We start from the raw sequence: 59,605 nt of genomic DNA, 5'->3' as shown, positions 1-59,605 counted from the left end.
TCAGAAAATGTGACAAATACTCACCTTTCTGCATTCCCCCATTTTATTACAGTGTGTGTGTGTGTGCGCGCGTGCCTGCGTGCGTGCGAGAGAGAGAGAGAGAGAGAGAGAGAGAGAGAGAGAGAGAGAGAGAGAAGAGAGTCAGTCTTCTTTTACCATTCAGGTTCTGAAGATCAAACTTACTCGGGTCATCTGGTTTGATGGCATCTTTACCCACTGAACTTTATCCCTTCCCCCTTTTGTTAGTCAATCCACACTAAGGGTTAATCCTTTCCCTGTATCCACAGACAGACAGGGCAGTCTGCCTCAGAAACACCCCCATAGACAGACACACCTGGAGTGTCTTGAATATTTAAATCCAATATCAACAGCACTTGGAACGCATAGAGAAGTGGATCTTTGTCACTTAGAGGCTGGTCTTGTCTACATATGTAGTCCCAGGCCAGCCAGGACCATATAGTGAGACCTTGTCTCAAGACAAAACCCAAATAGAATGTCAAACCACCTGGATTTCCCTTACAGCAAGGAAGAGCTGAGTTCAGTGCTTGTTGAAGTCCTGAGGCTAGTTAATGCCTGGCTATTCTGAGTGTTTTTTAAGCCGGTCAAGTTGAAACCCCAAATCAACCAGAATACTGAATATGCAGTTAATCAGCATCATGGATACAGCTTGGCACTGACTTTATGAGGCTTTAGGCAGAAGAAATAATTGCTATGATATCTGACCTACAGAACTGTTCAACCACACATTCATGTTCTTGTAAGATGCTGAATTTGTGATCCTTTGTTTTGTAGTAATAGAAACGGAATATAAGTTGTGTGACCAGGCCTGATGGCTGAGACCTATAATTCCAACTACTTGGAAGGAGTGAGGCAAGAGGATTGAAAATTCATGGTCTTCCTGGGCAATTTCAATGAGATTCTGTCTCAAAATAAAGAATATAATGTTCATGCTGTCAGCAATTTCTAGTAGGCTAACTTCTTGTGGGCCCCTTCCACCTATTGTTAGAAGTTCTTACTGGGGTATAATAATTGAGACTCACAAGGATGATTTGAGCTTGCCTCAGAACACTTGACCATTCACATTTTCATTTTCTTCTAAGATCCCGACTTTGTATAGGATCGATTTCTCGCATTCTTGTCTTGCAAGTGTGTTGCTAGTGTGCCTGGGTTACTTTCTCCATCTTCCTCACTTAGAATCATGCCATCCATACAAAAGATGGCGTCCTGTGTGCTATAGGGCAAAGGTGATCAGGCCTATAAAGATTCATTTAAGATACAAGCCTGGAGGGTTGAGATGACCATAAAACAGCAAGTGTTGGTGTACTGTCGCCTTTCTCAGGTGGAACCAAAGCATTCCTTGTGGTGATTATTACTGAAAGAAACAAGCGTTCATCCCATTGGTGCTCTGTGCTGGACACTCAGGCTTGTGCTGATTACAAAAGCACCAAAACCACAAGCAGAAATGCAGATATAACTGGGACAGTCATCAGATTAGGTTTATGATAATCCCCTTACTCATCTCTAAGATCAGTTGTGTCTGTACAGGATCAAAGTAAGGTAAAATGGATGATACGATAATTACCTTCATCCTTCAAGTCCTTGGTGGTGCCACAAATCAAAACAGATTTGGGTGAACCTGAACCATTCTTTTTTTTTTTTTTAAAAAAAAAGAGGATAAAGGGCATGGCTTACTGTATCACCAATAAGAACTCCTAGGGGCAAAGAAAATTTAATCAAGGGCCAAAAGGGGAAGAAAAAAAGTGGATGAGTCAAAAGGTAAAATAATATGAATTGGTCACCTACATTTTCAAGAGTGGGGAACTTTCTAGAGCTCAGCCAAAGGGAAGTGTCAAAGCAATGAAAACTACAGGGTAGAGCACATAGTCACCTTTATAATGGCACTCTCACTTCGGTACAGTTCCCAAAGTGTGTTCCACGATGCTGCCAACTTTGCAGAATGGTACTTTGTGCTGCTCCTGATTTCCCTGGGGTTAGGGAGACTTGGGTTTTTTAAAACCCCTTCAGAAATCTAAAGCTGCTGTCGAGTGTGTGTGTGTGTGTGTGTGTGTGTGTGTGTGTGTGTGTGTGTGTATAGCCTAACAACTCAATGGTGAAGTTATAAAAACATTTGTGACTCCAGTTTACCACAAATTATGTTTGATAGTACAAATAATGAATGGTGTTCAAAACTTTCCCACCAGGTACTCGTAACATTTATACCCAAATCTACATATACTTGATTTTCCACAGTAAATGCTGCTACATATGAAAATTACAAAGTCACTGAAATACGCACAAGAATGCCATATCTATTCAAAGTTTTGGCTATAAATACCCCCCTTCTATTGTGTTACACCAGCAATTCTCAAACTTATTTTTCCCAGAACCCTCTTTACATTATCAAACTGGAATAAAGCCCTTGGAAGTTTTGTATCTGTGCTGTACTTATTTTTTTCCATATTAGAAATTAACAGAGCTGCAAACATATTTAATTCACTGAAAAAGAATAATGCACTGCAGAATAGCAATTTCATATGACTTATGAAAAGTACATTTATACACTTATATATTTTTTTAATCAATTTTTTATGTGTGTGGGTATTTTTGCCTGAATTTTGTCTGTGCACCATGTGTATGCAGTGCCCTCAGAGGCCAGAAGAGGGCATTGGCTCTCTGGGATTGGAGTGACAGAAGGTTGTGAACCACCATGTGGATGTGGGAACAGAACCTAAGAAGCCTGTAAAAGCAGCCAGTACTCTTAACCACTGAACCATTGCTCCAGTTCCCCAAGTCATTTTTAAAAACAAAATTACTAAAAGGAATTGTAACTACACTGGGCAGGAGAGGGGATAATTCAAAAGAGACCTTTGTAACCCTCCCTTCAACCATCCTACTATTAAAACAATAAACTCCAAAAAAAATTAAAGTTCTCCAGGAGGTTCACTCTAGTGGAAGGAAAAGCCTTGACATCAGCCATGACTTTGCTTCCCAGTGGGAGACTTCATACAGTTCTTACAACTTAACATATATGTATGTTAGCCTCTAGTTTATCTTTTCTATAGAATTATAGCATTACCAAAGAAGAGGCAGAGAAGAACTAGGAGACTTTCTGTCTCTGGTTTAGCTAAACAGTAAATAAATAAAATTTTCTTCACCAATTTGCTTCTGAATTATTTTTTTTTAAGATTTTACAGGTTTAAGAATCTAAGTGCAGGTCTGGAGAGATGACTCAGTGGTTAAGAGCACTGGCTGCTCTTCCAGAGGTCCTGAGTTCAATTCCCAGCAACCACATGGTGGCTCAAAGCCATCTGTAATGAGATCTGGCGCCCTCTTCTGGCATGTGGGCATGTATGGAGGCAGAATGTTGTACACAGAATAAATAAATAAATCTTAAAAAGAAGAATCTAAGTGCCGCTGTAATAACTTTGGTCAAGGCAGAGAGGAAGTAAACCTATGACTGGTTAATTTCAGGTACTGGAGAATTCTGAGCTGCAGGACAATAGTCCTGGTTCTCTGATCCTTGGGTATCAATGCCTATGAATACATGCTGATGATAAATGAAAGGGACTTTGGGGATGCTGATATGGTATTGTTTGGGAAAAACACTCTAGGTGTTCAGCTTTATAATTTGGACAGTTGAATTTCCACAGTACAATGTTTTCTTGGTGCTTTGGGCCCCAATTTGTAAATGTATGTGTAATATGACTGTATTAATTAAAGATGTGTTACTTTTTTTATGTTGTGGAACATTTATTTAATAATGCAAAAATTGTTGCATTCTCTTTTTTATTTGATTTTCTGAGACAGGGTTTCTCTGTGTAGCCTTGGCTGTCCTGGAACTAGCTCTTGTAGACCAGGCTGGTCTCAAACTCTCAGAGATCTGCCTGCCTCTGCCTCCCAAGTGCTGGGATTAAAGGCGTGCACCATCACCGCCCAGCTATGTGTTGCATTCTTCTATGTTGCTTTTGTTTAACTCTGTGAAGCTGTGTTTCTTTGCCTGTCTAAAATTCCTGATTGGTCTAATAAAGAGCTGAACGGCCAATAGCGAGACAGGAGAAAGAACAGGTGGTGCTGCCAGGCAGAGAGAATAAATAGGGGGGAAAGAGAAGATCAAGGGGAAAAGAAGAAGGAGAGGAGTATACCAGGCCCAGCCAGCCAGCCCCACAGCCAGTCACGAAGTAAGAAGGAAAGAGAAGATACATAGAAATAGAGAAAGGTAAAAGCCCTTAGGCAAAAGGTAGACAGGATAATTTAAGTTAGAAAATCTGGCTAGAAATAAGCCAAGACTAGGCATTCATAAGAAAAAATAAATCTCCATGTGTTTATTTGAGAGTTGGGTGATAGAACCTCCCAAAGAGCCAAAAGAGTAAAAAAGAAACAAACAATTACAGATGCCTGTTGTTTTAGAGTCTCCATTGATCCATTCACCGAATGTCTAGCTAACATGGCAAGAAAGTTCAGATTTTGTTTGCTTTTTTCCTTTTACAACTGTATAGAGTTTAAAATTTGTTTAAAAGGTTTATTTATTTTTATTTTATATGTGTGGATATTTTGTCTGCATATATGTGTGCCACATGCATGCAGTCAGTGCCTGAGAAGGCCAGAAGAGGATGTGGGATCCACTAGAACTAGAATTACAGATGGTTGTGAGTCATCATGTGGATGCTAGGAATCCAGCCCCGGTCCTCTGCAAGACTAGTCAGTGCTCTTAGCCACTCAATCATCTCTCCAGCCCCCATTTTTTTTTTTTATTTTTGAGTCACAATTCATTTGGTACAAACTATTTCAGGCACACTTTTTATGAGGATTACATAGATTTTGTTCTACTATATGTCTATGAGATTTAAAATTATTTTTATTTTTTTAAGATCGAAAACAGTTTCGGACCATATGCTACTTGTATACAATGCATGGTGGTTACATTTATACTCCCCTCCCATCCTCTTTCCATTCCTGCCGTCTCCCTTCTTCCCTCCTCCTCTCAAGTCTGTCCTTTCCTGTCATCGTGTCTGTCATTTTCCTCTTTCACTCTTTTATTTTCAATTTGTAGGCCCTCTGCAGGCAGCCACCGCTGCCTTGTGCGGTCATGATCACAGTAGCCGTGCCATTTCCAGAAGACAGTACCCTACTGCATTACTCCCCAGCCTTTGTTTCTCGCTGTCTTTCCACATGCCCCATTCCTCAGTATCCCCTGGGCCATGGCGGGCATGACAGAAACGTCTCATTGGAGCCAAGTACTCAGTAGTCACTTATCAGTACTTTGACCAGTTATGGATTCCTACTTTGCCAGTTATCTGCTGCCGAAAGAGACTTCTCTAACCAAGACTGAGAGCTACATTAGTCTAGTGCTGTGATAGTTCATTTGTATTTTAGTAAATAAAGTTTGCCTGAAGATCAGAGAGTAAAACATCCACACTGGTCAGCTTTACAGACCAGGTAGTGGTGGCACACACCTTTAATCCCAGTAGTCACACTAGTTGCCATAGAAACCAGAAAGTGCACACCTTTATTTATTTATTTATTTAGTGCACACCTTTAATCCCAGCCCTAGAGAGGAATATAAGATGGGAGGAGACAGTCCTCAGACACAGTCTCATTCTGAGATTCCTGGAGACATGATTGTAATTTTGGCCTGAGGTCAAGGTAAGAGTCAGTGGCTGGCTGTTTTGCTTTTCTGACCTTCAGGTTGAACCCCAATATCTGTCTCTGGGTTTTTATTAATTGTGCTACAGTCTATAGATATTGAGCAATTTGATGACATGTCCATTTAACAAAACATCAGTAGTAAATTCCCTCATAGGGCCCGTGACCTCCCTAACCATAGGATTTTGGTCAGTTCAATGGTGCCAGGCATGTATTTTTTCCATGCAGCAGGCCTCAGCTCTTATTGGGAAATAGCTGCTCACTCTCAGAATCTTTATGCTGCTATCCCATCAGTAGGATGACTTTTACCTCCCAAAATCCCTGACAGGTTTTACTTTAATATTTTTTTCCATGTTTGGGAAGTGAAAGCCATTTTTTTAAAAAAAATTATTTGGAGGCTGTTGAGATGGATCAGAGGGAAAGGTGCTTGCCATCAAGCCGGGTAACCTGAGTTCAATCCCTGAGTCCTACCTAGGAGAAAGAGAAAATCAAACATTGTCCTCTGACCTTCATGTGTGTGCCATGGTTCAGGCACTCCCCCCACACAAACACTAAATAAGCATAATAATGTGTCTAAGAAACATTTATTTGGGCGACAGTGCAGGGGAGTGTCGCACAGTGCATATGTGGAAGCCAGGGGACACCTTGTAGGAGTCAGCTTTCCCCTCCCATCACGTGGGTTCTGTTGTAACTGAACCTTTCTTGTTTTGTCTGATCTAGCAGCTGCTTTTAAAATAACCACTCAGAGGCTTAATATTAATTACATACTGTTTGATCTATTAGCTCAGGCTTATAATTAACTAGCTCTTACAACTTAAATTAACCCATTTCTGTTAGTTTATATTTTATCACGAGGTTTATGGCTTGTTACCTCAAGATACATCTTTCTTCTTTGACAGCAGCTGGTGTCTCCCAGACTCCGCCTTCTTTTTCCCTCTCTCCTTCTGCTTGGATTTCCCAGCTATATTCTACGCTGTCATATGCCAAAGCAGCTTGTTTATTAACCAATGATAATAAAACAGATGCACAGCATACAGAAGGGTAACCCACATCATTCTGTAGTTGATCAGTTGATGCAACGCTCAAGTTGCATCAGGCTTGGTGACAATCATACTTCCTCACTGAGCTATCTCTCTGGCCCCGGAGTAACTTCATAGAAGCAGTTGATATGAGATGAATTATGCTATCTGAGGCCCAAACAGTCATTTGGTTGGTGCCTGTGTTGTGGGATAAAAATTAAGATTCTTAAGTAATAGCATAGAGGTGCGTGCTTAAAATCTCAGCACTCGAGAGGTGGATGTAAAGGGGATCAAGAATTCCAGGCCACCACGTGGTGGCAGCACATGCCTTTAATCCTAGCACTTGGGAGACAGAGGCAAGTGGATCTCTGTGAGTTGAGTCGAGGCCAGCTTGGTCTACAGAGAAGTTCCAGGACAGCCAGGGCTACATGCAGAGAGAAACCATGTCTCTAAAAGCAAAATAAAACAAAAAGAACTCAATACTGTCCTTAGCTACAAAGAGAGTTCAAGGTCAACCTGCACTATTGGGAGACTGTCACAAAACAAAAGTGTCTTATGACTATTGCTACTTTTTCTGAAGGTCTCAAATATACCAATGATTAATATGAGTGGAATTTAACGATATTTATACTATACTATTCTACTCAATATGAGTAAAATGCTACTATTGTAGAACTCTGTCTTCTAACCATGTCACCACCTTCATCAGAGAAGTCATTACTACTTGCAAGAGACCTTCAAGATCCAGCCTGTTGATGGTCCTTCATATAAGGAGTTTGGGGGAAGTCATTAGACCCTCGACGGAGATTCCAGCCGCTCTTTCCTATATACCTGCCTCCCAGTGCTATGACATTTTGCCCAAGCTTCATGTGGTCCCAGGAGGTGCTAATGTGGAAGGTAACTGAAGGCATCTAAACAGCTGTGGAGAATCCATCACCAGATGCTTCAGTGATGCAGCTATTTGGGAATCACCCAGGCTCCTGTGAGGAACTCTGCATCCATGCTATACAAGGATGTGCAGTAACCTCACTGTTTTGCCAAGCTAGACTTTGGTGGAATCATTACTTTGGTCTGTGGGTGATGCCCTGCATCAGGTGAGTAAAAATTTGTTTGTGTCTCCTCAAGAGAAGTTTAAGAAACAATAACTTGGATTATATTGTTTTGTTTTGTTCTTTGCTTTTTTTGTTGTTTTGTTTTCTTAAGATAGGGTCTCACCATGTAGTTCTGGCTATCCTGGAATCCACTAAATAGACCAGGCTCGGATTAAAGGCATACACCACTACACCTGGCTTAACGATGAGATTTTCATTACAACTATGTGCTAGTTGATTTTGATGGCAACTTGCCACAAACTAGACTCACCTTAGTAGGAAGCCATTGAATTGCCCTGATTGCTTTAAGAGAACGGAGGAAACCAGCAGCCCAGATAGAGAGGGAGATTATGGCCTTTTGAGGGCAGCCTTCTTGCTGCAAGCTTATTTACCCTGTTGCTACTGTAGCTGATTCCTTCAATGCTGTCAGAACCGGAGCTTGCAGGCTTCTACTGTTGACTAAGGACTGGTGGCTCTCCAGGAACCCGCCACCAGATTGGGAGTGTTGAGCCCTCCAGCCTTGCGGACCTAGCAACTTTTAGGTTGTCAGCCTCTCTAGTGTGAGTCAGCCTGGGGGGGGGGAGGGTGACTCAGATGACAGAGCCACCCAGATTGAGCAACTAGAGCTGCTGTTACTATTTCTAAGTAAGCATTTTAAATAAATTTTATTAATACATTTTATCCATATTCATTCTATTGGTTCTGTTCTTCTAGAGAACCCCGACTAATACAGGCTGTAAACCAACCAAACAAAAAGATAGTACATGTGTGATGGCTAGTTTTATGTCAGCTTGTCACAGGCTAGAATCATTTTGGAAGAGGGAAATTCAGTTGAGAATATGCTGGTACCAGAATGGCCTGTGGACAAATCTGTGATACATTTTCTTAATTAATGTTTGATGTGGGTGGGCCCATCCACAAAGGTTGGTGCCAACCCCGGGGAGGTGGTCCTGAGATGTATAAGAAAACAAGCTGAAAGTCGGGCAGTGGTGGCACACGCCTTTTAATCCTGGCACTTGGAATTGGAGGCAAAGGCAGGCAGATCTCTGTGAGTTTGAGGCCAGCCTGGTCTACAGAGTGAGTTCCAGGACAGGCTCCAAAGCTACACAGAAAAACCCTGCCTCGAAAATCAAACAAACTAAAAAGAAAGAGAGAGCGAGAGAGAGAGAGAGAGAGAGAGAGAGAGAGAGAGAGAGAGAGAGAAGAAAGAACGAACGAAAGGAAGAAAGAAAGAAAGAAAGAAAGAAAGAAAGAAAGAAAGAAAGAAAGGAAGGAAGGAAGGTGAGCAAGCCATGAGGAGGAAGCTAGTAAGTAGGACTCCTCTATCCTGCTTGGGTTCCTTCCCTGAAGGATTGTGATATGGAAGTGAAAGCAAACTAAACTCTTTCTTCCTCTAGTTGATTATCATCATGATGCTTTATTACAACATTAGAAACCCTAAGACAATATGTCTGTCAAATCTTTCTAAGTTTTTTTTCATAATTGGATCAGAAGATATTCAAACACTTACACATAGTAATATTAGGATATGCCTTTATATATAATATATAGTATATAATACATAATACACAACATATAACATATAATACATAATATACAATACATAACATATAATATATGATATACATATAATACACAATATATAACATATAATATATGTTATACAATATATGACATGTGATATATGATATATAATATGTGGCACATAATATGTGGCATGCAATATATGGCATATAATATGTGATATATAATATGGCATATATGATTGTATGATATGTGATGTGTAATATATGATATATGTATATAATGTATAACATATAATATATAGGAGCCTTTATATGATAGACAGAATTGTTATCTTATTGGGTTTTGCCGGGAAGATAATGTCTTGCATTAAATTGATTAAATTTTACAGGCGCAGAAAATTTATAGTCTGTTTTATAGAAGGCAAACTTAAAATGTAAATTTAAACCATAAAAAATTAATTTACTGGCTTGTATGTAGGTACTTGTGAGTAGTGTCTGGGCTTCGTACCCCGTGAAATAGACATACATTTTTCTCAGTGTTGAGATGGGTTGTTTCCACCATTGGTACAATAAAGTTGTTACTCAGTATTAATTCATTGTTAACAGGTAATACGTTGTAGTATTATGGTAGGAATAGGTATCTTAATATTAAATGGTAGGAAATTAGGTATCTTAATATTAAATTCCGTATATATGTACATTATAAAATTACTGTGGTAAAGTTGACCATAACCAAGACATTGTTTGTTTGTTTGGTTGGTTGGTTTTTGTTTTTTCAAGACAACATTTTACTGTGTAACAGTCCTGACTGTCCTGGAACTCGCTCTGTAGACCAGGATGACTGGGAACTCTTCAAGATCCACCTGCCTCTGCCTCCTGAGTGCTGGGATTAAAGGTGTGAGCCACCACTGCCTGGCTAAGACATTGCTTATAAAGTTGTTTGTTTAATGCTTTATATTCAAGGCCATAATCTTTCTTAAAATGATGATCTACCTTCAGTAAAAATTAAAAAGTGCTTAATTTTAAAAGACAGATGCTTAATGCTTTATGTTCCCTGTAAATTTGTCTGGCTTTTAACAGCCTCAGAGAGCTCACTTAAATTCCTCTGTAGGGGCTGGAAAGATGGCTCAGTGGTTAAGAGCACTGCCTGTTCTTCCAAAGGTCCTGAGCCACATGGTGGCTCACAACCATCTGTAATGAGATCTGGTGCCCTCTTCTGGCCTGCAGGCATACATGCGGACAGAATACCGTACACATAATAAATAAATCTTTAAAAAATTTCCTCTTTAGGCTGTTGTATTTTGATGGCCATGTTATAACTTTGATTAAATAGGGCCATCATATGTGGTATACTCATGTATCAATAGATAAGTTCTTTTATGTTCATTGTTGTTATTCTAAAAAATGTTTCTAAAATATGTTTCAAAGTATAAATTTAATTAGAGGATTTTCTATGCTTAAAATTCAATGCATTTATGTCAAACTAGAGCCCATCTCTTTGTGTCTAACAAGGTGCTATTTTTTCAATTTTTATTATTTAGCTCTATTTTTTTTTGAGACATGATTTCTTAGTATAGTCTTGGCTGACCTGGAACTCACTCTGTAGACCAGGCTGACCTCGAACTCATAGAGATCTGCCAGCCTCTGCCTCCTGAGTGGTGGGATCAAAGGCGTGTGTCACCACCTCCCAGCTTATTTAGCTCTGTTTATCATGTGTATAGGTGCACTTCATATACACACCACAGAATGCATACAGAAGTCAGACAGTAGCCTTCAGAAGTTGATTTGCTCATTTCATAGATCAGATGACCAAGCTTGTGCAGCAGGTGCTTTTACCTATGAAACACCTCGCTGGCCCAGCAAGGCTTTTCTTTTTACAGTATTGCTCTTGTGTGTATGCACATACATTTGCTTTGGCACATATAGGGAGGTCAGAGGACAACCTGTGTGCATCGGTTCTCTCTTTCCCCACGTGGGTCTGGAGGTTCATCCTCGGGTCCTTGGGTTTGGTGGCAGACATCTTGCCCCATGGAATTATCTCAATCAGATAAGGTAATTGCTTATGTTTTCCTCTGATTTTGTCAGGTTTTGACTATTTGGGTCTTAACAAAGTCGGGGTTCATTTAACTATCTGTTTTATTTTAAGCCTTGTAATGACCTTCATGTGAACTGTTTTTCTTTCTTTTTTTTTCATTTTGGAAACCAAAACATTTATTTTATGACAGATTGAAATTCTCAAGATGAACTGGATGCTGCAACAGCTGCCCTCTTGGGTTTAGGGGTTGTCCCTTCACGGAATCCATGTGTGAATCTTCGGTAGACAATTTTTAGGTGCCTCATCCGCCTGGTCCCGGTAGTGTTTCGTTTCTTAGCCCTGGCTCTCCAGTTGTACTTTCTCTTGCGCTTGGCAGGGTAGCCGCATTTGCCACAGGTAGACTTCTGAAGGTGGTAGGCCTTAGAGCCACAGCGGCGGCACAACGTGTGCGTCTTGTTGCGATGCTTTTCGAAGGATGACATTCCTTTCGTCATCTTGCTTCTGCCGTCGAGGACAAAGAGCTGAACTGTTTTTCTTTTAATGTGACTCTAGTACTTCCCGCTCCCACCTCCCCTACCCCGTCTCATTCCTAGTACATTCCATACCCTATTTTCTGACAAGAGAATTCACTGTGACAGGGGTGGGATGAGACTGACCCTCAAAGGAGGTGACACTTTTCAAAAGGTCGCCCAGATGTAAGGAAATTCAAGGAACAAGTAGTGGTGACTGCTTGCTTCCCCCTGAAGAAGGAGGGAAATTGTCAGGATGGAAGCAAGTTAAAAGGGACATGGTGGCGCGGGGGGGGGGGGTGCTTGCCCATCGTCCCAGTATTTGGGAGATTAAAGCAAGAAGGTTTGATTCAATTCAGCCTGAAACTTATGTGGCAAGACCTTGTCTCAAAACTAGCAACCCAAATGGAATTTTTACAGCAGCTCTGCTAAAGGGGACTGATGTCCAGAGGTGATGGAGAGGCGGTTTTTCTGCATGGCTGCCTGACACTAACCCATTATCTTCTAATCTTTGATCCTATGTAGATTGTGTATGATATTTGCTTCAGACACAGGCATATTTTAAGCATTTTCACAAAACCACGGGAACTGTAACTATCTTGCATGACTAGGAACTATTCTGAAGAGGGACACTTTCTGCTCCACCCTTCTGCTATGGGACTCCTGAAAACAATGGTTCCCAAAGAGCTAAAAACTTCCCTAAGTATCCCAGGCTGGGGCTGGGAAGGGAAGGCCAGGGAATCCACACAGTTCAGCAAGCTTGAATCAACATCCCCATAATTCTCTGACTTTGTTTCATCTTTTCAATAAAATTGTAACAGCGCTCCTGGAGAAGGTTGGAGAAACCAAACAGTTTTCTTTCTGGACTGGCCCAAACTATCAGAAAATAAGTGTTCCTTTGTCAATTCGCTTCCCAGTTTCCTTTATCACACAGTAGGTGTATGAAGCTAAGTGCCCTGGTCATAAGATGACGTTGTTTTGTTCACAATTTAGTAAATCAGAGACGTGGCTTGGCCGTTAAGAACACTTGCAGTTAAGAACACAGCACGTGGCTTACAATAGCCTGTCTATTACTCCAGCTCATATGTAGGCCTTACAAGTTTGGAACCAATTTTTTCACCACTGTGACCTATTTACCAATTATTATAATAACATGCTGATTTTACTTCTAGCCTAGAAGAGAATGCCACTGTTCTCTTATCAGCTGGCTCAAGGGTCAGTCCTTCTATCCTATTCTATTTCTAGATGGGAAAGGTCTTCTTCTTCTTCTTCTTCTTCTTCTTCTTCTTCTTCTTCTTCTTCTTCTTCTTCTTCTTCTTCTTCCTCTTCCTCTTCCTCCTCCTCCTCCTCCTCCTCCTCTTCTTCTTCTTCTTTTTCTTCTTCTTCTTCTTCTTCTTCTTCTTCTTCTTCTTCTTCTTCTTCTTCTTCTTCATCTTCCTCTTCCTCCTCCTCCTCCTCCTCCTCCTCCTCCTCCTCTTCTTCTTCTTCTTCTTCCTCTCCTCTTTCTTCTCCTCCTCCTCTTCCTCCTCCTCCTTTTCCTCCTCCTCCTCTTCCTCCTCCTTTGTTTTTGTTTTTTTGAGACACGGTTTCTCTAACTCGCTCCATTGACCAGGCTGGCCTCAAATGCACAGAGATCCACCTGCCTCTGCCTCCCAAGTACTGGGATTAAAGGCATGCACCACCACCGACCAGGGATTTCTGCTTCTTAAGGACTCCCCTGAGAGGGTCAGGCCAACCAATATAATCTCCTTGCCTTTGGTACCTTAATTAGCCAGGCAAAAATACACTATAATAGTATTCAACAATTAGAGCACATTAGCTTGAGCTGCCACAACAGAATAGCACAGGTTGGGTGGACTGAGCAAAAATAAACCTAAAATAAATGTATTTCTCTCCATTTTGGATGCTAGGAAGTCAATATAATCAAGTTCAAGTGAGGGCCTACTCCTGACTTGCAGTCAGCCATGTGTATCCTTATATGATGAAGAGAGGGGAAACAGAAAGTTCTTGAAAACCAAGAAAACTGGCATAACAGACAAGAGGACCAATGGAACCGAATAGAAGACCTGGATATCAATCCACACATCTTCGAACACCTGATTTTTGACAAAGAAGCAAAAAATATCAAAAGGAAAAAAGAAAGCATATTTAACAAGTGGTGCTGGCATAACTGGATATCAACACGTAGAAGAATGAAAATAGGCCCATATCTATCACCATGTACAAAATTCAAGTTCGAATGGATCAAAGACCTCAACATGAAGCCAGCCACACTGAACCTTATAGAAGAGAAAGTGAGAAATACACTTGAACCCATTGGCACAGGCTGCCACTTCCTAAATAGAACCCCAGCAGCACAGACACTGAGAGAAACAATAAATGGGACCTCCTGAAACTGAAAAGCTTCTGTAAAGCAAAGGATGCGGTCGACAAGACAAAACGACAGCCTACAGAATGGGGAAAGATCTTCACTAACCCCACATCAGACAGAGGTCTGATCTCTAAAATATACAAAGAACTCGAGAAATTGGACACCAAAAGAACATATCATCCAATAAAAAAATGGAGTACAGACCTAAACAGAGAACTCTCAACAGAGGAATCTAAAATGGCTGAAAGACACTTAAGGAAATGTTCAACATCCTTAGTCATCAGAGAAATCCAAATGAAAACAACTCTGAGATTCCATCTTACACTTGTAAGAATGGCCAAGATACAAAACACTGATGACAACTTATGCCGGGGGAAAAGGGAACACTTCTGCACTGCTGGTGGGAGTGCAAGCTGGTACAGCCCCTTTGGATGTCAGTGTGGCAATTTCTCAGAAAATTAGGAAGCAACCTTCTTCAAGACCCAGCCATACCACTTTTGGGTATATATCCAAAGGATGCTCAATCGTGCCACAAGGACATGGGCTCAACTATGTTCATAGTAGCATTGTTTGTCATAGCCAGAACCTGGAAACATCCTAAATGCCCCTCGACTGAAGAATGGATAAGGAAAATGTAGTACATTTACACAAAAGTACTAAACAGCAGAAAAAAATGACAGCTTGAATTTTCCAGGAAAAGGATGGAACTAGAAAACATTATTTTGAGTGAGGTAACCCAGACACAGAAAGACAGTTATCACATGTACTCACTCATAAGTGATTTTTTAAACATAAAGCCAAGAAAACCAGCCTACAAATCACAATCCCAGAGAACTTAGACAACAATGAGGACACTAAGAAAGACTTACATAGATCTAATCTACATGGGACATAGAAAAAGACAAGATCTCCTGAGTAAACTGGGAGCATGGGACCTTGCGGGAGGGTTGAAGTGGGAAGGGGAGAGGCAGGGAGGGGAGCAAAGAAAAATGTAGAGCTTAATAAAAATCAATTTAAAAAGAAAAAAGGAAACCAAGAAAACAAATCCTCATCTAAACCTAATCACTTCCCCAAGTCTCATCACAGGGGGGATCAGGCCTTCCATCCGCCAACATCCTATCACACAGCTCAAAGTGGAGAGCAAGGCAGGCTTCTTCCGGAATTCTTGTTTCAAAAACGGTTCTTAGTCACTGTCTAGAGCACCGGCACATGGGAGCAAGGCGTGTAAACTGTGAACCTGGCTTGCCAGTCTTAGACTAGGTGTTGACTGCCTGGTTAATGGGAATCTACCACCACTGATGTAAGAAGCCAATCAAACCGATTTAATAAATTCCGGTTTATTTTGAGCAAAGCACTTCTGGGTGGCTCCAGGAGAAATTGGAAAGACCACGAGGGGAACCCACGAGGTGGGGGCTTTTTAATGTCTTCTGGGGGTGGAGTCTCCAATGGTGGGCTTTCTCGGGCCTAGTGTGGACTGAGACAACTCTAGGGGAGGGAGCTTGTGGTGGAGCTTCCATCCGAACATTCTAGACTCTATTATAGATGCCAGGGCTGGAGTGAAGCCTCCACCTGAACCCTAGGGTAGTGCAAAAGAACCCAGACTCTCCGACCAGAAAGGCTCTATTTTTTAGAAGCTGTATGAACCTGTGAAGTCAGTGACTGGAGCTCTCCTTTTTTGTAATTAGAATACAGGGCCAGTGAGATGGTTCGGTGGGTAAAGGCACTTGCTGCAATGTCACATAACCTGAATTCGATCCCCAGGATCCACATGGTAGAAGGAGAGAACTAAGATCCGCAAGTGGTCCTCTGTGTGTGCACGCAGTGATATGTGCACCCCACCCTGCATAAGTGCAAAAACTAATCCAGGGACAGTCAGCTAGTTTTAGCAGAAAAGTTGCTAACGTTGATGACCTGAGTTCAGTGCCCAGGACCTGTATGGTAGAAGGAGATAATTAATTTCTAAAAATGGACCTCTGACCTCCACATGTGTATACACACACACACACACACACACACAGAGAGAGAGAGAGAGAGAGAGAGGTAAATGTAATTTTAAAAACTGTTAAAAATTTTAAAAAGAAAAATCTGTTTGCTTTTGTTTTATAGAATGGTTCAGAGAATTTAATCTGACCATTCAAAGCAATAGTTCCAATAGGTGCTCTAATAAGTAAACGATAGTCATTATTTTGTTTAACAACCACACTCCTAAATCAAAAATTCCCACATTGCATCAACAAAAGCTCTCTGGTGTCATATTCTCTCTGTTAAATAGAGTGGATGGTTGGGTTATGTCATGAGGATTACAGAATGGGAGCAGGCTGTGGTGGTACCCACCTGTAATCTAGCATTTGAGAGGTAAAGGCAGATGGATTGTTGAATTCAAGGTCATCCTTGGCTACATATTGTGTATAAGGCCAAGTCTGAGCTACATTATACTCTGTCTCAAAAACCAAAAGAGCCAAGTTTCAGGGTAGCCAGGGATAAGAAACCCTGTCTTGAAAAAAAAAATCAAAACGGTGCTGGCAGCAGCAGTAACAACAACAGAAAAAAACCAAAACAGAGCCAAAAAAAAAAAAAAAACCCAAAAAAGAGCCAAAATCAAAAGGTGAATGGGACGTCCTACAGAAGTCTCTCCCAGAGTTGTGGAATTAAGAATAATATAAGGAATAATTATTCTGAAACGTATAGAGAGCAGTTAGGCTCCTGCACTCAGGTGGACATAAAGCAACTGCAATTAAGGTTAGTAGGGCAGTTCATGGAATTTGCTCTCATCAGAGACCTGCTTCCCAGTACCTTCTTCCCACCCCAGGGGAGCAATACAGTACATTCAGGAGAAAACCAGTCCCCGTTTGGGAGACAAAACAGTATAATGTAGATATTACAACCTGATTCTTAAGGTGGGCTGACTAAGGGAGTAGTTTCTCCCATGACTGAATGAGAAGAATGACAAGGGTGTCACTGAACAAAATACAGGCGCCAGGATGTGCAGTAACACTAGGTGGCAGCCCAGGACCATAAATTAGCAGAGCATTTATGTGGCTGCCATACTACAGGCAGACACCAGGGGGAAGCCTGTGGTAGAACACTGCAAAAGTATAGTCCATCACAAGCCCAGAAAGGATTAAAAAGAAAAACAGGCTTGAGAAACTCTATCCAGAATGAATAGCTAAAATGTTCCCTGAACAACACCAGACTACAAGATCTTGGAGAGGTAGCTAATATTTTAGATGCTGAAATCCTAACGAAGCTAAGAGGACAGGTAAACAGGGAAATATGGTGCGCTTAAAGCACCACCACTTCTCCCTTATCTGTCTGTCTGTCTGACTGTCTCTGTCTGTCTGTCTGACTGTCTCTGTCTGTCTGTCTATTTCCCTCTTGCTCGCTCTTGCTCTTTCTCTTCTCTCTTTCTACTCTCCTCTTTCTTCTCTTTTTTCCCTCTCCCTGTGAGACAGATGCAAGGCTTGGCACACACTAGGCAAGCACACTATACATACAACCCCCTATCCCTAATCAGTAAGTGAAACTTCTAAAACTAGAACTTACGAGGGGAAAAAAATGGGCAGATATGAGTTGCTTGTCAAACGATAGAAATCACCATCCTAAGGTGCTCAATAAATTAGAGAACAAAGACAACAAAATGAAATCAGGGAAATGATCTATGAACAGAAGCAAAGACTGAGGAAAAACACAAAGGAAGGAATTCATGGCTACCACTCTAAACCTGGTCATAAGCCCATAGTGTTTGGGGGGGGGAGAGTCATGGTGGGGGAACCTACTGTAGTTGTTTTCTTAACTGGTCATATTGTCAAGCTGTGTTCATGCTCTCAACCTGCTAGAGAAGCCTCTGTCTGCAGTTGGCAGAGTCTCTGTCTGTCTGTCAGTCAGTGCAGAGATGCATCACTTGGTGCTAAGGATAAGTGACTGTGAGCGCTCAGCCCTAAATGGGACAGGCCAAGGGAACATTTGCAGAATGGACTGAAAGAGTAGAAGAGTGGGGGCGGGCAGGGAGGAGCTCACTGAGACGCTGTCCTCTGATGTTGCTGTTGTGCTCGCGAATTCACAGTAGCAGTGGTTAGCTGGGTAAGATCAAGCCTGTCAACATCCCAGCATGGGGAGGGGAGGAACTTATGAAGCCTCCCCTTCACTAAGGAGCTATTAGCCACTGATGGGTGCTGAGGGAGGGAAAGTCCCTTTTTTCCCATGGGGGAATGTGGCCACTGGTAAGTTACTCACACTCTAGTGGACGGTCCTACACCCAAGAGCATACCAGCAGCGCTAACTGTACTCTTGGGGTTATCAAAAGCAATTGAAAAAGTAGAGGACATAAATTTGAGAGGAAGTTGTAGGGGGAGGAATCTGGGGGAATTCAGAAGCAGTGGGGACAGATATGATTGAAATATAATGTATACATGTATGGAATTCTCAAAGATTTTACACACACACACACACACACACACACACACACACACTACTTGAACGATGCTAGCAAAAAACAAAAATCTTCCTTAGCTCCTGGTGAGCAAAGACTGGCATTGTGTCTACCTTTTTCAAAACTGTGCAATCAAGAGTACAATGGCATATTTAAAATACCAGGAGAAAAGTATAATCTAGATCTTAGTATGCTGTGGAGTTATTCTTCTTAAGTGGAAAACTAAAGACTTTCATAAGCAAACTAAATTGGAAGACTGCATTGCCAATTCCCTTCCCTCAGAGGGAACACCAAAATCAGTTCTTTAGAGAGAAGGAAAATGATATAGGTTAGAAACTCAGCTGTATAAAAGAAAGATGACTGGTTATGGAACACACAGAAGCAAGATGAAAAAGTCAGTTTTCTTATTTATTATTAATATAAACCAGATCGCGCTTTGGTTCAAGATAACAGTAGCAACTGCATTCTCATGTTTGTATGTTCAGCGGGAGGGAAATGAGTGGTTGCTGTGGGGAGGAGAAGGAAAATGGCCTCCATATGCTCAAACCAAGCTACACAACTGTCAGCACACACACAGAGGATCTAGGTCAGTCCCATACAGGCTCCTTAACTGTTGGCTCAGACTCCATGAACCCCCACAAGCTAAGGTCAGCTGTCTCTGTGGGTTCCTCCTTCATGGCCTTGACTCCCCCGGCTGGTACAATCTCTCCTCTCTTACTTCAGGAGAACTCCTGGAGCTCGGCCCAATGCTTGGCTGTGGGCTTCTGCATCTGCTTCCACCAGTTACTGAATAAAGGCACTTTGATGACAATTAGGGTAGTCACCAATCTGATTATAGTAGACAGCCAGTTCGGGCACCCAGACTAAGGCCCTCTATCATTTCCCCTGGAAGATCCTATAAGAAAAGACAGGTAAGTAGAGACTATTCTGGATCCTGGGGTCACTTAAGAAACAGGTCCCAATAAGTTTGGTCAGGGGAAGTCTAAAGGTGTGTGGTCTGGAGACGTCACATTGAAGGAGAGACAGGGGATAATCACGGCTGGTAAATGGAACATTGTACTCATGGGTCTTGCATTCCCTTTGGGAGATAAAAGCATCAAAATCAAAGAAAACTCAGATACCAGAAGTTTCCAGAAAGGAAGCTGAAACTGGGGGCTGGAGAGATGGCTCACTGTTAAGAGCATTGACTGCTCTTCCAGGGGACCAGAGTTCAAGCTTGTGATGAAGCTCTCTCCGAGCACCTAAGTCAGATTAAGGAAGAGATTCCTGATGACTGGGTGTCTCGGAATCTGCTTAAGGGAGAAAATGATGTGGTCATGTCCAGGCTCCATGTTAAAAAAAAATCCACATAAAGGTAGCCGAACCTTTTTAGGATAGCAGGAGCTGAGTTTCAGAAAGTGAAGTCCCAAGTTTAATCATGCCATCAGGTAAACTGCAGCACTACGTACCTATTAGAATTGCTCTTATTTAAAAATAACAAAAGCAAAAAGAAAAAGAAATACGGGGCTCGGAGACAGCTCAGTCGGTAAAGCGCTTGCCACGAGAGCAGGAGGATGGAAGCTTGGTCCTTAGAACTCATGCCAAGGAGCTAGGTGTGGAGGTGCCTGCTAGAATCCTTCTGCTGGACAGACAGGGACGGGAACTCACTGGCCAACTAAGCCTCACCTAACCAGGTGAGAGACTCTTTGAAAAAACCCAACAAGGAAGATGGCACCTCATGAACAACCCCACCCCCCAACCCGTGGTTGACCTCTGGCTTCCACACATATGTGTATACAGTGTGCCCATCCCCACGACTACATCCACATACACAACTGTTGCCAAAGATGTTCAAAAATGGGAACTTTTTGCAAAGAACACACTGTTGTTAAGAATGTAAATTAGTGTAGCTATTACAGAAAACAAGATGAAGAGCTCTCCAAACAAACCACAACAAACAAAATCACACCAAACCGAACTATCTTACGATCCTGCAATTTCACTGCCGTGTTTGTCTGAGGAAGAATTGAAATTAGCAACACTGTGGGATTATTTACAAAGACCAAGCTACACAATCAGTCCAAGTGCCTGCTACTAGTAGGTGCAAGGATAAAGAAAATGTGGGCACATGCACAATAGACTTTGAGTGTGACTTGTAAAAGAAGGAAATTTGGTGGGGTGCTGTAACCCCGACAGTCAAGTATTGAAAGCAGAAGGGTCATTGTAAGTTCAAGGCCAGCCTGGGATACCGAGTGAGAGCTTGCCTTAAAAAATAGGGAGAGAAAAAAATTCTGTAAGAAAGAAAAAGGAAACAAAATTCTGTCATTTGCCACAATGTGGGCGAAGTTGAGGCTGCTGTGCTAAGTGAATGGCAAATATTGCATGACCTCGCTCCCATGTGGATTCTAACTAAAACATAGCATTGAACTCATAGAAGCAGAGAGAAAAGAATGGCGGTTGCTAAGGACTGGGCCAGAGGTTAGGGGATGAGCGCTCGTCAGGTCTTACAAAGGTGCTTACGTAGGAGGAGGAATGTGTGCAAGAGTTCCAGGATGTAACCTGGCAACCACAGCTAGTGATAAGACATTGTAATAACAGTATTCTATACACTAAAAAATGCTCCAAGTGTGGCTTTTGTTTTTGTACTTTGGAGACAGGGTCTGGCTATACAGCATTATAATGGCATTGGACATTCTCCTGCTTAAGTTTTCTGAGTGCTGGGGTTACAGCAATGACTCCGAGAAGAGGTTTTAAATGTTCTGACCCCCCAAGTATATGGGGGGTAATACAGATCTTCATTTAATCATTTCCAAATCTGCACACATATATAGTTACATTGTGTATCATAAATGAATATAATTGTACTGGTAAATCATAAATAATACATTTAAACCTGGGTATAGTGGCACATGCGTTTAATCCCAGCACTCAGGAAGTAGAGGCAGGTAGGTCTCTGTGAGTTCAAGGCTAGCCTGCTCTACATAGTAAATCCCAGGACAGTCAAAGCGATATTGGTAGACCTTGTTTTAAAAAAAAAAAAAGAATTACAAAAAATAATTCAAAATAAATAAAAATAAAGCTAGTCTATGAAAAAAAGTAAATTTAAAATCCTTCAAATATTGGAATGGAACACACATGTTCAAACTCTGCTGAAGCACAGTCTCTTGACTCATAAATATTCTAAATATTCTAGTGTCTCATTAGCAGAAATGCAGCCTTGATTCCTGTCCAACGAGGTCATTTCATCATTGGAAAGAACTTCAGTTGTCTGACAGGAGCTAGAGGTCTCACGAAGCTCTGCTGATCCTCATCAGAAGGCGCAGCGCACCACCATCTCTCACTGACCCCCAAAAGGAATCACCAAGAGTTTCAGTATTTTACCAAACGATCTCCAGGATGTCCGCCTCTGTGTTTAGGCGGGACCACAGGAGTCTGTGTAGATATACATCTTAAAAGTGGTGTATGAAGGTAGGAGGAAAATAGTACTGAACCAGACTAAACGTTGGTGTGGGCTTAATAAACCAAGGCTCTGGAGTCGGTTTCGTTCCATTGATTACAGGACTTTTTTTACAGCCTGTTGATCAGTGAGCTGAAATATAGCCCAAGGATGATTTCTTCTAAATTAAGGACAAATCTCAGACAGGGCGTGGCCCCCTCACAGAAAGACGTCTGAAGCCGAAATGAGACTGCTGGATTAGCATAAATGGCTGCACAAAGAACTGTTTGGCCACCTTGGTATGCCCTGAGGACATGACTTTATAACTGATTTCCTAAGGAGAGCCTAGGCACCTCCCTAGTGGCTGTTCTGTTTGCCAGACGTTGCTGTGGCTTTGCCCTTGAGGACCAGCCTTTGCCAAGTGGATCTCTGATCCGTTACTAGAGTAACCATGCGCTATAAAGGTAGGCTAATTATTCAAGTGTCTCCAGAGAAATAGAATCAAGACATATGAACATCCTGGGTGATGGGGAATCCAGGACAGCCTGGCTGTAGGTTCAGGCTGAAAACCCTTGCGGCCTCCTCTGATATCTCAAAGGAGCTCCCTGCTTAACTCTGCCTTGTAGGCCTATACTTTAATCTGACCTCCCACGGTACTGTCTGCCTACCTGCGGTGTTGGAGCTGAACTTCACTTAGGCCCTGACTGAGCCACTGGCTGTCTATATGTCCACGGCACTAATAAATATTTTAGTAAAGTCAATAGTCAAAAGGACGTTCTGCCACAGTATGCTCCCCATGAGCCCCCAAAGCTGAGACCTTTTATTCAGCATGACTGGATGACTCCAACCCATGCCAAGAAGATGCTATAGTTTGAATGTGTCCCTTGAGGTTTACTTCCTAATGCTGAAGATAGAGCTGAGGGCCTTGTACAACCAAGCAACACCTCCAGAGCAGAGATATAGCACTTCTAAAACATGATTATATCGTGAGGGATCTCCATTCCTGGATGGACCGTCAATGTTAGAGTGGGTTAGTAATCAGCAGGGCAGGTTGGCTTTAAGAGTGAGGCTGACCGGGTGTGATGGCACACATCTTCAGTGCCAGCACTTAGAAGGGGGAGCTCTTTGAGTTAAGGCCAGCCTGGTCCACATAATGCCAGACCAGCCAGGGCTACATCACGAGATCACGTGACTCTGTCTTGATATAATAAAGTAAAATAAAATAGAGTGAGGTTGGCTGTCCTTCAATTCTTCTAGGCAGATGCTGCCTCTGGCATGTTGTGACATAGCAAGAAAGACTTCATCCGATATGAGCTCCTGACCCTGCTCTTGTTAGCTTTTAAACCTGTAAGAAATAAATCCGAGCTCCTTCTAAAATTCCCAGTATTAAGTACTCTGTTAAGGAAGCAAAAAAAAAAAAAAAAAATGATATAAGACCGGGGAAACCCACTCGCTAATCTAGTTCAGAACTGTGACAGATACACTCAGAAATAATGTAGAATCTGGATTCCCCCCACGGTGCAGTCAAACAGAAATAACATTATCATGGCAAGTCATCAGAATTTTGAGATTATTTAATACCATCCCTGAAGTGACACTTATTTCTGGGGAAGCACAATGTAGCTGTGGCTCATGGGTAAGAGTAGCGATCATATGATCAGTTCAGCTTCACTCACATCCGTCTCAGGCTCCCGAACTCACCCTTCAGTTATATCCTAATAGCCTGATAGTCAGAAAGCTATCGTTAGAATAGACGTTCAGAACATCGCAGCTATCATACATTGGCTCTCTGACCTTCCGGGAAAGGGCTATTGCAATATGAAAGGCCTAGTGGAAACCACTAGAACTGCATACCTACAGTGCTGGCAAACTGAAAATGACACTCCAGTCATAGAGCGATTTGTGACGCCATTGGCAATTAAAGATGCAGGCTGTCATCATCTCAGAGAATAACTGCAGTGGTGGTCATTGTAATCAGATGATTACTCCGGGAACCAATGCGATTCTCTGGGACACTTCCTTGTTTTCACAATCAATGTATTCCTGGGCACCTGACTGTCACAAGGAGAAGACTGACTTCACTTGAAAGGGCAACGTAACATCACTTTGTGTATGCAAGCATATTGAGGTATACTTATGCCTGTATATGTAAGCATATTGAGGTATGTACATGTTCATAAGTGTGTGCGTGTGTGTCTTCCTCAATCATTTTCCATCTTAGTTTTTGAGACAGCCTCTCTCACTGGACCTGGAGCTTGTCAATTCAGCTGGGTTGGCTAGCCGGAAAGCCCCAGGGATACTCCTGTCTCCACAGATGCACCAATGGGATTATTGGTGTAAATGACTGGGCCTGGTTTTTGTGTTGGTTCTGGGGATTTGAACTCAGGCCTTCATGTCTGTGCAGCAAGAATTTTACTCATAGAGCCATTTTCCCACCCCCTAGTATCACTTCTTACCTCAGGTTTACATCCTATAGTAGTCATTAGGGATCTTGATTACCAACGCATAGCCCCATTCCTTTGAACTGGCGGCATTATTCCCATTGATGCGGAAATGGAAACCAATCCAGACACCCTGGCAGCACACTTACTGAACAGAGCATGAGAAATCGTTCCCAAACAAAACCAGGGCCTTTGAAATGAGTGACATTTTGGTGATCACCTAATCTAAGGCATATCGAGACAGTGCTTGTAAGATGAACAAATACCCACATTTTAGCTTTAAAAGGGGGACACAGCAACACTTCACCTCAGGGTTGTGTGCTGCGATGTTGAGCAAGAATCTGCTAGTTTGGAATAGGGCCCAGAAAAAAAGAAGTTTGTCTTGTATAGCATCTGTGGCTTCAGGAATAGTTCTCTGTGGCCAGTTGATAAGGAAAACAAGAAAGTAAATATACTGAAAAAATTCCTGTGTGATTTTAATCACTAACAACACGTAGGCAGCACCTCTATTAGTTTCCTCTCTTCGGCATAACAAACTTCTCTCACCCAACAGCTTAAAGCACCACAATCTGTAAATGAACAGCACTGTGGGGCTCTGTTGGGAATCTCACAAAACCGAAGTTGAGGTTTCAGTCAAGCCCCGACCGATTGGTGATCCCCCCCAAATTACTTCCAAGCTCATTACAGTGAGTGGCAGGTCCAGGTTCCTAAGGTCGTATGCAGGACAAAACAGCATTGTAAGCTACTAGGACCACAGCCATTAACCTTTGGGGCAATAAAAGCTTCCACACTATGACATGACATTGTGATCACGGTGTCAGGTTGGATACCACACGCTAGCCTGTGAAGATTAACTTCCAAGATCATTCGCACTGCTCAGTACCCAAATCCCCAACAAGGGAAATGACCGAGACCACAGAGGGTACTACATCCCAGAGTGAGTACTTGGCTTCCAGGAGGCAGGCCAATGGTTTTGGAAAATGACCAAAAGGAGAAGGGCAGATTTGTTCTTCATTACATAGAGGTTTGTTGAGGGCACAGACTTCCTTTCCTAGACATAGTATCAAGAGAAGACCAGCTCTCATAGACCTAGAAAATGACCTCCTGACCATTACAGTACTCCACACAGCAATGTCGTTTAAAGTGGGAGACTGCATCCAGTGCGCATGCTCTTGAAATGCACTGTTTCATTGTGTTTGCTGTAACTGAAATTGACTGGTTTGAAACAGGAGTAAAATGATAGTTTTGCAGGGTCTTATTTAGTCTGGGTTAGCCTTGAAACTTGCATTATAGCCAAGGATAAACCCCAACACCTGATCCTCCTGCCTCTGCCTCCCAAACTCTGAGATGAAAGGTTGTGCCAACATTCCTAGCTAAAATGACCATGTTTGAAGAGTTGCCTGTGTTTCTAGCTTGCACCACTGCCTGTGGAATTCCATAGGCAGGACCTAGGAGGTGGCAAGCCTGTCTTTTGCTACCAAGTGTATGAAGCAGTTTGTATCCCGGCCTCATTTCTGTCTTTGGTGATGAAGGGAGTAATGGGAAGATCCAGGTCTACCTGCTACTCCTAGGGATAAACCACCTAACTCTTCTTTCCCGTCTTGACAGTTTTAGACCCTGCCGAATCATCTTTGCAAGAAGATCCCAAAATTAATCCGTGGATGTGGAAGTGGAAAAAGCTCATCACTACGGAAACTGCATCTTTTTCAATCGACAGCCATGTGGAGGAGGATTCCGTAATTTCTGGAGTAATACTTGATATCACGTGATACTTAAACGTGCTACAAGGGCTAAGGAGGATGGTGTGAAAGGTGTGGAGTCCTTAGTACTCCCGTGTTATGTCGTTAGAGGTGTTGTACATTTCCAGTGGCTTGGTTCACACAGGCCAGGGAACGGCCCAGCCCAGATGGTTAAGTAAAAAGGCTTGGAGACAGCTCACTAAGTCAAACCCCAAAACCTGTTGAGGGGCTATCTCGGGACAATGGGAAAAAAGAGATGGTTGGAATGCCAGGCATATCAGCACATACTTTTAAACTCAGTACTCAGGAGGCAGAGGCAGGCAGAGCTCTGTGAGTTCTACATAGCAAGTTTCAGGCCAGCCGGAGTTATACAGTGAGACCCTGTCTGAGAAAACCAAACAACAACAACAAAACAATCAAAAAACAAAAATAAAGAAAAAAGCCCCAAAGCAATACTTGGCGAAGAAGACAGTTGTAAATACCAGAGCTGACAGTGGTGACCTGCCTGAGAATGCAGACTTGCCATGATATTTCCCTGATGACACAATAACACCAACCAGCAGAGGGGAGAGAAAAAAGCCGCAAACCAGCAAGAAGTTACGCTTTCAACAAAATGCATAGACAGAAAGCTCATCTTTTATTAAGAGTAGGTTAAAACAGCTTTCTTTAATTCTCTTAGATAGCACATGCAAGGAGGCTTCAGCATCCCCTTGCTACATTCAGGGCAAATAGTGCCGCATATTGCTGATCATTGTAAAAACAGGATCAGGTGCTTGAGTTTAGATCGATGTTCCTGATGGTGCTGTCTGACATCATTTTTTCCAGTAACTTCTCGAGATAATATATTAGGTGGTGTCTTTTAAACCTGAAAATAAACATACGTATCATGTAAAAAGAGATACCCAAAGAACCTGTGCAGGAGGAAGTGCTGTGTGATCCAAAACAGGAGCTCACCGTCTGTAGGAAAAAATAGTCAGTACCTCCTGGGTACCGCGTGTTCTAGCCAATAGGAAAGGTGTCTACTGAGGATCAGTGCCCAACTCAAGACTACCGTGACAAAGGAGGGTTGGGTAGGCCTGGAAGGATGTGCTGAATACCGGTGACATCAATCTAAACATCTATGTCATCAGCCTGAACTATAAAGTAGGGGCCAGGGACTGAGCACCTCACAGTAGGCGCTGTTCTCCACCCCTCAGCCAACCACTGCAGGGAGCCAACAGCTTTAAGATGTGTGGTCCCTCTGGGCACCCACCTTGCTGCTTCCTTGATGGCGAACTTAACAAAATGCAAACGGATCTCCAGGGGTCCCCGCACTTCATCCAGCAGCTTGAAAATCCTTCCATATTCTGTAGAGAATACAAGAAGATGTCAATATTTCACAGAAGAGAACTGGGTCTTGGTGAATCTGTGTGTACCTCAGTAATAAGCTTCATGGTCACAGATGTTCAATGGTGTGTGTGTGTTCTAAATGCCTATGCACAGATACGGATGCAATTGTTACGAGCACTAACCAAGCAACATTGCAAATGCAAGATGGATTCTACTGAGCTATCTTACTCAGTTATGTAGAACACCTTGGTTGTGGCAAAGGCTCTCTCTCGTGAGGCAGTTTTAGGTTATTCTAATCATACAACTGGAGGCATGTACCTTGTCTCTGTTGCTAGCCATTCTTTGAGTACTTACGTCGTCCATAGCGTCGGATTTCCGACATCAGGGCATGTTTTATTCCATAATTAATTACTTCTGGATCCACTGGGTTCACAATGAAGTGGGAAATTTCCACAGAAGTTATTTCTGTGTCATCTTCAGCGCTTTCAGAGTTGTCTTGGTCGGCACTTGCCCCTGCACCTGCGACGTTATCATCATCTTCGTGATGAAGCGTGTCATCAGGCAGAGAATCTTGCGGACCAGGGAGAGTGGCATCTCCCGCCGCAGGCTTACGCTGCGCTTCATCACATTCTTGCGGGTAGACTTCAGGGGACTTGGAATGACCCTCCATCACCCCCTCTTGGGCTTCCTGGTTGACAGGAGCTCCTGGAAAGCAAAGTGACGAAACAAGCTGTGACCTAAGTGACCTCAGTGGCTCCACACAGGCATCATCTCTGTGCTCCTCGGGGTCTAAAATTATTTCAGAGGAGGCGAGTACACCAGAGAAAAATCTCAGCCATGACAAACTGACCCCAGGTGCAGCATAGAGGAACACCACCTCATACCTGTAGCTCCAAGAAAATACATACAAACTAGCTGGGCAGGACAGGGAAGAAGCAACGTAGATCCCTGGTGCTCCTAGCTTAGTGTAACACTGATATACTTTACAAGTTGAAAAGCTAAAGAGGTCACAGATGTCAAAATGTTAGGTGTACACCTTCACTAAAAATCCACATCTGAAGGTGACTTTTCCCCTTCGTGCCAAGGTGAGTTCTTCTCCCTCTCCCTCTGTCATGTCTGTGTCATTTACTCATGTTCTGATGTGTCCAGCACCTTCCGGGGTCATCAGCGAACGTGGAAGACAGGAGCGTCCCCTGCTCCTGTGGAATTCTCCATGTCATGGAGACACTGAAAGGAGCTACACTGTTCTCATGTTGGAGAAGAAGCCGACAGAAATGTGAGAGAAAGCAGCCAAGGGTGCTCACAGGGTCACCAGGTTGGTGCTCCCTATGTGAGGGTCACCAGGTTGGTGCTCCCTATGTGAGGGGTCCTCTGAGCAGAACAGAGGAGGAGACAGAGGTAGCCCGTGTAGATGTGGAAAAAAAAGGTGTGGTGTGTAGTGTAAGCCGGGGAAGGGAATGTAGGCACTGTGTAGTAAACAAAAGACATAAACTCTGAGGGTGGCTGCTGGGGTCCAGATAACTGTAAGATGGTGGGAATGGGGGATGCAGGGCCTGATGGGTGAGGGACAGTAGTCAGATTGTATCTTGCATGCTTGGGAACACAGAATTTTTTGTCTCAGCATGAATGTGGCCTACTATATTTACCTACTGACAATCCTCACCCTGGCTGCAGGGTTGAGAGCCGTTGTCAGGAAGTGGTACAGATGGGAGGGAGACCGAGCAGAAACTACCTGTCTGCTCTGTGACAGTGTGAGCTAGAATGAAGACTTACATGGCCTGAGTTAGGAAATATCACATGATCAATCAAGACAAGAAAATAAAGGGAAGAAAAGCCAGCGATAAGGCTTCACCAGTAAGAAACGGATCATGGAGAACAAGACACCTTAGGAAGCTGGGGCTGAGGAGAAGGCTATCCTTCCAGAGGACCCAGATTTGAGTCCCAATGCTCACGTGGTCTCTCCCAACCATTTGCAACTCCAGTCCCAGGGGATCCCATGGCCTCTTCTAGCTCTTTTGGATAACAGGTACACAAGTTGAGCATAGATACACATGCAGGCAAAACACCCCCACACACAAAATAAAATAAGAAAACCCAGAAAGTTGTCAGTAATAAAGGGGTGGCTGTTTATACCAAAAGCTGCTGAGAATGAATGTCAGTGTCATCGCAGACTATTGATGCCCACAACAGTTTTTGTGATGTTGACCCCCCGCCCCGGCATTGTAATGTGGAGAAAAGGAGAAGGCAGGTGAGGAAGAAGCCCAGCCAGGTGGAAAGGGCATCTGCCCCCTCTAAGAGCTTGTCTTACACTAGGTGCAAGGAGCTGTTTGGACCTGTTGCTCTCTCTATGGCAACTCCCATCACTTCCATCATTCCACATGTTTCCTGCGAGGTGTAAATATGCTCATATCTGTCCATCCAACTTTGATATATTTACCTTCTCCCTTCGCACTAGCGGAAGCTTCAAGGGGTTGATTTGGCGCCATGTCCACAGTGTTCCTTTTCTTTGGTGATGGGCCCATGGCTTCTCCTTCTCCAATAGGGCTAATTTTCTGTTTAAGCATTGTGTGATGCTCCTTTTTGTCAGGCTCCTTGCCCTAGAAAACAGCAATGAAGGTATAATATTCCCCGAGTGTGGCGGCACATGCCTTTAATCCCAGAGCTCAGCAGAAGCAAGAGGGTCTTTGTGAGTTCCAGGACAGCTTGGTCTACATTGTGAGTTCCAAGATAGCTGGGGCTACATAGAGAGACCTTTCCAAAAAAGAAGAAGAAGAAGAAGAAGAAGAAGAAGAAGAAGAAGAAGAAGAAGAAGAAGAAGAAGAAGAAGAAGAAGAAGAAGAAGAAGAAGAAGAAGAAGAACAAGGGAGAGAAGAAAAAAAGAAAAAAGAAAAAAGGAATATATAATATATACATTATAAGCATTTCATTATATTTATTTAAAAGGCTTCTGGGATAAGGTGGGCTAAAAAGTTTCCTCCAGGTTATTCCACACTAAGAAGAGTCAGGAAAACAAAGAAATCCGAGAATTGTGAAAAAGCAAATGTGGCCAAATCTGAAAATACCAAAATGTTTGAAATGACAAAGAATTCAATGGTACAGTTTTAGAAATTATCCCTAAGCTTAAAGAAGCAAATAAGAAGCTGAAGAAAGAAGTAGATTCGTGAAGTAGATGGGAAAAAAATGGCAATTAAAATAGAGATCCCGGGGAGATCAAATCGAGCAGAAACACTGAAAAAAAATGCATCACACAAAAGAGGAAGTGTCTAGAGCAGTGTTTCTCAGGCTGCGGATCGCGACCTGAACCACTCTTCCACGGGAGTCTCCTAAGACCACTGGAAAACACAAATATTTGCATTATGATTCTTATCAGTAGCACAATTAACAGTAATGAAGTAGCAATGAAGATAACTTTATTGTTGGGGGTCACCACACATTAGGAACTGTATTAACGGGTCACAGAGTTAGGAAGGTTGAGAACCACTGCTGTAGACTAAGCAAAAAAGAAAAAATAATCAGGAATTAAAGACAAGCTTGAGGAATTATTACTTTCACATAGCAGAAAACAGAAAACAAACTACAGAAAAAAAAAACCCACAGCAATCATGACCACAACTTTCAGGAACACTGGGACATGTTGAAGAGACCAATTCTCTAAAATTTCGGCTTAAAAGAAGGAACCAAGTTACAGTGTAACCGCATAAAGTCATGGAAATCCAGCAGAAAATTCCCCGAATCTAGGAAAAATATACCTATGCAAGGAAAGGAGAAATTGCAATTAAATGTGATCAGAGATGCACCGCTCCCTGTCATGTAATGGTTCTACTGTGGAGGGAGCGGAACAAAGAACAAATACTGGAAGTCTCAGGACAGAAGCACCGCGTTAGGAAGAAAGGCAAAGCCGCGGGGATAAGGAAGACTTTCTTCGCACGATCTCGAATGGACGATTACCACAGGCTGATACATTTTAAACTCTGAAAGTCAGTAGTTTTCAACCCAGCTTACTACGTTCAGTAGATAGATTTCTCCTTTGAAATTCGAGGAGAAATGAAGTTCTTTCAGGAGCAGCTTGAACTAAAACGATCCACCGCCACTCCGCCATCCTGAAAGAAAACACTAAAGAAAGAATATTACACACAGAAGATGAAGATCCACAGCAGCGTGAGAGCGTGGGGAAGAAAAAAAAATCACTACAAGGGTAGAAAGACAAACAGCAATTTGAAAAGAGGCAAACGTTTTTACCTGAGCGAACTCACAAAGAACAAGGAAGAAAGTGGTACTTACCTTGCAGTGATCGCTCTAAATATAATCGCTAACTACGTAGAAAATACGCAGCCTGAGGGCTGGGGAGTCGACTTGACTGTAAAGCGCCTGCTCAACCTTCAGGCACACCTTAGGAAGGGTCAGACACAGACACTAATCTGTAACCCAGCACCGGAAGTCAGAATGACAGAAACAGGACAGTCCCTGGGGCTTGCTGGCTGGTTGGTCTAGCCTGACCAGTGAGGTCCACCTCCACTGAGAGACTCTACCTTTAAAAACTAAGGTGGAAGGCACTGGAAGAAGATACCTGACGTCATTCCCTGGCCTTTACATGCACAGGCATGCATAAGTGAACACACCCGCATGAAAATGTGCAAACACCAAAAAATATGTAGAATTGAGAAATGTTTAAAAACAAACAAACCAAGATTCAACTGTGTCCTGTCTCCAAGAAACTCACCTCACTGTCGTAAAAAGATTAAAAAAACGAAAAGTCAAAGTATGGAATATTGTGTTCCCAGGCAAACAGAATCTATGTACAAACAAGAGCGGCCAAACTCTCAGCTGAAAAAGCTGACTTCAAGATGAAAACTGTAAGGAGAAATGAGGACGGCCACTGCCCCTTAATAAAAAGAACAATTCGTCAAAGGATGTAACAACTGTAAAGACACACAGCAAATGGCGGAGTTTGTCCGTACTGCATTGGGCTATTAAACAAGAGACTTCTTGAAGTAGTTTAGACCAATAGTGAGCCCAGATTTGAGTTCCCCACTTCTCTCCCCGGGTCTGTTATCTGTCTGTAGTTTCTGACGTGGGGCCTGTCTGTTGTTTGTCTGCCGTGTGTATGGAGTTTGACTGTCCCTAACAAAGAGCATGGCTCTGTACTTATTTAATAGCACAGAAAACACGGTATGGAGAAGGAATGAGGAATTCTTTTCTACAGTAATCTTTAACCGAGTTTTGCAAGGGAAGAAGTTACTTTACTGACCCTAGTTGACCCGTAATAACATTCAACACTGCAGAGAGATGTTATCAACCCAGATCCTTATGCTGCTTCCTACGTTTATGGGACATTTGTCATGTAAGCTTGCTTTTAACCGGTGAGCTGCTTTCAGCACGATTCCCACAATACACACACACGCTATCCTTGGTTGGTGGCACGAACGCATACATACTTTAATATTAAAACTATGCATTTAGCTTAGGTAGTAAAAGCTGATTGCATAGGGAAACCAGGGCTTAGTAATATTGGTTACATTGCTTTCTTAAAATCAAGTGAAGGAGCCTGACTTCACATTAGAATAGCAGGTCACATATGTAGTTTTAAATAATCACAAGATGTAGTATTAACTTGGTTCCAAGATTCGGAAAAAGTTCCACTTCTTGAGACAAGAGATATTTTCTGTAAAAGCTCTTCCTACATGGGTACAATCAATTTCATAGATCAAGAGGTACTGAATGGGAAGGATCAGGGAGATCTGAATACAAGAAGAAGGAATGATTTCAACATCACATTCTCAGCAACTGATAGATCATCCAGGCAAGGAAATCGCCACACATCAGAAGAAAGCTGCTCCATTCACCAGACTCTACCAAATAGCCAACAGCTACGAGTACACACTTTCCCCATCAGCCCAGGGAGCCATCTGCAAAATGGATGACTGACATTTTATCTCATAAACTAAGTATTACTAGCTCTAAAAACTTGCATCTCATTAAATGATAATGGTATAAGCTCAGGAAAGCACAAACAAAGGAACTATTGAAATTACACCAGCCAACAGAGATCACATACTAGATTTCTGACGATTTATCAGATCAGCAAAGAAAGCAGGAAGTGGATGTTTTAAATCCCTATGGTTTGGTGATGATGAAAACCCAATGTTCAGGGTGCAGCGGAGGCAGTTCTAAAGAGAAAAGCATGCAGGCCTGAGTCCCCACAAAATGAAACCCAGAGAGATTTCAATAAATCTAGTGATGATCCCCAATCTTAGACAAATTATAAAAAAGTCAAACATGAAAAGAGAAGGAAAGAAATAATAACAAAGCAGAGATTAATGACTTAAAAACATGCAAAGATGAGTGAAATAAACAGTTTTATGAAAAGATAAGATGGACAAACCATGAGCCAAGATAACCAAATGAAAGAAACCTATGGGACTGGAGAAATGGCTCAGCAGTTAAGAGCATTGCCTGCTCTTCCAAAGGTCCTGAGTTCAATTCCCAGCAATCTCATGGTGGCGCACAACCATCTGTAATGAGGTCTGGTGCCCTCTTCTGTCCTGCAGACATACACACAGACAGAATATTGTATGCATAATAAATAAATAAATATAAAAAAGAGAAAGAGACCTAAATGAACAAACCAGAGGAGTTTAAAAGGTCATGGCTAGAAATGAGAGTGAACTTCGGAGGAGTTTACGTAACAGTTCAAGGAACACTGATGCTGGTTCTTTCCAGATCTGATAGAATTCAACCACGGATCCCATACTATGTATTCATACTGCTAAGTGTAGACTGTCATATGAGAGAAAACAGGCTGTTTTGTCTCCTGTCGAAACATTCAGTGGGTTACAGAAGTTGCTCTGTATTCTCGGTTGCTTTCAAGTCCTGAAGAGGATTTGAAGGTTAAGGTGAAGGTTAAGGCATCTTTTAAATGACCAGCTACTTCCCTAACCCTTTCCTGCGCTTGAAGTTGATTGAGGTTAAAGCAGCCTTGCCCTTCTGCACGGAACTGTACCATGACATGCTGCGTGCTTTCCACCCACCCTTGGATTTTGCTTACTAATCGCTTATTTAAGATGTTTGTCAGCAGGCTGGTGGTGGCAGAAACCTTTAATCCCAGCATTCGGGAGGCAGAACAGGGGAATCTCTGTGATTTCGAGGCCAGTCTGGTCTACAAAGCGAGTTCCAGGACAGCCAGAGCTACACAGAGAAACTTGACTCAAAAAAAAAAAAAACCAACAAAAAAAGCAAACCAAGACAAACAACAACAACAACTACAAAATAACAAACCCCAAACCCCAAAAGATGTTTGTCTCAGGGCCAGCAAGATGGTCAAGGGGTAAAGATGCTTGCTGCCAAGTCTGATGACCTCATTTCAATCTCCTGGCAGAACCCGCCATTGTCCTCTGACCTTCACACATACTCCATAGCATATGTACACTGCGTTTGTACACACACTCACAAGTAAATGCTTAAAAAGATGTTTATTTCGATTTTCAGGACAGATTGTGCCTCACAGTAGAATTCAGTCAATGGATCTAATTTATAGACCAATAAATTAGAAAATCTAAAAAGAATGGTTAAGTTTGTGGACACATAATGGGCACTTAAAACAACGTAAACAGATAGATGACAAGCAACGAGGGTAAAGCGATAACAAAAAGTCTCTCGGCAAAGAAAAGCCAAGACTCACTGCACCCATGGTTGAATTCTCCCAGATCTTGGGAGAGCTACCATCAGTGCCTCTTAAATTGCTACATAAACTAGAAAGGGAAGTGCCCATGCCAATGTGTTCTGTGATCCAGTATCACCTGGATAGCAACACAGAGTAAGAAAACAACAGAGGAACCAAACTTCTCAACATCTGGAAGCCTAACTTGACAACACAGTAAAATGACCGCAAGCCATGCTCATGCTGGGTTCTTTCTGGGACTGCAGCATGACGTAACTAATACAAGGTCATTGTGGTGAAAGGAGAGAGCCAACTCCCACAAGCTGTCCTCTAACTTCACACATTTAATGTGACTTTAAGGAAGTAGCAATGCCCGAAATCCTAATTCAGAATAAGTAGCTCTGCTACACGCCGATAACAGAGTGAAATTGAAGTCAAGGGAACAATTTCACTTCAATGGCCTCCATATACACCTGGGAATAAACCTCACCAAATAAAGAACAGAGCTCTACCATGAAAGCTGTAAAAGTCTGAAAAATAAATTTAAGGAAAGGCTAAAAGATGGAAAGACTTCTCAAGCCCGTGGGTATGTTGATAAAGTTGCCATGTTACCTAAAATGATGTATAGGTTCAATGCCATCCCCATCAAAATTTCAGTGGCATCATTCACAAAACTAAAAAGAACTATAAAAAAGTCTAGATGAAAGTACAAAAATCACGAACAAATAATAATATCAATCCTGATTAAACAAGTACAATGCTGGAGGCAACACAATCCCTAAATTGAAATTATACTACAGCCTGTATTGACATCCAGATGGAGAGAGAGAGAGAGAGAGAGAGAGAGAGAGAGAGAGAGAAGGGGGGGTAAGATAGGCGAGGAGAGGGAAAGAAATCAAGAGAAAGAGACAAACAGAGAAAGGAGAGAAGAAAGGAGGGGAAGAGAGAACAATGAAACAGAACAGAGAACCCAAGAAATAAGACAAATAAATACAACTATTTCTCAACAAAGGTGCCAAGATACATAAATGGAGAAATGAAAGCTTCCTCACCAAGTGGTGCTTGACATGTACAAGACTCAAACTAGACAGAAAGACAGAAACTCTGGATTAAATTCTGACCTGAAACACTGTGACTGCTACAGGCAAACAGGAAGAACCCCTCAAGACATGGACAAAGGCAACGACCTTTCAAAAATGATCTCACTAAGGCCAGGGACAAAAAAGAAGCAATGGCATCCAGCTGACGAGCAGCAAAGAATAATTACCAGATAGAAGAGATGGGACCCAAGCTGGTGGCTCGGATGATGCGTGGAACCCAGTGTTCGGAGCCCGAGGGAGGATTGCTCCAAGACTGAAGTCAGTCGAGGTTATGGAGTGACACCCGGACTCGAAAGCAAAGCAAAATGAAGTGAAAGAATATATACCATGGGAACAGAAGTGCTGAAGTGGGAGGAGCAAAAATTTATGAAAAACTTCACTTAGGCTTAAAACGGAGATAAAATAGAATGCAAGAAAATTCCCATGAAACAGAGACTCTGAATGTTTTGGTATCTGGAAAGATTCATCAGGACAAAAATTGAAACCTTTGTTTCCAGAGGCTTCTGGTACAGAGTCTTCTAAACATTTGGGTGAAAAAATGTGCTACACAAATAATTTCATAAAACAGAAGAAAGCAGACAAGTTTCTAGCTCATTTTGTGAAGTCAACAGAAGGTGATGCCAACCTACAAGATGTTCATTAGAAGAGAGGACAACTACGAGGAAGGCTCTCCTGAGAACAGAAACAAAGATCTGTTTTAAAGTGTGTGTGTGTGTGCGCGCGCGTGTGCGTGTGCGTGCGTGTGTGTGTGTGTGTGTGTGTGTGCGTGTGCATGTGCCATGGTGCAAGGGTGAAGGTCAAGAGGACAACTTGTGGATTTCACCACATGGGTACCAAAGATTGAAATAAGGTCATCAGGCTTGGTGAAAGGAACCTTTACTCCTTGAACCATCTTGCTGGCCCTGAGACAAATACCTTAAATAAAGATTATCAAGAAAAAAACCAAGCCATGCAGCATGTCATGGTACAGTTCAATGCAGAAAAGCAAAACTGCTTGAACCTCAATCAACATTAAGCACAGGGAAAGGTCAGGGAACTAGCTGGTCATTTTAAGTTCAAATTCTCTTTGTTATTTGAAAGGATCAGCAACTCAGAATACAAAATAATTGTGGTAAGCTATTGAAGTGTTTCAACAGAAGACAAAATAGCCTGTGTTTTCAAGATTTGGAACTATATATATATACAACAGGGCGCAGCAGCAGGCTCAGTGCAGGAGCAGAGCGGGTAAAGGGAGAGGGGAGAGGGATGGCCAGGTGACCACGAGCACATGCAGTGACACATGAGGATGAGATCTGGATGACACCCATTATTATGATGCAGTCAACGTAACAATTAATAAACAATAAAGTGTAGACAGGGCATGGTGGTGTCTGCCTTTAATCCCGACGCTTGGGAGGCAGACGTAATTGGATCTCTATGAGTTTGAGACCAGCCTGAGTTTTATAGTGGACTCCAGGACAACCAGAACTGGATAGAGAAATGATCTCAAACCTCTCCCTGCCTGAAAAAAACCAACCAACCAAATAAATAAAAAATACAGTGTGTCTACAAAACAAACAAAAACCCCTACTCTGTGACAATGTCAAAATTCACTCAAAAATAGCAAGCATTTTCTGCCTAAAATCTTTAAACAACTCAAGGACGAATGAATACTCTACCCAACTGCCAGGCAAGTGCAGGTGGGGGGTGCCGGGACTGAGACATGAAGGCTTCTTTTTAGGTGGAAGAACAGCAACCTTTATTTTGCCCGAGCTAAAGCCTTTTATACCTTTTATACCTTTACTGCTTTTGTGGAAACCTGCCGGCCAGAAAGAACACAAACATCCTTGTCAATTATCACAAGGAAGTTCCACTGTTGGTCAGGGGGAGTGAGGGCAGTTAGATCACAACACCCAACAAAGTGTTAGAGCTCTTGATACTGTGGCAGGCCAGGGAAATGTGCAAACACAACAGCTGAAAGGAACAAGTGCAAGTGTCATTACAAGTGACATTTCTATATGGAGAGAGCATGCAAAGTGATATAAACCCAGGGCTAGAGAGAGGGATCAGCAGTTAAGATTTTAAGTTAAGTCTTGCAGAGGACATGGGTTCAATTCCCACCAGCCACATGGCAGCTCAGAACTGTCTGTTACTCCAGTTCCAGGGGATCTGACACCCTCACACAGACAGACATGCTTGCAGGTAACAAAAAGTCACCAATGCACATAGAAGAAATAAACCCCCCAAAAATTAATTTTTCAAAAGTGATATAAAACCAGGGGCTGAAGAGATGGCTCAGCAGTAAAGAGTATCTACTTCTTTTCTAGAGGACCCAGTTCAATCCCCAGCACCTACATTAGGTGTTCACAACCACCTGTAACTCCAGCGCCAAGGGGATCTTCTGGCCTCTGTGGGAAACTGCACTTACACACACATACCCACAAGATACATAATTAAAAATAAGATAAACTTATATAAAACCAGGGCTAGAGTGAATGGCTCAGTGGTTAAGGACGCTTGCCTCTCATGTAGAGGACCCACATTTGGTCACTCACAATCACTTATAACTCCAGCTCCAGGACATCTGGTTCCTTCTTCTGGCATATGTGGACAGACACAAAAATATGAAATATAACAAATTAAAACCATTGCAGTTCTTAAGTGACAGTAACCAAGTTTCTGGACTGAGGGATAAGCATGACAAGCCACCTGTATTTCTGTATAGTAAGCACAAATAATTAGTAAATAAAATTCAAAGTAGCAATGAAGTGTGCCCTAAGCCTTTAATACTTAGGAATATAATGACAGATGTTCTAATGCAATCCATAGAAAGTATAAACCACATTTAGAGAATTTAGAGACTGCAATAAATGTCTTGTTATTACAATTCATCACATAGATAGGTGTGGTCGTGCAAATCTCAGAGGCAGGTGGGTTTCTGAGAGTTCAAGGCTTGCTGTGTCTACAAATGAGTTCCTGTGTCTACAAATGAGTTCCAGGCTACCAAGGTTATACCTGTTGTGATCTAGCTGCCTTCACTCCCCTGACCGACAGCAGAACTTCCTTGTGGTCTATAATTGACAAGGACCTTTGTGTTCTTTCTGGCTGGTGGGTTTCCGCAGAAGCTTCACAGTATAAAAGGCTTTAGCTGGGGAAAAATAAAGGTTGCTGTTCTTCCACCTGAAAAGAAGACTTCATGCCTTCATGTCTCAATCCCAGCACCCTCCCCAACCAGTCTCGGTATCCAGGCTGCGCTGGCACAGCATACACCACAAAATCCCATCTTAAAAACAAACAATAAAGCAGAAACCACCTTCTTAGTGGAATTTCCTTCCAGCAAGGTGATAATCTTGTTCAAAATCCTACTATGTTCATTTGTTTTGAAAAATGGCAACCTGATAATAAAATGAGTACAGATATGAAGTCTGCATCATCTGAACAGTCCTCAAGTAAATCAGAAGACACACTGCGGGATAGCGGGTGCAGGGTCCAAAGCAAAGCGAGTAAACACTGGAGCATGAACAAACAGCAGTGAGACAGAACAGAGAGTCTGGGAAGCAGCGTGGAAAGCTAATCTTTTTGTGGCACCGGGGTTATCTATTTCACAGAGAGGAGAAAAAATTTGGCCTTGACTCCCGCTTCATGGGAGATGTAAAATAACACCTATATTGTTGTTTGTATTGTGGGAGAGAGACCAAGACAGAGTCAGAGAGACACTCTGGGTGCTTGTGTGCCACGGGATGCTTGTGGAGGCCAGAGAACAGCTTTCTAGACCCAGTGCTCTTCTTCCATCTTGGGTCCAAGAATCACTGAAGGAAGGCCCCAGACGCCAACACTATGCAAAGACAAACAGCATTTATTCCAGCAAGTGGGGCTACCACTTGTACAAAACAGCAACCCCAAAAGGAGCACACAAGCCCCTTTTAAGTTCAGCTAGGGGGATTCTAGGGACAGATAGGTCATCACAAACATGATTGGTTAAGCAGGCTGTAGCTACATTAGTACAGTTTTAAATAACTGTCATTGTAGTTTTACCATTTGTGGGACATACTTGAACAATGCAGGGTATGTTTTAGGGAGATTACAGGAACTGTCTTTTTTGGTCACTGCCTTGAGTACTGTGGGGACTGGCTCAGGCCTAGTATGGGCTGCCTCCCTCATTGTCCTTTTAGGAAACTGAAAGTCAGGCCCAGCTGTAAACACAGGAAAGTTCAGGCCTTCCGGTACCGCCTACATTTGTTGTTCTCCTACTGTGACAGGTCTCACTAGGCTGGTGTGAATTTGCTATGTAGCCTAGGTGGGCCTTGAACTTGCAATTCTCCTGCCTCAACCTCCCTTCCCAGTGTGGATTATAATCTTACACACACACATCTCCATACTAATGTGGGGTACAGGGGGGCTTGAGATGTCCTTTACTATTCCCTTCTCCCACCTCCTTTTCTCTTTCCCTCCTCACTTTTGCCTTGTCCCCTCCCCTTCTGTCACAATCCCTCCTTCGCACCTCCTTCCCCTTATATTCTCACATTTCCCTCCTTCCTCCTGCTCTCAAGCAATTGTAATTTAGGGGTTACAGTCACCTGCAACTGTGTCAGCTTTTTATGTGTGTCCTGGAGATTCAAACTCAGGTCCTATATCCCTCTGATCTCTCTATCCCCCTTCCACCATCATCTTCCCCTCTCCACCACACATGTAACCCAGACCCATAAGCAGAGGTCAGAAAAGCACTCAAATGTTCTACATTCTGCCCCCTCTTTTCAGCTCCTCCCAAGGAGAAACTTCACGCAATTGCCACTGGGTAGCTGAGGAACGTCCCTAAGGATTCATGATCATCTGGGTCTGGGAAGGATTAATCAAGAAAGAACCCAACTTTGACATAGATACTTAAGTTTGAAGGCACACTCCCCATCTTCAAAAATAGCAGAGGAGACTTGAACTAGCTGACTTCAAAGAACCCTCATGCATGTGAAAGGAAAGAATAAAGGAAGGATGCCATCCTCTAGGGTACTGAGAAGTTCTGCTCCCATCCAGATTTGATGAGCACACACCGGAGGGGTCTCTACTGCACTGGGTTTTGCTGGCTGTGGTGTTGGACCTCCCATAGAATACCATCTATGTCCAGAATACCAGTTCCAAATGATTCTTTTGAGATTTTTAATGACTGAAAATGAAAGTTTGGGCCAGCCCACCAGGAAAAAAAGCACTGGACAGTCATCTTGATGAGTACAAAGGAAATAGGAAATTGTTACTAAAAGATCCATAAGAATCTTTTAAAAAAATTATCATGGTGGGCAAGATGACTCAGTGAGGAAGGGTGATTGTTGTCAAGCCTGAGAACATGAGTTAAGTCCTGACATGGTGGAAAGAGAGAACTGGTGTCCCCAAGTTGTCCTCTGTGGTGGTTTAAATAAGAATGGTCCCCATAGAGTCATATGTTTTAATGCTTGGTCACCAGGGAGTAGAACTGTTTGGGAAGGATTAGGAGGATTAGGAGGTGGGGCCATATTAGAGTGGGTGTAACCTTGTTGAGGGAAGTATGCCATTGGGGATTGTCTTGGAGGTTTTAAAAGCCCATACCAGGTCCTCTCTCTCTCTCTCTCTCTCTCTCTCTCTCTCTCTCTCTCTGTGCCCCATTTTCTTCAGGCTGTATATTTTGCGGTTTTGTTTGTGCACCTTACTCCTTTCCATTGTAGATATGCAGAAGAGTGACCACTGATGACCCCCATGTGACACAGTCAATATTCTTGGAGTCTCCTCTGCCATTGCCGTGCATCCAAAACCTCTCAATTTGGTCTCAGGTAGATTTTTGGAACAAGGGCCAAGAGCAACCACGTTCTTTGCCAAAATATCACAAGAATGATCTCTAGGAATGTGGGAAGTACACTTGAACCCATTGGCCCAGGCTATCACTTCCTAAATATAATCCCAGTAGCACAGACACTGAGAGAAACAATTAATAAATGAGACCTCCTGAAACTGAAAAGCTTCTGTAAAGCAAAGGACACAGTCAACAAGACAAAACAACATCCTACAGAATGGAAAAAGATCTTCACCAACCCCACATCGGACAGAGGACTGATCTCCAAAATATACAAACAACTCAGGAAATTGGACACCAAAAGAACACATAATTCAATAAAAAATGGACTACAGACCTAAGCAGAGAACACTCAACAGAGGAATCTAAAATGGCTGAAAGACACTTAAGGAAATGCCCAACATCCTTAGTCTTCAGAAAAATGCAAATCAAAATAACTCTGAGATTCCATCTTACACCTATAAGAATGGCCAAGATCAAAAACAATGATGACAACTTATGCTGGAGAGATTGTAGGGTAAAGGAAACGTTCCTTCATTGCTGGTGGGAGTGCAAGCTGGTGCAAGCTGGTGCAGCCCCTTTGGATATCTGTATGGAAATTTCTCAGAAAATTAGGAAACAACCTTCCTCAGACCCAGCAATACCACTTTTGTGTATATAGCCAAAGGATGCTCAATTGTACCACAAGGAAATGTGCTCAACTATGTTCATAGTATCATTGTTTGTCATAGCCAGAACCTGGAAACAACCTAAATGTCTCTCATTGAAGAATGGATAAGGAAAATGTGGTACATTTACACAATGGAGTACTACACAGTAGAGAAAAATAATGACATCTTAAATTTTGCAGGAAAATGGATGGAGCTAGAAAACATCATTTTGAGTGAGGTAACTCAGACTCAGAAAGACAATTATCATATGTACTCACTCATAAGTGGTTTTTAAACATAAAGCAAAGAAAATCAGCTCATAAATCAATCCCAGAGAGAACCTAGACAACAATGAGGACTCTAAGAAAGATATACATGGATCTAATCTACATGACAAGTAGAAAAAGACAAGATCTCCTGAGTAAATTGGGATCATGGGGACCATGGGAGAGGGTAGAAGGGGAGGTAAAAGGAAGGGAGAGGAGCAGAGAAAATTGTAGAGCTCAATAAAATCAATAAAAAGGAAAAAGATTATAGACATTGACACAGTAACAGAAAGCTGAATAACTGACAGTTCTTCAAAATTGTAGATGAAAAATCGTTATAAAACTTCTCTTCTTAATTCTATGCTAAATGTATATAAATACATATCTGTTAATTCCATGAATAAAACATTTGGAAACTTTAAAAAAAAAGAATGATCTCTAGGACACTTTTTATCATTTTTCCGCTCTAAATCTTCTTGAGCTAAGCTGTTAAAATTTATATTGTTCTCAATATCACTGCCCCCCCCCAGTGTGCAAGTTACCCTTGTACATTATAAATAGGCTATAAATTCTGCTGGAGAAATACTGGAGAAAGATTAACAGTAAAACTCCTGGGTATTTTTTTTTTTAAATCAAAGTTCTTCCTTGGAGAAACATGTCATCCCTTTATTCAAAAGGTTCTGGGTCTGCAAACTGGCTCAAGTCTGGAAGTTCGTTCATAGGCTGAGATGCCCTTTTGCAATGGTCCAATGGAGCTTTTCTTTCATTTGTTTGAGAGTTTTTCTATTTATAGAGATAAACAAAAATTGAGCAGACTTCTTATCTATTTCATGCCTCGAAATACCATGATTGATCTTCTAGTACCAAAAGTGTATATGAGTGATGCCACCATAAAATTCACTTTGCCTGTGCTGCCCATTGTGGGTCAGTCATATGGGCATTGTGCCTAATATGTAACTATAATTTAGCACTTTAGTGCTGTCACCTGGTCCCTGCTACTTTGGAGCCCAATAAAATCCATTGTATTTAATTTATCAGACTGAACAGCAGCATCGCCAACCCTGAGGTCTGGCGCATCCTCTATTCTCCATGAAAGACAACAACAAACCAACAATAACAATATACACAGAGTCTAATCCTGTGAATTGCTGAATAAAATGCAAATTAAATTTACAGGCTTATGGAGATTCTTAATGTCACGTTACTGGAAGAAATGGGATACTGAAAATTAAAATAGAAATCTACAGTTGCATTCCAGGGAATCTGAATACAATGACCCCTGTGTTAAGAGAAGATTGCCAAAATAAAGTAAAATTTAAAATAGACTGAGTGACTTAGGATTTTCCCAGTGTTGGAGGCTGGAAATCACAAATCAGGAGGCCAACATGATCAGGCTTTGCTGGGGGCCCTCTCCCAGGTTTCCGACTACTAGCTCCCTGTGCTATCCTGGTGAGACAGAATGTGGATGACAGCTCTCTGCGCTTCCTTTTATACACGGTACTTATACAATTCATGAAGGCCTCACAATCATGACCTAATCATTTCCAAATGGTCCTAATTCCTAATTGTATCACAATGGGGGTAAGATTTCAACAAATAAACTTGAGAGGGACCCATTCAGTCCACTGCACACTCCTAAATACTGCAAGATGTCTTTGTCAGTCCAAGTATCAATCCTTCCATTCTTACCCGAGGTACTCCTTTCTTCTTTGCCTGAATAGCCTAAAAAGGACTTCGATGGTTATCTTACAGGGTACTTACTGATCCTTTGCTAGAGCTACTGCCATCATGAACCACTGCTTCTTAACCTGTATCTAGACTCAATTTCTCATAGGCAAAATTTGAATTAAAAGGTAAGAAAGTATAATAATCATCACTCAAACTGTGTTTTTCACATCTGAAATATGCATATATAATATAATATGTGCACATGCACATATACCTGGGATAAAAATGTGAGAATGGTTCTTAAAGATATTAGAGGACCAGCAAGATGACTCATGGGGGTCAAGGTACATGTCTTGCAAGTCCAATGACCTGAGTGCAATCTCAGAAACCAATAGTAGAAAGAGAGAACCAACCCGAGAAACCTGTCCTCTGACCTTGTGGTAGTTTGAATGTAACCAGCCTCCATAAGTTCATAGGGAGTGGCACTATTAGGAAATGTGGCTTCATAGAAGTAGGTGTGACTGCTGGAGGAAGTGTGTCACTGTGGAGGTCAGCTTTGAGGTCTCCTATGCTCAAGATACTGCCCAGTGTCTCAGTTCACTTCCTGTTGCCTGCCTGCAGGATTAAGATATAGCTTCTCCTTCACTCTCAGCTTCTTCTCCAGCACCATGTCTGCCTGCATGCCACCACGTCCTGCCATGATGTTAGAGGACTAAACCTCCGTGCTGTGGGAGAATGCTCTCGTACACTATAAAGATTTGTCACTCATATTGGTTTAATGAAACACTGATTGACCAGTAGCCAGGCAGGAAGTATAGGTGGGGTGACCAGACTAGGAGAATTCTGGGAAGAAGAAAGGCTCAGTCTGCAGTCACCACCCAGATGCAGAGAAAACAAGATAAGGATGCCCCACTGACAAAAGGTACCAAGCCATGTGGCTAAACATAGACAAGAATTATGGGTTAATTTAAGTTGTAATAAGCCTGAGTGAACAGAGCAAATAATTGACAATTAATATAATCTTCTGTGTGTTTCTTTGGTACTGAATGGCTATGAAACTGGGCGGGACAGCAACTTCTGTCTACCCCTCTGATACTGTAAGTCACCCGATTAAATATTTTTCTTTAGCCACCTGATGTGAAAGCTGGGAACTGAACTGGGGACCTCTGGAAGAGCAGCAAGTGATTTTAATTGCTAAGCCATCTCTCCAAACACACACACACACACACACACACACACACACACACACACACACACACACACACACTGGAGTATGAAAGTTAAAACAAAATTTTTTTATTTTATTCCATTTTATTTTTATATTTACTTATTAGGGACATGTCACAGCACACGTGTAAAAGTCAGAGGACAACTTTTGAGAGTTGATTCTTTCCTTCCACCCTGTGGGTCCCTGAGGTCAAACTCAGCTCTTCAGGCTTGGCAACAAGAGCTATCTGGCTGCTCCCTGGCTCTGTCAATGTGTTTATATGCAAGTCTTTATGTGGCTATATTGTCCCCTTTCTCTTAAATATATATTTAAAAGTCGAACTGCTGGTCCATTTGATAACTTAGGTCTGTTCTTCCTCAAACGCCACTCTTTCCTACCGCTGCTACAGTACTTCAGATTCCTACACGCCGTGTCTGAGGACTCCGATTGCTTCAGACCATCTGCAACACTTGTTGACACCAGTGATGGGAAAGACTATCTCACTGTGCTTTTGATTTTTATTTCCTCAGTGGCTGTGAAGACAGGTGCCTAGTCATGTGTTGAAGGTCTTTCTTTCTGGTGTTGGCCAGGACTGAACTCCTAAGTTTTTCTGGCATTCCTATTTTTTTTTTCCCCAGGGCCCCTACTTTTGCAGAAGAGTAAAACAGTGGAAAAATCTTTTCGTCCTCGGAATATCCTTTTCTCTTCTTGAATGGAGAAATTTGCGTGTAAAGTGTCCATTTGAGTGAGAGCAACAAGCAAGAGTGAGATGTCACCATCCCCCAGACTCTGTCTCAGGTTTGACACCAGAGCTTGTGGAGGCCGTGGGTGTTGTTGAAACTTGGCAGGTCTCCACCTGTGGCAGACACCTGAAGTGCAAAGGAGGTGCTAAGACTGTGTTTCAGTGAGGACATCTGAAGGTCAGGACATGAACAAGGGATGGAGACCCCTTAGCGGCAGGGCGGCTGTGCAAGGCATGTCAACCAAGTTAAAAATGTGCTACAGTCATGCTGGACATCTCTGAGCCCTGGTGGCACCCCCAGTTCCTGGACTCTAAAAGCTCCTGCTGGTCCCTGCTCAAGCCAGGAGGCGGAAATAAGTGCTGGGAAAGACGTCTGTTCCAGGCCGGCCCTGAGGGAAGTTTCCTTCTCAAATTGCCACCTTTGCAACAAGGGGGTTGAAGGATGCAAAGGACTTTTCACGAAATGCAGCAGCTTAAAATGAGCCAATTGGCATGGAACCCACGAGCTTGGAGGGGTCTTTGTCTCCACGGCACAGTTTCTTTCTAGTCATTTTCAAAAGTCCATTGAGAACTGGTGACCTCCTGGGGCCAGCACCTGCGTTTTCTTTACATACAAGCCCATTACTTTTCTACAAGTTTAATCCCATGAGCCGAGGAGTGGAGGGGGGTGTTAAAGAGACTTCAGAGTTTAGAATTCTAGGTCAAAAGGAGAGGCTGTTGAAAGATTTGGGGAAAGACAACTAGGGACAGAAGGCAAAAGTAACTTTCCAGTTTGGGTGCAGTGACCCCAGAGGTGGCCCTATAGACCCGGAGAACAAAGGGCCTTTGTAGATGAAGTATCTGGAGGCAAAGGAAGCTGCTCTTTCGACTGTTCAAGAGGCCAACTTAAAGCAACCAACCTGGGGTTGCATTCGGTAGAGGAAAATATCAAACTACTTCAGGAGGGCATTTACATTCTTGTCAAAGGAGGGTCTCTGCTCAGCCCGAGAATTTTACCACACGTTGTGATTTTCCCAGGGAGATAGAGAAGAATTGTGGGATTCTGAACTGGAATGCCGCCCCCCCCCCACCACCTTAGAAGTCCTGCTTGACAGACTGATGAGTTCATTAGAGATCATTTACAGTGTTGGGCAATTTACTCACTTTCCCTACCTACTTCCCTATCACATAACCATACCCTAGGTCCTGTTTTAGGGAGTTCGTGTGGTGTCCAGAACAGGGCAAGCACAAGCCAAGACCTTGATAAGAATGAACTCCATCCTTGTGCTTATCAGAAATGTTGAGGGTCACTGCGAACCCTGTCAGCCCGTGGGAAGACTGGTCTTGTTTTGTTGCAATGTGGACTGTAGCCTTTGTGCATAAAACAACTACATGGTAACCTCTGCGGAATGCTGTTTCTTTGACTAGAATTTGGAGAACTATGCTCCCTTCACTTCACTTCCCCTCCCCCAGTTTTGTGGGGGTTTTGGCTGTTACTTTTGTCTAGTCCACTTTTCTGATGCTTTTGATCATTGGAGAGGGATTTATGATCGATTCCTTTTGTTTTGTGTGTTAAAGGCTAAACCCTGGGACACTGGAACACAGCAACAGTACAAACTGCAACAGTGAACGCTTACTCCCAGGGCATCACAAATACCAAAAACCATGGCCTGGGTTGCCGAATAGAAAGTCCAGTCCACGTGCAGGAGCATCACAGACATCTAAATGCCTAGGCCATTATTAAGTCCTTCAGCCATTTAAGGTTTTTCAAGACAAAAAGAACTGTATGTATATAGCTATTCATACTGAGCCCTCCTAGAGGCAAGTTTGCCCTATACTTTGGTATGCATGTTTTTGCTGGATTTTGCTTTGTATCTGTACTGGGGATTGAACCCAGGCCCCAAGCTTTTCCCCCACATGGCCCATATCCAGAGCATGTTCTGTCTTTGATACTAGCAACTTCCTGCCAAGTTTGGTCATGCAGCTGGCTGAAGAAACAGTTGTCTTTATAGTGTGGGAGGTATCTCGACTGCTTACCTGGCCCATGAACTGGCATTTTATTCAAAAACCTTATGAGTTTGGTTTGGAAAGCATCTTCATTTACCTGCATAAGGGGCCTTTTATTTAAATTCTTTTGCTATTATTTTAACAATTCTTTTATAAAATCATCAAAATAACCTCTATGGAATTATAAGGCAAGAGAAGATATAATTGGAGCACCAGAATTTGGGGGGCTCTTACTGCAAATGCTAACAAACGAGCAGAAATTTAACCTCTAAGTTGCATTTTATTCTGAGAGCTGGCCGGCTGGGAAGACAGAGGATTCATAGATTTGATTTTATTTTTGCATTTTGTGTGTGTGTGTATGTGGGTGGCGTGTATGATATGTGTGAGAATTTGTTTGCCGTGGTGAGCACATGGGTATCAGAAAATGGCGCAGCCGAACCATGGCTCTGCTTCCACCATGTGGGTTCTGGAGCTGGAAATCAAGTCACCAGACTTAGCTGCCAGAGCCTTTACTCATTTTGAGCCATCTTGCTGGCCTGGGAGTGACTATCTTTTAAAGATTCTCATCTCCAGTCCATAGAGGGAGAGAGGATGGAAAAACAATCGTTCCGGAATCCAGATTTTCGCCTCTGGTCAGCTAATCAGCCCCATCTTGGAGACGTGCGGCATCTGCGCTGCGCCTCTCTCCTTATCGTCCCCTGCACTCTCCCCTCGAACTCTGGGTGGCTGGCTCAGGTGCTTATCGGAACAGTGAATCTAGTTAGTATCTGCAGGTACCGGCCTTGTCCGCGCTCCTCCAGGGCAGCTGAACTGGGGGTGGGGTTAGGTCAGCACAAATAAGCAGTTAGGACATGCCAAGCAGTTAATCAAATGGATGTTAAAATTCCTTTCTATAATCTGGAGTCCAAATGTATCATATAATATAGAATAGTAAAGTGTCCCTGTCTGTCTCCTCTGTCCTTGTCAAAAAAAAATCACCATATTTGGGTGTCCAAAATTTATATATATTTTTTTCATTGATTTTTCAGGTTTGTACAGCAGTGTTTGTGAGATGGGTCTGTCCTTGTCATAGTTAATCTCCTGTAGACACCTACTTATAACACTGAGCTGGGTGAGGCCTGTTTATCCAAGAACAATTACAGAAATCCTGTGACAATACGCACACATAAAGGCACGTCTGTTTTCCTCTTCCATATGCCTGAGCCCTGTGCAATTCACCCACCAATCACTTACTAGACACACTGACTTCTATGTATACTGTTAGGCTAATGTAACGATTCAGGTGTGACGCACGACAGGGAACATATCGGCGCACTTCAGGGTCATGCTTGTAAATGTTGCTGTTTTCCGATCTGTGCTGTCTGTCCCCTGCTTCATTTGTACCCTGATTTCACAGGAACTCAATGGATAACTTCTTCTTCATAGTTCAATGAGCAAATGGCTCCCACATTTGTGAAGGCGGCAGCTTTTGCCGACAGCAGGAGGGCCTGACTCTGTCTCAGGAAAGCCGTATGAGGGTTGTTAGGGGCTCCGGTTTATTCTGTACTTTCACGCTTTTGTATCTGTTGGCCCGGCAAGCAGTTGCAAGTGCTCTCTGCTCCTGTGCCAGCCCCAAAGTCACACTCCCAAAGACAGAGCAACGTCTGTGGAAGAGCTCGTGACCATTCCTCGTGAGTCGGCACTGTTTTTACCCATCCCACCCATACCCCCACCCAGGTTTCAATTCTGCCACAGTATTTTTTTTTTTTTTGAGACAGGGTTTCTCTGTAGCTTTGGAGCCTGTCCTAGAACATAGTATTTTTTTTTCTGTGTGTATGGATGTTTTGCCTTCATGTATGTCTGTGTACCATGTGTACATCTGTTGCCTGCAAAGGCCAGAAAACGTTGTTGAATCCACTGGAAATGGAGTTACATATGGTCGTGAGCCATCACGTACATTCTGGGAATTTAACTCAAGTCCTTGGGAAGAACAGCCAGTGCTCTTAACCTCAGAACTCTCTCTCTCCAGCCCCACCCTCAAGGCTCCTACAGCCATCCCATTGACGGATCCTTTGCTTTCTTCACCCAGACAGCGTCTATATGAATTTGTATCACTACCATTGCCTATTCCTCTTTTGTACCCCAGCTCACCCGTGCCATTGATGTGCCAAACATCTTTAAAGATGCCTGGTATCTGTTCTAGTCCCTTATCTGCCAGGGCTATTGTGGTTTAGTCACTGGAAGTGGTCCAGTAGCTTGGAAGAACACCAGTGCCACCATGGCGTGTTTGGTATTTGTCAGGATCAGCAGATAAGACTCCACACTGCTGTAAGTGTGTGTCACTTCCACAGAGTCTGAAAATTTGGCATTCCCAGAAGGGACTTGGCCGGAAGACTTCCTCCTTCGCTATTTATTTATTCTGTATACAGTGTGTACTGTCTGCAGGCCAGAAGAGGGCACCAGATCTCATTACAGATGGTAGTGAGCCACCATGTGAAAATAAAAAAAAATAGAACTCAGGACCTTAGGAAGAGCAGCCTGTGCTCTTAACCTCTGAGCCACCTCTCCAGCCCCACCCCCACCCGGAAGATGTTCAACACATGTCTTTCTAGTATTTGTTATTTTGCTGCCGGAGCAGGTTCAGTGATGAAGCCCGCCTGCTGCCGGGTTTTATATATAACGAGCAATTTCTGCTTCTGTGCTACCTGTGTAGCTCCAACCCCCTTTCCAAGAATGGAACCCCCCCAAAAAAAACAAAACAAAACAAAACAAAACAAAACAAAACAAAGCAATAATGGAACCCAAACCCTATAAGAAGAACTTGTTTCTGCCATCACCCCCAGTTATAGCTCCCTGGACCATAAGCAAATGGGCCCTGGGGCCCAGGAAGTATACCTATTCAGCCTGTGCACCAAGAATCTTATCTGACTCAAGAGCCTCTTGAACCTTTTTGGTCCAATCCCACATGATCCTCTTCTATCAGGTTATATAAAGAGCAGGCAACTTGAGCAAGATGGTGTGCAAAAATGTGCCCGTGACGGCCAGTGTCCATACTAACTTGACGTAAGCTGGGGTGCTTTGGGAAGGGGAACCCCAACTAAGAAAATTACTATCATGTAGCAGCTTCTTCTGATAGTGAAACATTCTATCAGGAAGCTCCTTAACAGCAGGTAAACAACTCAAAATAACTCCAGGAAGACCCCCAAACTGACCTGATTGACTAGGCCCCTCCGAAGCAAGAGGAAACAAGCCAAGCTGCTGAGAGTCCCTCTGAGAGAAGCCGAGCTGCGAAGAAGACTCAGAGCAGACCAGCTGCCCGGAAGCAGAAACCAGCCGAGCTGCCTGGAAGACTAGTTTAAAACAACTGAGTCACCTGGAAAGGACACTCTGCAGCCTGTTGAGATGCCTGCAGGCTGTGCAGTGTGCTCCAGGTTCCCAGCTCTGGGAGCTGTCACCCATGCTGGGGTGGGCTTTGGGGATGCAGCTGTCTTTGAGTCACTTCTGCCCCTGTAAGTCACCTCTCATCCATATTCCTGTAACATCACTAAAACTCATTGAATTAGCGAGTTGGTCTTTGGTGATATCTTAACGTTGGTCTGTCATCGACTCCCTCTCTGGGGTGAGTGGACGTGTGTAGTGACTCCCCAGGAAAAATCTTATCACACAACAATGGTCCCACCGTATTGCCCTGTGGGCAGGACTATATTGCATTTTCTTAATTCGAGGTTGCTTCCTGGACTAGAGGTTCCGAGTGCTTTAAGAAATCAGGCTGGGCATGAAGAGCAGACTAGTAAACAACACCCCTTCCCAGCCAGTTTCTGCCTCCAGATTTCTGCCCCGTTTGAGTTCCTGTTCTGAACTCCTTTGATAATGGACTGTGATGTGGAACTCTAAATTGAAATAAACCCTTTCCTCCCCAAGTTGCTTTGGTAATGGTGTTTTCTTGCAGCAGTAGAAGTCCCGACTAAGACAGTTGGCATGTTCAGAGCTCCTAGAAACCCCAACAAGCAGGCCCTCATGTTACAATCCACGTATCTGCTTCCCCTTTGTTGGTACTCGCTGCTGTTTAGAGAAACAAGCTGGAGAGCTGGCTAAGCAGATGCGAGCACTGGTTGAAAATCAAGACCTGATCGTGATTTTCAACACCCAGATGGTGACTCACAGCACATGGAATTTCAGTTCCAGAGGACCCAATGCCCTCTTTCGGCCTCCAGAAGCACCAGGCACACACACGATAAACAGATGTCCGCGCAGGCGGTCTTAGTCGTTTTTCAGTGGCTGTGACCAAACACCATGACCAAAACAATTTGTAGAGGAAAAGCTTAATTTTGACGTCATCGTTCCAGAGGGCTATGATCAGGGGAGCATGGTATGGTGCTGGAGTAGTAACTGGGGGTGGGGCTCTCATTTCAATCCATAGGCATGAGGCAGAGAGAGAGAGAGAGAGAGAGAGAGAGAGAGAGAGAGAGAGAGAGAGAGAGAGAGGAGAGAAAGAGAGCAGGAATTGCACTGGCTTTTGAAACCTCAAAACCAGCTCCCAGTGACACACCTCCTCCAAGGCCACACCTTTGTAATCTTTCCCAAACAGTTCTTCAAACTCAGAATCAAATAAACATAAGAGCCTATGGGGGAGCCAGGCAGTGGTGGCGCACGCCTTTAATCCCAGCACTCGGGAGGCAGAGGCAGGCGGTTCTCAGTGAGTTCGAGGCCAGCCTGGTCTACAAGAGCTAGTTCCAGGACAGGCTTCAAAGCTACAGAGAAATCCTGTCTCAAAAGACCAAAACCAAAAAAGATTATGAAGTAAATTTGACAAAAATTAATATTGACTGGGCGATGGTGGCACACTCCTTTAATCCCAGCACTCAGGAGGCAGAGACAGGTGGATCTCTGTGAGTGTGAGGCCAGCCTGGTCTACAAGACCAGTTCCAGGTGAGCTCCAAAGCTACAGAGAAACCCTGTCTTGAAAATCAAAAGAAAAAAAAAGAGCCTATGGGGATGGACATTCTTATTCCAAGCACCACACAGGAAAGCACTCATCCACATAAAATCAAAATAAAATTTAAAAAATAAATTTAATGACTTTCTCTCATAGGTATTAATGTATATCTTGCCAAACCACAAGAATTTCCCCCAAATTTACAGCTGTGCCAGGCCGTTGGACCTTATATAGATTAACATACCATTATTACTCTTACAGATGTACTTGTATAACCTCCAGATGTTTTTTCTAACTCTGTAAAGAGGCTATAACATTGTTTAATATAGTGAATGATTTTCCCCAAGAGTAGGAAGGATAATAAGGCGAGGTTCGCTATCACACAGCTAGCGGCGGAACTTGTGTGCGACCATTGCAGGCAAAGGTGCACTGGCTGTGGGGGTCAGGGGTTAAAGGAATATTAAAAATAAAACATCAACAAGATGTAAAGACGCACAGGATCCCATCACTTGTTTTTTTAGCTGTTCCATCCAAAGAGCCATGTTGGCACAGTAGACAGTGGGTACCACTGTATTTAGCTCCCTCTAATCCATAGCCATTCTCCAGGAGCTGGCTGGTAGCTTTACTCTGCAAGTTACTGTCTTTACTGTTTGTGTCCTCGGGATAAATTTTCTGACTTTGGGGTGTAGGTTGTTCCTCAGAACCATTTTTAATCCTAGGAGTTTTCCGAGAGGGAAAAGAAAAGCAGTAGACTCACAGAAGAGCATGGAGGGGTAGTTTCCCGCCCCTACTTCCGGTGAGCTTAGATTTCTTGTGCTCTTTGATCTCCATATCTATTGTCAACTTCCTATTGTCTTAGACGAAATACCCACAGATTGATAGGCATTCCATCACAGTGGCCGCCAAATCCCACGTGGCCTTTAATAGAAGACCAACATGCTTGCAGCTCCATGTGGCGCCTCCGATTGCCCTGTGCGGCTACCCCGTGAGGAATGGCTGGGGGAGTCCCCCTGTATAAGATCGCTCGATTCCAGCACAAGAAGGACACCGTAGGAAGGATATGCACCTTCGAATCTTTCCTGCTTTGCGGAGACTTACTAAGACAGCATTGAGTTTTCTACCAGTGCTTCCTGCGGCACACCAGCACGGCACAGGTCCCACTGTGTGCCTTTCCTGCTCGCTAGAATGGGTAGCTCTTGGTTGTTTCCTGCTTTTCGTGTCCTTTTGGCCACCTTCACACTGCAGCCTTGGTTTGTGCAGCGGTTTTTTTGGAGGAAGAGACCTGGTCAGTCATCCTCATCAACTTAGACCATGAAACCCAATATGGATAAGTTCAACAGAACCGCAATATATGGGCTGCCCATACGTGCTTCAGCATTGCCAGGGCATAAATTTCATTCATTTTCATTCATGTCATTTGGGTTGGAGAGAACGTCCCCCACCCCAAAGATCTTGCATTCTTCTTAACATGGAACCTAATAAAGCCCCTAGGGATCAAACCCTCTTCCGGGGTCCCGTTGCATTAAATATTGGGAGGGGGTCTTAGTAATCACAGTTCTATCTGGCCTGGTAAATTGGCATCAAAAGCTGCCTCCTACATCCGCAGCTCTCGTAACATCACCTGATTCTCCAATGGCTTTCTAATCACTATAATGTATTGATACGTTGGCAGGCAGCATTCAAGTCTTCCTAATGGCCCACGTGAGCCAGTCCTTAAGGAGTGAGTGATTTCTTTCATACAGCGGGAGGTTCTGCAGACACGGACAGGGAAAGGAGGGCTCGTTATGTTGCTTAGTTCCTTTGCCAGCAATGTGCTGAATGCTGATTCATATTCACATCCATATGCCAGAGCCTCGCAAACCAATTCGTAATGACTTCCTTCCTAGCCCTGTTGAAAAGCTTTTCTCAGTGCAAGCAGCTCAGAATCCACATAGTCCCTAATGACCACGGTTTCTTAACTAGGGCCCTTGTCAGTTTCTTTGTCTCCATACTGAATTGTGAGCTTTTCTCTTCTGTTCCAAGAGTCGGATTTGGTGTGCGGGGTTAGACAGCATCTGCACCTTTTCCCTCACTGTTTTCCACCTAACTATCCAGTTCCTTAGACCTTAGGGTTTGGTTCCAGGGACAAGGGCTTTGTTTGGTTCTGTCTTTTTCACTCATGTCCCATTTGTTTCATAGTCACAAGTGACATTACAACATCTCCATTTCACCCTGCGTTTTTATCTAATTCTCTCATCCGCTCAGGCGAATGTGGAGGACACGCCTCGCCCCGCTTGTTGCTAGGGGATCTCCTTTAGGCTAGTGACACTGAGGCTGAGCAAATGTATTTCCTACACAAGGGGCCGTGGGACGGCAGTGGTGGCTCTCCGACAGTCCCACACGTGCTGTGGGCAGGCCTACCTGTCCATTCCCTCTTCCCCTAAGCACGCAGAGCACACTCATCAGGGAGGCCCTCTGTCCCAGACTGTGTGGAGGATGATGTCTACTCTCTGGTATGTCCCCTGCAGGGGCTCCACCCTGCCTCAGTTTGGATCTGGGTGCCGGCGTCCCTGTTCAGGTGACAGCCGCTGTATTAGTTGCCTGGGGAAGCAGAGAAGACTTGCCTGCCTCCCCATTGACAGATGTAAGCTTAGGCAACGCTGGGGAGAGGGCAGAAGAGCAAACAAGACCTGCACTGGAACTCTACATTTGCGTGTAGTTTGGCCTTCCCCTTATTGAAGACGGTGAAAGTCTCAGTAAACACTGTCGGATTGTGGGCTTTAGAACACAGAATGGCATTCTGGCGGTCTGCTGGAAACGGATGCCTTTGGGTAAAATTTGGAACATTATTCTCCCTTTACTCCCAAGTCTTCAAAAGTGCAAACACTGTAGAAAGGAAACAGTTTGAGATAATAGTAGTAGGTGACAATGAAGGCCTGAATGTAGGCAAAAGGATACCTGAGTCATCTAAGGGGAGGTAAGGGGAGGGAAAAGTTGTTTTTTTTTCCCCCTAGTTTCTGGGCTGGATAGATTTAGGGCTACTTGTCAAACTGTAGTCATCTGAGAGGAAGGAGCCTCAATTGAGAAAATGCCCCCATAAGAGCACTTTATGAGCCAGCCTGTAAGGCATTTTCTAAGTTAGCAACTTAGAAAGTTAAGTTAGTGGGAGGGCCCAGCCCACTGTATGCTGTGCCGTCCCTTGACTGGCAATCCTGGGTTTTATAAGAACGCAGGTCGGGGGATAGATAGATGTTTCCGTGGTTAAAGTACTGATTGCTTTTGGAGAGGATCCGGGTTCGGGTTCTAGCCTATACATGATGGCTCAGAACACTCACGTGGCAACTCACAACCACCGTTATCTCCAATTCTAGGGGATATGATGCCCTCTTCTGGCCTTCTTGGGTACTGCACTATGTATGAACCTTCATCTGGCGATGGATGGAGATAGAGACAGAGACCCACATTGGAGCACTGGACTTAGCTCCCAAGGTCCAAATGAGGAGCAGAAGGAGGGAGAACATGAGCAAGGAAGTCAGGATCACGAGGGGTGCGTCCACCCACTGAGACGGTGGGACTGATCTAATGGGAGCTCACCAAGGCCAGCTGGACTGGGAGTGAGGGAGCATGTGATCAAACTGGACACTCTGAATGTGGCTGTCAATGAAGACTGACTGAGAAGCCAAGGACAATGGCACTGGGTTTTGATTCTACTGCATGGACTGACTTTGTGGGAGCCTGGTTTGTTTGGATGCTCACCTTTATAGACCTGGATGGAGGCAGGAGGACCTTGGATTTCCCACGGGGCAGGGAACCCTGACTGCTCTTAGGACTAGAGAGGGAGGGGGAGGTGAGGAGGGGGAAGGAAAAGGGAGGCGGGGAGGAGGTGGACATTTTTAATAAATAAATTAATTAATTAATTAAAAAATCAATACATCTTTTCAAAGTTTTAAAAACTGAAGTTTTGAACTCGTGTCTATTTTCAGAGGGATAATTATCCGCCATGTTATGTAATTATGAGGCTAGAGGTGGTAGGAAGAGTTGAGAGCTCATATCTCAAACCCAAATCAGGAAGCAGAGAGAGCAAATTCGAAATAGCTCTAGTCTTTTAAGACTCAAAGGCTGGGCTCAGGGACACACTTCCTTCAACAAGGCCACATCTCCTAAGCCTTCCCAAGCAGCACCACCAATCAGAGTGCAAGCATTCAAATGCCCAAGATCACTGTGAGGAACATTTCTCGCTCGGGCTAGCACAGACGTGAAAACTCCTGCGGCCTTGCTCTCTCATATCCCACCTTATTCCCGGGAGACAGGCTCTCTCGTTCAACTTGGAGCTAGGCGTACAGCCAGAAAGCCTGAGTGGTCCGTCTCCACACACCTCCTATCCCCAGCGTGCTTGAGTTACATGGCTGGATAGCCCTGATTCTTATGTGCATGCTGGGGACTTGAACTCGGATCCTCATGGTGGTACGTCAAGAGCCCCTATCCACTGAGCAATTTCCCCAGGCCCCAAAAGTTGTATTTCTTCATCACATTGTTAGAAGGATCCTTTTTCTTGTAAGAGATTCATAGACTACCATGCTAAGATTTGCACATATTTTAGAACAACTCCCAAAACACCTTTTTTTTTTCTTTTTTGTAATCTACTTGAACGGCCCCAAAGTGTAAACGCTGTTTTCAACAGGAGTACAGTTGCTTTGTTTAGTTTTTCTTTTAGTGCTACCAAAAGAGAGAACTCATTTCTGCATTTTTTAAAAAAAAATTTAGCACAGAAGCAGCATTCATAATTCGGATGGTTGAATAACCAGAAGCCTAGAATCATGGAGGGATACAACTCAAATATTAGCCACCATGCAGGCCCAAAGTGGACGGGGAGGTCAGTATAGTTCCAGTTGGGCCAGTCCTGCAGGCGGTGGCGAAGACAAAGCCTCTGGGTGAAGCGCACTCCTGGCAGTGCAGCAGACCTGAAGGAGAAGGAGACAGGAGGAGCAGTGACCTATCCATGCAGGCTGTGTTTCAGCCATTGCTTAACTCATCAGAAACTTTCAGGATACACAATTAAAAGTTTCTAATATGGAGTCCAGCGGAAAGCCATGTTATGGTTTGGATATGAAGGCACACGTGGTAAAGGCCTGGTCTTTTATGTGTGTGTGTGGCATTATGTAGAGGCCCAATTAGGCCCACGAGAACACAAATTCCATTGATGGTTTAATTCATGGGTAAGGTCACAGTTTAGTGGACTCCCATGATGCTATGCTCTTCCGCATTAGAGATTTTCATTTCAATTAGAGAAATTATTTGGCCAGGGAAAACACTAATGTCTCCATTGTAAGGGACGTGGCCACTTCCAGCTGGCTTCTTCTGAATGACCTGACAGGGAGGCTGCATGTGACTGTATTCTTGGGGTGATTGGACCAGACTGTCAACTACAAGCTGAGTTTCCATGTCAAAGAGGGTTCCAGAGGGGTATACATGATAAGGCTAGATCTCTTCTTAGTACTCCTGTGTTCTGTGATTTAGGGCAACAAGAAATCAAAAGAACCTAGTTGAAGCAGACATCCAGTGGCCAAAGCACTGAGGAATGCATGTTTGAGTCACTCCCTCTGGTCAAGAGCCATGAACAGATAAGGCGCTGGGTGAGAACACGGGCAGGGAGGAGCGGCTATGGACACCAGCTGTAACATTGTGATGTACAGAAACAAAGACCGTAATGTCTTTGGCCTGCTGAATTGATAACGGACCCTTCTCGAGCAGCTAAACAAGAAAAACAACTATATATTTAAAGACATTTTTTAAAGGTTTTTTTTAAAGCTCATTTTTATTCTCCCTTACCCTTTTTAAAATTTATTTGACATGCCAACCACAGTTCCCCCTTCTCTCCTCCCATTTTTCTCCCTACCTCCTTTGTATCCCCCCCCCCACATCCACTCCAACTCTGGCTCCATTCAGGAGGGGTAAGGCCTCTTATGGGAGTCAACAAAGCGTGGCATATCAAGTTGAGGCAGGGCCAAGTTCCTCCCCTCCAAATCAAGGTTTGCAAGGCATTCCACCATCAGGAATAGGTTCCAAAAAGCCATCAGGGAGAAGTCCTGGTCCC

General features: G+C 43.3%; 2 protein-coding genes across 2 annotated transcripts; both read right to left on the bottom strand.

The window, feature by feature from the left end:
• Positions 1-11,514: 11,514 nt before the first annotated feature.
• LOC125415443 (large ribosomal subunit protein eL37-like) lies at positions 11,515-11,822 on the bottom strand. Its single transcript, XM_048457682.3, has one exon. The coding sequence runs from the start codon at positions 11,806-11,808 to the stop codon at positions 11,515-11,517; it is 294 nt and encodes a 97-aa protein (XP_048313639.2). The 5' UTR covers positions 11,809-11,822.
• Positions 11,823-26,832: 15,010 nt separating this feature from the next.
• On the bottom strand, positions 26,833-36,657 carry LOC125415417 (uncharacterized). Its single transcript, XM_048457645.3, has 5 exons — positions 36,472-36,657; positions 29,985-30,144; positions 27,902-28,252; positions 27,471-27,564; positions 26,833-27,083 (listed from the first exon to the last, which is right to left on the bottom strand). Exons 2-5 carry the CDS (start codon positions 30,109-30,111, stop codon positions 26,984-26,986), a joined length of 672 nt encoding a protein of 223 aa, XP_048313602.1. The 5' UTR covers positions 30,112-30,144; positions 36,472-36,657; the 3' UTR covers positions 26,833-26,983.
• Between the last annotated feature and the right edge of the window lie 22,948 nt (positions 36,658-59,605).

This window comes from Myodes glareolus, chromosome X (genome assembly GCF_982192425.1).
Source record: "Myodes glareolus chromosome X, mMyoGla1.1, whole genome shotgun sequence".
NCBI lineage: Eukaryota > Metazoa > Chordata > Mammalia > Rodentia > Cricetidae > Myodes > Myodes glareolus.
The sequence above is the reverse complement of the archived record's forward strand: the minus strand, read 5'-3'. Positions and strand labels throughout refer to the sequence as shown.

What these genes read in the sequence shown, in the direction of transcription:
- LOC125415443 (XM_048457682.3), bottom strand. Translation starts at nt 11,808, where the DNA reads ATGACGAAAGGAATGTCATCCTTCGAAAAGCATCGCAACAAGACGCAC.
- LOC125415417 (XM_048457645.3), bottom strand. Translation starts at nt 30,111, where the DNA reads ATGCTTAAACAGAAAATTAGCCCTATTGGAGAAGGAGAAGCCATGGGC. An exon ending in CGCTAGTGCGAAGGGAGAAG is followed by an intron (nt 28,253 to 29,984) that starts GTAAATATATCA and finishes TTTGCTTTCCAG; the next exon opens with GAGCTCCTGTCAACCAGGAA. An exon ending in AATCCGACGCTATGGACGAC is followed by an intron (nt 27,565 to 27,901) that starts GTAAGTACTCAA and finishes TATTCTCTACAG; the next exon opens with AATATGGAAGGATTTTCAAG.